Source organism: Alligator mississippiensis, chromosome 1 (assembly GCF_030867095.1).
Source record: "Alligator mississippiensis isolate rAllMis1 chromosome 1, rAllMis1, whole genome shotgun sequence".
Taxonomy (NCBI): Eukaryota; Metazoa; Chordata; order Crocodylia; family Alligatoridae; genus Alligator; species Alligator mississippiensis.
This window is the reverse complement of record NC_081824.1, coordinates 13,657,348-13,721,449: the sequence shown is the minus strand read 5'-3', so window position 1 is coordinate 13,721,449 and position 64,102 is coordinate 13,657,348. Positions and strand designations below refer to the sequence as shown.

Below are 64,102 nucleotides of genomic sequence, written 5' to 3'. Positions count from 1 at the left end.
TACCTTTATTTAAAAAATGAGTTATCTTATCAAAGAGTGCCCTCCATGTAGTCTGATGCAATCTGTGGTGTTGCATTCTCCCATTTCCCTCTGATTTCATGTCTGAGTATTCTCTCCCTCAATGTTTGTTCTCATGTTTCATATTATTGCCATCAGACTCTTACATCACTAGTTGCCGTGGGCCCTTCTTAAATATTTGCTGTTCTGCAAGTCATATTATGCCATGCTGACTTGTTAGATTTGGTAATAATCCTTGCTAATGGATGTGCAATTTCATGTGCCACTTCTTTCAGAATTATGGAATGAATACCGCCCCCAACACATGCGAGCGTGAGTGCGTGTGCGCACACACACACACACACACACACACACACAAACACACACTAAGTTCCTTAATTCTGCTTACCCCTGCAGTGTGGTAATTTCTGTTTCTATACCTCCATCCCCATACGTCTTCCTCCCTTTACTCTCATGTTCTCCATCATCATCCTGGTTGAAGACTGAGGTCAAGAATTCATTTCCTTTTAGGGTGATACTTTGCCGTGTTCGGCACACGGAGAGCACACCTTTTCATCTTTGTTCGTTCTCATGTTTTTGTTTGTTTTGATTTGTTTTTTACATAGCTGGAAAAAAAAATCTTTCATTTTCAAGCTCTCTTTGTGGTCACTAACTCTGATTTATGGCAAACTTCACTTTGCCCCTAGACTTCTTGACCTTGATGAACTTTTAAAAAAGCAACAGCATCTCACTGTTCACAGGCTAAGAGGAATGCTTCAGTTCTCACTTATTTATTACATATGCCATGCTATATCAGTTTAGAGGCCTTACCCTTCATTTAAAGAATAGCAATTAAGTTGTGGCCAGTTAAAGCCAGTTAGTTAACCTCAGCAACAGCTAGAAGAGAAATGGCCTTGTAATTGTATTTTATTTAGAGGTGTTATCTCAGGTTCAGCTCAATAATCAAGGGTGTCATGGCAACAGCTATGATACTGATGGATGTTAAAACAAAATATTTTTTTTATTTAATTCCAAACTGAGAGAGCAGCTGCATCTTATAACAATGTTCTTTGTCCTGCATACCATGAATTACACTTCATCCCCTACAGCAGAGGTCACCAACCCCCAGCATGCATGCCATTAATGGCACACGGAGACATTTTCTCCAGCACGCCAGAAGGTGAGCAAAGAAATTGTTTTACTTTTTTTTTTTTTAATTGCTGCTCTAGGCTCTCCAGAGCAACCACAGGTCCCAGCGCCATGGCAGGCACTGGGGGCAGAGTCAGGAGAACACAGGCAGGGACATGGTATGTGTTTTTCTGACTCCTCCTCCTGTCCCTGGGCTGTGCCCTCCAGTCCGACCTGGCCCCTGAAGGCTCCCACCAGATGGGCAAGCCCAGGGCCATAGGCAGCAGAAGAGGGGGCTAATGGGGCTCATTCCCCTGCAAACACAGGGCAGCAGGTAGGGCTGTAGGGCAGCCTGGCTGCAGGCTGCTGCAGTAGGGGGGGAGGGGCAGGCACACTTAGATACCCTGCACAGGAGCAGCCAGGATTGCAGCCAGCCCAGCCACAGGCAGGTAAGTTTCTTTCAATCTGCCTTCTTTATCACTGCCTGGGCTTGGGGAGGGGGACAGATGGAGACCCCCACAGTGCAGGAGAGAGTAGGGTAGGAGCAGGGTGATTCATTCACCACTGCCCCGCTCCCTCCTGTACTGTGGGGATTGTCCCATGACCCAGCCCAGCTGGGGCCCCACTCATGATGAATCAGGTCCCTGCCAGGCCAGACTGTGGGACAATCAGAGACCGGCAGCTCCTCCACAGGCACGGTGCCAGGGAGACAAGGGTGGGGGCACTTGGCCCCCTGATCTTTCAATGGGGCAAGGGCAGGCCGCAACTGTGAGCTGGGCTCAGCCTCCACACCTCGCTGCCACCACTGCCTTGAAAGTGGCACGGCGCCATGTGCATCCCACAGCTAGGCTGGCTGGGCAGCGAGGCACATGGCCCCATGCTGTGCCACTTTCAAAGCAGTGGCAGCAGCAAGGCACAGAGGCTGAGCCCAGCTCGCAACTGCAGCCTGCCCTTGCCCAGTTGAAAGATTGGGGGGCAATGTGCCCCCTCCCCATCTTGGCTCCCTGGTGCCACATCTCTGGAGGTGCTGCTGAGCTGCACCAGACTCTTCCTGGGGATGACTCGGGGCTCCATCCCCTCTGGCCCAGTGGTGCAGCTGAGACTGGCTCTGCTCCAGCTCCAGGCCTCTCTAGGCAGTGCAGGGCCGGGGCCGGTGTGGAGCTCATGGGCGGTGATTTATGGGGGCTGCCAGTGCCAGGCAAAAACCTCAAGCACAGGGGAAAGAGCAGCCATACAGGTGCAGCAGGCCCCAGCCCTAATTCCTCCAGCTATGCCCCGGGCTCAGGTAGACAGATGCCCTGTCCCACCAGAGCACTGAGTGCTGGGGCCAGACGCTTGGTGAGAAGCAGGCTTGGGGGGAGGCACTGTGGGCAGGCTGGCCTGGCCAGGTGTTTGGGAAGGCAGGGGCTCGGTCGAAAGTGGGGCTGCCCCAGGGCTCCATGGGCTCGGGCTGCAGTGGTGGGGGCACCCAGCAGGTGGGGCCCTGCCTGGCCCGACCTGCACAGCTCCACAGGAATGGGGTACAGCCACCCTGCCCATGAGGGGGTACTGCAACAGGATATTGCTTTTGGATGACATGGATAACAATACCCCTGCTGGGGGAAATCATTTGAACCTTTGAGGATAAAACAGACTGAAAAGTGCTGGCACATTGGGAAGGGCCTGGGTCCCTGTTGTAACTCCATTGTCATTTTATCCCTGTGGTCTTCCCACCAGTACCCACGGACATCATGGAGATATCTTCCATTGCCTTCGGTGGGCATTGGGCTACACCTAGAAAGCAGATTTACACTCAAATGTTTGGTAACTGCTATAAAATGATAATCTGATTTAATATAAAATTATAACCCTGCTATAGAATCTTATAGGAGGCTGAAAAAAATACATAGGAAGAAGCTCTCTCTCTAAATTATATTTAAAAGACTCTCCACTAATTAAATGAATAGAGGTCTGTGGAAATCAATGGAGGTACACCAATTTAAACCACTGAGGGTCAGGGCCAACAAAGTTTTTAAGTGATTTCTATAGAACTGGATTTACTGGATTTACTGGATTTGTTCTTAACATGTTCTGTAGGACTTTTCTGTAAGGGCATTTCTCCTGTGACATCATCCGAGTTTGAGCATGGCACATGTTCCACCAGTCACAGCCCAATACAGGGACTTAAAATGAAGGAACAAAGTGGGAAAAGTAGATGGAAAAAGGGTTCTCCAGGTTGTTCTCATGCTAAAACTCTTTATTAAAGCAGCCATTCAAAGAGGCTGCTCTTTATATGACATGCTCTGGGGAGCAAAGGATCTTGATAGCGGATTCCTGCATCACCATGCTGAATGGCTTTTACAGACTTTATTTCTGTCATTTCGTTCACCACACCAAAATGTTTTCAGCTCTGGAAGAGTGCCAGGCTTACAGTTATTCAGCCACAGCTTCTACTTTCTAGCAATCATGGAGATGATGACAATTGTTAGCACTATAGTCCCAGCAGCTCCACCAATCATCATTCCAATGATATTCCCATGGACCTGTGCTGTCTGGCATCTCTCACCTGCATAGAAGAAGGCTTGGCCAGATGGACACCTGAGAAAATAAGGCAAGAAATGCAAATTCACGGTGTGCATTTTTTCCTGCGGGCAATTCAAGATCTTACATATATATTCAGAACTCCCAAAAGGATGAAGACACCTGTCCATTGTGGACTGGACTATTTTGTTTGTGATAAAATGTCCTGTTTAGGCCCAGCCTCAAGTAGGGGACAAAGGGGACCCAGAGCTCAGGAGTGGAGGCTGTAGAGAGTTCAAGGAGTTTTCAAACTTTTCCCATGTTCCCAAGAAGCTCCTAATAAAAGGGTGTGAGCCCAGGTCCCTTGCCTTCTGTGGTATGGTTCACGTCTCCTGGGAGCATGCACTGGAAATAGTTTCCCCGGATGACTGCTAGCGAGAGCTAGTCCTGCAGGGAAGTGCCGTGCTCTTTCTACCATTCCTGGAAATGTGGAGGAGTTTTGATTGCTACAAACATTGATTACATTAGTAGTCGTAATTGCTACAAACATTAATCGACGTTTGTAGCAATGACCTGAAAATTATATTCTCCTACTGATTAGCTGTATCAGCTGGTGCAGGGCAAACCTAGGGCTGGCATGAAAGGGTTTGATGGTACCTGCAGCTTGCTTTCCCTTTTACATTCACACAGACTCCATCGTTTTGGCAAGGATTCGGGTCACACGGGTCTGTTATGGAGGAAGACCAGTCTCTCATGGGGCCACTGTTCTGGGCTGATCTCTTCTGTCTTTCAAGCACAAGAACATCAGAGGCAGGCTGTGGAGATTGAATAGGGACCTCAGTCTTGTTGAGATGAGTTAAATCTTTTGAAAAGGAAGAAAGAAATAGTGAGAGGCACAGAGAATAACAGCAGCAGACATTACACAGGACACTTTCCATTCCAACAGTTCACAGGGCTTTACAAACAGTAACGGTTTCACTGGTACGGGAGGAGCTGCACGTGTCTCAAGGGAAGAACATGCCCCTGCAACGTACTCCTGCTGTTAGGACTAAAGCAAAGCAGCCAAACCCACAGATCTGAACACCCCTGGATTCTAGCAATATCAGAAATCTAGCCAAGTCAGTGGTTTATTTCTTCATAGTGGACCACATTAAGTGGAACTGTAAATGCTGGAGCATTTGAAATCCAGAGGCAGATTTTGCAGCTTGAGCCCATGCTGAAGAGCCCTGGCAGAAGTTACATTTATGTCAATCAATATGTTAAGCTCTCCATACATTGTGACATGCCACGTGTTCAGCCAATTTATGGTGCAATGAAATGACAAACTAGCCTCAAAACTGTTTCACGTGTGACATAATGTAACACAGAGGTTCCCCAATTTTTTCTTATTGCGTACCCCCTTCCAGATTTACCAGTTGCCCACATACCCCTGCCAGCATACATTTTATATTTTAACCCTTTAAATGCCCAGCCATGTCGCTCACCTTGCTGGGGTCATCTGACCCCAGCAGTATTTCCTGGCCAAGCACAGGGGGGCTGGGCCTGATGATCTCGAGAGGTCCCTTCCAACCCCTAACATCTATGAATCAATTATTAGTATAATGAAAACTATTACCACCATTACACAATTTCTCCCGCATACCCCCTAGAGATGACGTGTGTACCCCCAGAGGTACACATACCACAGTTTGGGAATCCTTGATGTAACATAAAGTAATATAATGTGATGTAACATGGGACATTTTTTGGCTGGTTTGTACTGCACCTTAAATTGAACTTGCGGCATGTGTCAGACACATGACTGCCGATTCCTGATCCTGAATCTCAGCTGAGCACGGGGATCAGGCTTAGGACAGCCCCAGGGTCTATGTCAGGAAAAAGCTGCCCCCTGGCCTGATTTCCTGGATTGGAAAGCGAATAGCCCCAGGCCCTGGCAGTTACACAACTGGGGGTTCAGGAGTTTTATGCCCCATCTCAAACATCATACATCTTGCCACTACACACGTGGTATGGCAGGATACACAATTTTGGGGATGGGGGCATACAATTCCTCTGATCCCAATGACAGACCATTATTTTAACACCTGCAAAGGGCCTAATATATATAAGAAGTACTTTTCCCAGTAAGTGAGATTACTTAGGAAAAGACCTAAATTCCTGGGAATTCTTAAAGCTTGTATAGAGCTTTTTCTGAAACATCCACATACAGGGTTAGTGAGGAAGGGGACACGAAGGGTGCAGAGGTGGTTTTAGCAGGAGTTTCAGTTCATTAGGCTCTGAGGAAAAATTCAGGTTCTGCAGGAACAAATGGGCTCTAAATTAACTGAAGTGGAAGCAGATTGTAGCATCGAGGACACTGGGTGTGACAAAGCTTGGATGGGGATTACTTAAACTAGGATCATAAAGGCAATGGAGTACCTGACAATGGAAGACAACTTTGATATAACGGGTTTACTGAAACATGGTAGAGTAATACAGATCAATGAAATGCTGCACTACCTGGCCTTAAACTGCTCAAGCAGAACAGACTGAGGTCAGCAACCCCCAGCACACGTGCCGAGACTGGCACGCAAGGCCATGTTGCTCGGCACACCACTGCCAGCCTGGGCTCCAAGCAGCTGCTGCCAGCCATGGAGCCCAGGCTGCTGCCAGCAGGCGGCTGGGAGGCTGCAAGCCCTGCTGCAAGCAGACTGGCCTCCATGGGCCGGCTGCAGCCAGGAGGCTGCAAACAGCTGCTCTGGGCTCCAGCATGTCGGCACTCTGGCACCTTCCAAGGTAGACATTGTGGTTTTTTCAGCACTCCAGCCAAAAAACTTTGCCTACCCCGGACTAGATTATAGAGGATTGAGTAATGGCTAAAACAGAACTAGTGTAGTTAAGATGTCTGAGTGGAGAGGACCCCCGTTGTAGCATCTGCAAGGATACAAATCCCATGTACTTAGAATATGCATATATTAGAAGCTTCTAGCAGTTTCCAAATCAGAGAAAGGTTATTACTGAGCTCATAATGTTGAGGGAGGTCAGAAGGGCAACTTAGTCTAATAAAACAGTAGTAATGGGTGATTACAGCTAGTCAGGCATCAATAGGTCAAATGCCACATTGAAACAAGGTTTAGAGTTGCAATTTCTCAACATCATAATCAGTTCGCTCTTGGAAAGGAGCATGATGGAGCATGCGGGAGAACAGGTTCGTGTCATGTTAGCTTCAGTAACACAACAAAGCTGTTTCGTGAAGTTAGTAGAACTACTCATTCATGGTGTAATGAAATTCAACCTCCTGGGTCACAACGAAGCAAAACTAGTACAGTGATACTGAAGTGTAACAGTATACTTTTAATAAAGGGTGATTTATATACAAGCAGAAAGATGGTCAGAAACACTTCAAAGACAAAAGAAGAAAATGAAAACCCTTATCTGAGGATGAAGATGATTCAAGCAAGGTAAAGACAGCTTTCCAGAAGAGATGCCTATCCTCTAATAAAAAGGAAGCATGTAGGAAATAAAAAGAAACTCAAGGGAAACATTATCTAAAGAGCTTGAGTAACTTAGGAGCTTAAGTTCTATAAGCAAATAAGAGCCTAAGTCTTATTGAAAGCCAATGACTTGGACTTCTGAATTCAAGGATTTTGATTTTCTTTTCAATTTAGATGGGATTCAGGCTCTTAAATGCCTCAATTATTTTTGAAAATGGAAGTTAAATTCTAGAGTGACTTGGGGGCTTTTGAAAATGTTATTCCAAGCAACTAAATATCCAGGTTCAAGAGGTTAGTTAAATAAAAGTTGGTCAGTCAAACCAAAAACGAAAAAAGTCAAGAATAAGCTAACAAAGCAGAAGAACAAGGAGTGATCAAAAAAGCAAGAAAGAAGGTAATAAGAGTATAATAAATCATATAATTAATTAAACAGTTGCAACACTGTTCAGTAAGCCTTTAAAGGCATCTTTACACCTGCTCTGAGGTGGGGGGGGAAGGCACTTTAATTAGAGCAGCTCTCGGGAGCCACTCTAATTAAAGCGTCCGCAGCATCTTGTGTATTCAGAGTCCCACACTTCAAAATAGTGGCGGGGCGCTTTAACTAAAGCTCATTTAAAGCACCCCTACTGCCATTTTGAAGCACAGGGACACTGAATACACATGATGCCAAGGCTTCTGGAGCATGCTAATTAGGGAATTGAGTCTGTTAATTAGCATGTGTCAGAGTAGGCATCAGGCACATGTATAGGTGCTCTACATGTCTAAATGGACTTAGGTGCTGGCCTATGCGAAGCAACTATTATTCACTTTGGATTCGGATTCGGCTGATTGGGGGACACTGATTCAATTTGGTGATTCGAATCGCTGTCCCGAATCAATTCGGCTGAATCTCTGAATCTCCAAAGCAGCCAGACTCGTGCCCCCCCAGCCCAGCAATGGCTGCCCCCCCACCCCAGCTCCCAGCATGTGGGGGAAAAAAAGCCCCAACTCAGTAGGTGCTGCTGGCCAGGAGCCAATCCCTGCTGCCCCCCACTACCCCACATTGTGTGGGGGGCTCTTCCATGAGCCCCCCCACACCCAACCCCTGTCCCAGCCCCCACCATGACTGCCCTACCCATCGCAGCTCTGGCCTTTGAAAAAAACAAAAATAAAAAACCCCCAGACTCACCACTCCTGCCAGGCAGGGGGTGATCCCCACTGCCCCCCCCACCACGTGGGGGGCTCTGAATGAGTCCCCTGAAGCCCTGAGGCTGCTGCAGGAGCAGAGTGTCCTTTTTATTTTTTTCTTAAAGGACTGGAGCTGGCCCGGACAGGGCAGCCACTGGGGGGGCTAGGGCAGTGGGGAGGGGGTCGGGAGTCTCATGCACAGCCCCCCATGCAGCATAGGACAGTGGGGGGCAGCAGGGATTGCCCCGCCTGCGCAACAGCACCCAGTGAGCACCAGGGCTTTTTTTTTTTAAAAAAAGCTGGGGTGGGCAGAGCAGCCGTGGGGCAGGGGGCTGGGGGAGCGGCTGGGAGGCGTTCCCCATGGTCCCCTCCCCACTTCCCCGCCCCTAGTACTTAACAGCTCGGAGTCGGCTACAGCTCTGTGTCGCAGCCACCTGCTCGAATCATCAAAGCTCTCTGAAACTTTTCCGAAGATTCGGAGAGCTTTGAATCAATTCGGACCTTTTAATTGGTCCCCTGATTCAATCTGGATTCAGAGATTTGACCACCAAATCAGGCCAAATCTCCTCCTCCGAATCACCACCTGAAGCTTCACACAGCCTTAGTGCCTACATGCAATCCAAGTGCGCCCTGCCTGAGTCCTTAAAGAATTGTTAGCGCATCTACTTTTGTAGCTCACCATCATCTTAGCTTTAAGATTATGTTACAAAAAGCAAAAAGAAGGAAGAAGACCATCCTCGCTTTTGCTTCAACAGTTCTTCAGGGGCATGAGCAGGATACCTGCCAGCACTGCAGCCTCTGCTTGCCCTGACCATCAAATTAGCCAGCCCAAATTGTTACTTGTCATACTTTTTGGCCCTCCTTTTTATGGGAAATTACAATAATTAGATGCCTAAAGATGCATATTGGATTAAAAAAGCTTGCCTATTTGGATATGCAAAAGTGCCTAAGTACTTACCCTTCAGTGAAACCAATGAGAGTTGGATAGGCAGTCATTTTTTTAAATCTCACTGAGGTGCCTATCTGCATCTATAGTTATCTATATGCTTTTAAAAATCTGTCCGAACCAGCATAAAATGAAGCTTAGTGACAGGGAGGAATAATTACTGGAGAGCTCACATAAAGAGAGATGGAAAGGAAGATTCTGGTCTACCAGAAGGAGAAGCCGTACCGTGAAATTCTGCAAAAATGATGAGGTTGTCATGTTTCAGGAAACTCCTCTGTGTCAGCTGTTTATGAGAGATGAAGGTGCTCCAGCCCCAGTCTAAGCTTCTAAAACATTTGCACGAATCATCATATTTTCCAACAAGAGATGGTTTATCCCATATTGAAGTGTCATTTTTATCTGCAAAATACAATATGGCTTACACATCTCTCTTTTTAATCAGCAAAAAGGCTAAAACCAATTTTTTTTTGCAGAGTAAATCTTAAAGCACAGCATAGACTATTTGTGCATTAGAAAGCAGTGGTGGTTCCATGCTAAAGCTTTAGCGTCCTCTGCATAGTTTGATCCCACCTTGGAGAGGTTAGGGTGACTGGGCTTTGCTCATCATTCTTGGCCTGTTAAAAATCTTTGTCGTAAAAGATGTAACTACAAACAGGTACAAATCAAAAATCATAGATCCAATTTCTACTGAGAAAGGTATAGAGAAACGGGGGCTTATCTTAGCTTTTTTACTTTATCATCAAATCATCTGATTGTGATTGTTGTTATTTATTGGTATTATCATAACACCTAGAAATCCTAGCCATGGATTTCATCCCCTTTGTGCTAAGCACTGTACATGGAGTGGAGAAAAGAAAGTCCCAGCTCCCAAAAGGTTACGATCCTTGTATAAGACAAGAGGCAGCAAATGGATACAGCCAGCCAAATCGGAGGTAATATTGGAGAGCCTAGCCAGCTAACTCCATTGTTCTCAACCCGGTGGAGCGCACATCTTTGCTCTCCTCCTGACTACATGTTTTCACAAAGAAGTTGTGTACCTAGAAGGACTTGGGTTTTGTCTGTCGTGAAGCTCCTGCTTGCAGACATCCTTTTCCTGATGTCAGGGTCCTGGTCTATCACTGTTAAAATGGCCTGTCTGTTTTCAGCTGGCCATTCCAGAACAGCGTCGTTATCTCCACTGCACAAGTGGAAAGAAATGCGACTGTAGTTCTCATAAGTGGAATTAATCAGACCGTGAGGAAACAAAGATATGCCATAACCATAGCCCTCAGAGCTATAAAACCGGGGACTACGCATAACATCATTTTTGGTCGTAGTGCGGAGGATCTGAGTGAAATTCCGAATCACCCATACAGCACTGGGGCATGGGGTCTCTGTTAGGGTGACATCATCAATGGAAATTCCACCGGATGAGATGTTGGGATTGCCACTTAATCCTTGGAAGAGATATCTGAACTTCTTTTGGACACTGAGGGTCACATGTGCAATTTTCCAGTTAAGATCAGCATCTCCTATAGAAAAAAGCAAGAGCCAGTTACATGGTTAGTGATGATATGAAGTAGCAGCATGCTTCGACAATCCATATCAGTGATTCTCAACAAAGGTGCCACAGCACCCAGGAATGCTTGACATCATTTCAAGGGTGCTGTGGGATGCCACACAATGTTAGCCCTGTTAGGTTTGCAAACATCATTCACAAGACAAACCCATAGATTTCAAATAGAAATCCACAATTTTGATCTGTCACAGTTCCTTGCAACAGAAAAATGCCTCTATTAATTTTCTGTATTAAGAGTGAAAACTGAGAGCTGGCATTTCCCCAGGGATGCCACAAGTGTATCTAGGGGTGCCTTGAGTCTAAAAAAGTTGACAACCACTGATCTATATATTATAAACCACATATTAAGACAAATGTCCAACAGAGTCTGGAAAGGTAGAAGTCCCAAGGTAATAATCATTGTACATTTATACAGCAGTGTCACCTAGAGACCAAGGAACCATAGTGTCAAGTGATCAAGCAATCATTTAGCAGTTGACAGTCTCTAATCCGAAGACTTTACAGCCTGAAAGACAAGACGTAACATAATGCTGAAACCGGTAGCACGAACTGGTCCTAGCATCGCCTCCATTTAATGTCCTTCATCCTCCAAATGCCATCTGGGGGGTATCCGTGTCTACTCAAAACTCCTTGGGAGTGAACAACACTACAACATAATTCCATGGTCGCTGCATTTGTGGTGTCAAGCAAAGTCACAGGAGTGGATTTTCTTATCCCTAATGACTTTTTGCACTTCTTTAACTTGGCCTAAAGAAACCACCTGGGTTAGATTCATCCTTGCATTGAGTCTTCTGAAGCCAGTAGAGCAACACTAGGGGGTTTTGTGGCCCTTCCTGTTGTATATCTGAAATTTTCCATTATCCAGATTCTGTTACCTTTGCTCACTTTCAGTAGCACAAGAACCCATGAGAAGTCCAGTGGGTTTCAGCTGTTTTCAGTGGGACTTCTCATGAAATCCAGTGCATTGAAATCAGTGGTTTTGCTCTCAAGGAGGGAGTTGCTATTTAGTATAAGTAAGGGCATGAAAATCTGGCTCAGTATGTCTCCTACTTCTTGTGATGATTTCTTGCTTAGCCTTCACTATTGTTTGGTGATAAACCTAGGATCCATAAAGAGTCCTTTATTAAGACATGAATTTAAAGTTTGATGTCAGAGTCCTTGAATTAGATGGTGCCATTTCAATGCTGTGGGTCACTGGTATCATGATTTACTGGCAAGGAAATAAGTTGATTAATTATCTGCCTGGGAAATGTTCTAGAAGTGAATACAAATGGACACTATCAAGGTTCAAAGCTCTATTTTGCATTAACAAGGTTGAGGAGCTTTGCTTTTATTTATATTAGTAACAATGAATTTACTTCTCAAAGGCCATGTCTATACATGCTTTTACATGTACCTAAACTTAATGCGCCGTTGCCTAATGCACATTAAGGCAATTTAGGTTCATGTCTACACATGCACATGCTAAGGCGCATTCATGTGGTGTGAGGACTGACTTGGAACTAAAGTTAGTCCCAAGTCAGTTGACATACACAGCATTAATGTGCCTTAGTGTGTTTACATGTGTGTTAAGGTGCTTTAGCTATTCGCACCTAAATTTGATACCTGCCTTTGCGGGTATCAAATTTAAGTGCAAATAGCCTAAAATCGCCATTTTTAAGATGCATTAAGGGCATGCACATGTGGACCCACACGCTGAATGCACCTTAAAAATTGCTAATGAACCTTAAATTGGCACATGTAGATGTGCCCATAGTATATAATGCAAACTTTCCACAGGTCATATTTCTTCTTAAAGCAAGGCCTTAACACTAACAGTTACATCAGGAATTCTGTTACTTGAGCCGTCAAAATTTCACCACTACAAGCTGTAACAGGGAACTCGAGTCCCATTACAGTTAAAAGACTGGAAGGCCAGGTTAAAGGGGGAGGCATCTTCAAGACTTGGACTTTTGTGGCCCAGAAGGGTAGAGCACCAGGCTGTGTAAACTCCACTCAGGAGGAGAGCAGGGCAGCGTGGCCCAGACTGAGAAGGGAGAAAGAACTCCCTTTGGGTGGGACTCACTGTACTGCTACATAGTGATCAAAAGTGAGTAAGCCCTGAAATCACACAGTGGTTTTGGCTTGGACGCACTTGAGACGCACTGTGGGGAGGGGCACAGAGTGCCATAGGTGCTTTCTCCTAGCTGCTAACAAAATATAACAAAGGTAGGGAAGGCAAGATCAGGGAATCCATCAGGACAGCTGGAGCGGGAAAGACGGCTGGAGCTGAATGCCAGGGGACAGCAGACCATGATATGTAACATCAAGCCTTCTACGCAAACTAGCACTTGAATAGAGCCATGCCCATACTGTATTCATATACCAGAATACTTAACAAGCTAGAGAGCTACCCACCTGGGATGTCTGGGATAGCCCTTTTGTTTTTTTAACTAGCTTCACAGTGTGGCATCCCCTCCACTTCCACCCCCACCCCCCGAGCTTTTTCTCATGGCTTAATATTTTCAGAAGTACCTTGGAACGTTTTGACTTTACTCAACTGGCGGACATTCCCAGTGCCATCATCCTGCTTAACCCAGATGATAAGCTTGTCCAAGAGGCTTCCTGTCATCTTATAGAAGAACTGGAGACATTGCTGAGCTCTCTTTGGGTAAAGGATCCGGGATTCTAGGATAGCCGCATTTTCCACTCTTCCAGACCTGGTGTCAAAGTACATGACATAGCCGGCATCTAGAGAAAGAGGACATGATTGTATTCTTAACCATTCTGTTGGCTGCACAGGACTCATGGCAGCATAAATGTGTATGTAGTACAGATGAAGCAGCAGCACAAATTTCAGAACCACCTTTTGTATCATACACCATCTTGTCATTCATGGGGCACGCCATCCAAGCTTATCCCTTCTTTAAACTTATACTCAAAAACAATTTTGCCAAAGATATCAAAATGCTTCATGAGCACATATTTAATTTTTGCACCACTTCTCTGTTGTAGAAATGATTTATTATCCCCATGTCACAGAGGGGGGACTGAATTATGGAAAGACAAAGTGATTTGCTCAAGGCCACACAAAACACCTGGGAGTTGGAAGTACAGCCTCTGAATCAGAAATTCCTAGACTTTAAATGCTGGAGACTACCAGTGGGAGAGGAACTGGGGAAAAACCCTGCTTATACCCAGTTCACTCTCCCTTTCAGCATCTGCTCTCTGCCACTGTGTGATACAAGATCCCTGGCAAGACAGACCTATGCTTTGACCAAGTAAATGGAAGTTCTTATGTTCTAAAACCAGAATGAGAATCCAGGGGCCTGACAGCCAGCCCCCACTCTCAGTCCATGAGTCCCCATTCTTTCACACTCAGTCCAAGTACCAAAAAGAAAATGGTTCAAGACAGTGATATTATAGCAGCAGTCGAGCTAAATTCCTCTTTCAGTTACATGTGCACAATTCCATTGGAAGAGAAAAGAAAAGGGTGGGGGTGGGGGAAAGTCAAAGGATTTTTGGTGAATCTGGAGAGCGTGCTATTGGCAGCTGTAAAATTGCTTCCTAATATCATCTTCCATTCTTAGCTGAAGTTGGACCTAGTCTTGTGTAATCAACATTTGGGGAAGGCTAGTTCTACCTTCTAGTGGCTAGGGGTCATTATATCTCCAAGTCTTAGTTAGGCAAAATTTTCACTGACGTCATGTGTTCATGAAGTCCAAGAGAGTGTTGCTGACGAAGCAGTTGAAAATCTGATGTTTAGTTATCAGGTTTCCCTTTGGGAACTTTCTTTTACTTTTACTGGTGAAGAAACTCTAAGGTCTTTCTAGTCTTTCTGGACTTTAGGAAGGCCTTCAACACTGTCTCTCACCCCATTCTCATTAAAAAACTAGGGAACTGTGGCGCTGACACCTACACAGTCAAATGGGTCACTAATTGGCTGAAGGGGCACACCCAGAGAGTGGTGGTGGACAGGTCTTATTTGACCTCGAGGGATGTGGGCAGTGGGGTCCCCCAGGGCTCAGTCCTTGGGCCTACACTGTTCAACATCTTCATCAGCAACTTGGATGAGGGGGTAAAAAGCACCCTGTTCCAATTCACAGACAACACTAAGTTGTGGGGGGAAGTGGGCACGTTAGAAGGAAGGACGAGGCTGCAATCAGACCTAGACAGGTTACAGGGGTGGGCGAATAAGAACGGGATGGGTTTCAACACTGACACATGCAAGGTGCTGCACCTGGGGAGGAAGAACCAGCAGCATACCTACAGGCTGGGGGACTCCCTTCTCATCAGCACAGAGGCAGAAAAGGATCATGGAGTCATTATTTATAAACATGGGCTGCCAATGTGAGGACGTAGTCAATAAGGCTAACGGCACTTTGTCATGCATCCACAGATGCATCATGAGCAGGTCCAAGGAGGTGATCCTCCCCCTCTCTGTGGCACTGGTCAGGCCGTAGTTGGAGTACTGCGTCCAGTTCTGGGCGCCACACTTTAGGAAGGATGTGAACAGCATTGAGGGTCCAGAGGAGGGCCACTCACATGATCAGGGGGCAGCAAGGCAGGCCCTACGAAGAGAGGCTGAGGGACCTGAACCTGTTCAGCCTCCACAAGAGAAGGCTGAGGGGGGGATCTAGTGGCCTGTTACAAACTAGTCAGGGGGACCAGCAGGCATTGGGGGAGTCCCTGTTCCCCCGAGCACTACCAGGAGTGACAAGGAATAACGGTCACAAGCTGGCAGAGGGTAGATTCAGACTAGATATCAGGAGGTGCTACTTCATAGTCAGGGCGGCTAGGATCTAGAACAAACTTCCAAGAGAAGTGATGCTGGCTCCTACCCTGGGGGTCTTTAAAAGGAGGCTGGATGAACACCTCGTTGGGGTCGTTTGACCTCAGTACTTTTTCCTGCCATGGCAGGGGGTCGGACTTGATGATCTGCTCAGGTCCCTTCTGACCCCACCAACTATGAAACTATGAAACTATAATTTGTTCCTCAACAGGTATGGAAGACCTCCAAGACTGGTGCACAGTGGGGATTCATTTTGCCTTTTTTCTGCCATTCCTCTATTTTGAAAAATAGAAATTTGGGGATTTTGTGTAAAATTGTCAATAAACGTTTGAATGGAAGGCTGTTAAATATCACTGCTCTGCAGTTCTCCTGGAAATCAAATATATGTTTATCCAGGACTCTTCCAGCACCAGTGTTTCTCTTGTTTGTTTTCCTGGTCATGGAATTACTTCTCAGATACGTTTATGGAGGCTTGTGAGTATCGTTTCATTCTTATCATCTCGTAAATGATGAATCAAACCTTGACGGGTACAGAACGACATATGCTAAATGATATTTATCAGACTGGTAGTGAATTATGTTCTTTGTCCTCTTTCATATTGCTGATTGGGTCCAGCAAATGTACCATATGTTGCAAAAAAGCTTGCTGAATTTGCAGTGGCAGTATCATTGCTCCTAATTATAAAGGGGAAGTAGAGTGCCACGGTGGTGTGAAAAGGGAATAGGAGCTTAGCTTAGCTAGAATCATAACAAACAGGGCCTCTTCTTGATGGTCTCCTCAGAAGTCACTTCCTTCTTGACTTTAACTTTCCTTTCAGTTTTACTCACTTCTGGATTTTCCAAGAGTTGGCTGCAACAGTGGCAACTCTAAGGCCAGATCTGAAGCTGTCTTTGCAGCACAGATCTCAAACCAGCTCATGCATGAACAAGTGGCCTCAGAGGTAAAATATTTTCATTTACCTTTACAGCGTCCAGCAAGCGTGTAGTCTCCTTGTTCTACAAGGCTGCTCTTCTGATGGACCCAGTCTGCATCATCTCTGGTGCCTTGAACCATTCCACAGATATTGGCATGCTCAAAAGCACATTGGTCCAAAAGGGTGTGAGTTGAAGCTGAAAAAAAACCCCCACTGCATATGATTAATGCAAAGTAGCATCCATTTTTAAGAACTGCTGGGCTATTTTCCCCAGTCCATAAGTTTCTATGGAATGTATCACAAGGCAGGAATACAGACAGCCCAGCCTTGTAGTCCTTACTCCCCTTGGCTAGTCCAAAACATTATTTGGTAACTATTACAAAGGTGGAAAATACCAGGGGTTATCCCTGACTGGCAGTTTAGGTGACTTCTTGCAGATGTCACAGAAGCAGTAAGTCTCAAGGAAAGATTTGGAGGACGTGGAGGTTTTAATTTATTGCAGGGATTCCATGAATAGGGCACAGCATGGAAAATGCCATGGAAGTGGGTGAGTATGAGTCTGTAATTGAGGACCTGAACTGCTCTGAAATCAGTAATGACTAGCAGAGATTTGTGGAGGGGGCCTAAGAGGGAGAAAAGAAATAACTGCACTTTGCTAAGGCCAGCTGATACGAATCATGCTGTGGTTCCCCCCTCCTTGGCTTTCTTCCCCTTCTTGTAGACAACTAAGGGGAGCAAACTGACTATATTAAAGTATAGAAATGTGAAGCAATTGGCAATGGCTTAGTACTGACTTACTGCAGTTATACATGCGATTGAGTCTTTCGATGTCAAGGGCACTGAAATCCAGCCGCTGTCCAATAATGTCATCAAATACTGGTATCTTTGCAGTGATTGTGGGGAAGCTCTCATTTTTGTTAAATGAAAATGGCGCATAGTGCATCACAGATTCATAATCGTAAGGAGTGTTTAGGTCAGTGATAAACTGGTCATTGTATTTCACAAAGTTGTGTTCATAGCCTGATGAAAGAAGACGTGAGTGATTCACTCTAAAAATAATCACAATGTTTTCTTAAGGTAAAATGACACTAGGATGGACATGTAAAGGTTCAGTTGTTATAACTTACCGGTGCAGAATGGAATCAACAGTTTGATTTAAAAATGCAATAAGGCAAAAGCATTTTAATTTTACTTGAGTGGCTTTGGAACCTTTTTGATAGCAAAATGTTCTAGTCTGGCATCCCATTTTTCCTTCTACTTGTCTCTGATTGTTCAGGCTCATATAACTCTACCTGCTGATTTTGAAGACTATCAAATGGCAAGACAGCAAGTGACATTTCCATGTGTTAAATATGATTGTATTTGATTGGTATTGCAACTTGCACCCAGGGGTTTCATAGGTCAGAGTCTTCCCCCAATACATGCTCATCTGGCAGTATTCAGAGCAATTCTCATATAAGTAAAAGCTACTTCTGCTCTGGAAAGGATGGACATGACAAATCTACAATAATGACAGCCCAGTGCAGCAAAGTCCACGTTCCACTTAGATCTGTCTTAAAATTTGAGGGGTTGAGGGGCCACACAAGATTTTATGCCTTTTTCAGCAATTTTGAAGGAAGCCGGGAAAAAGTAAGAGAAAAAATAGCATTTCCAGTGACATTGGGAATGTTTTGGCTACTCCTTTCTCATTTTCCATTCAAATTGTCATTTTCCCCCATCATAAATAACATAGGGTCACTCTCTTCAAATGCTATTATTTTCTTGCACAATTTATTGGCTTAAGCAGCTCCATGTTCAGCACAAAGACCTATGATTCACAGGTCACAATTATCTTATCCATTATTTCCTTATAGAGACTTGAATTGGAGCTCAGGAAGGGTGACAACCTTGCCAGGATCGTGCTAAAACGATTTACAGCCGGGAGGCATATAATCTGGGCTGAAGATTATTTATGTTAAAACAAATACCTGGATTTTTTTATAGCAGTTTATCAGTAAATGAATAACTTTTAGATGCTGTTAAAATAATCCTGTGCTAACTGCCAGGAAAAGAAGCAAGTTGCATGCAGGAGGCTGCACAAATCCACTTTAATAGTGCTTTTCCAAGGACCAGAGCCAAAGAGGGAATTTGCTTCCTTTGTTGTGAGAAATCCAACATTTGCTGGCACATAACACCAGTTTCACGTGCTCTTGCTGTAAAAAAAAGCCAACAGCATACTGTGCTGTATCAACAGAAGAGTCACTTGCAAATCAAGAGAGGTGATTCTTCCACTCTGCTCAGCAATGGTGAGGCCTTGCTGGAGTAGTGTTCAGGTTTGGACCCTGCACATCAAGAAGGATGTGGACAGATGTGGCAGGAAAATCAAACTGATTAGGGACCTGGGAGGCAAGACTTTTGAGGAAAGGCTGAAAGAACTAGGGTTAGTTAGAAGAGAAGACTGAGGAGAGATTTGATAACAGGCTTCAAATACCTGCAGGGTGATAATAGAGAGGACAGAGATGGACTTTTCTCTGTAGTCATAGGAGGCCAGGCTAGGAGCAATACAAGCTGTAGCAGAGGAAATTTAAATTGGGGATTAGGAGGAACTTTCTGACTATGAGGCTGGTCCAGCATCGGACCCGGCTGCCTAGAAAAGTTGTGGAGTCTCCATCCCTGGAAACTTTCAAAGGCAGCCTCGACAAACATTTGGCTGGGATGTTTTAGTCAGGGATTATCTGCCTTGAGCAGGGAGTTGGACTAGACAACTTTGTGAGGTCCCTTCCAGACCTACTTTCCTATGATTATCAACTGCATGAACAATCACCTCTGGAGTGATATTATGTTATCATACACCACTTCATATTTCTCTCTTTTCTACTGCCTCCATTCAAAGGGCTGGGAATAGACTCTGAAGCCTTCCAGTAGGTCTTTAAAGAGGGGATAATAACACCCCTTTGTTTGGCTCATGGACTGTGAGCACTTTGCAGCACAGATGATTTCTTTTTTCATATTGGTAGAAGCTTCCCAATAAATTAACATCTTTTAGATGTCGTTAAAATAATGTAACGTCTTGCAGAATGGAATCCCAAATTCGATCAAGTATATATGCAAGGCATTATTACTGTTGTAATTATTCGTAGTAGTAGTCGAAGTAAGCAGCAGCAGTACTAGTATTTCATATTGATAGTCCAAATTGAAACCAAGTTAGTAACAATTAAATATTGTGGACATGTGATGAGTGGCGGCCTCTGCGAGGTGAGTTGTTTTTGTTCCAGTTTATGGCGATAAGAAACATGATCTGCAATTGGCTCACATTGTGGTGTTCTCAGTTTAGATGCTCAGGACTGAATGGGCCTGGGCAAGGGCTTGCTCTTTCACATCTACAATCCCTCAGTCATCACCAGGGTGAGTCACACGTGGAAGGCAATGATGAGTGTTCATCCAGCACTTCTACTTACTACCAGTCTATTCAGTACAAAATGACAGCTATTCCACCTGGGGAGAGCGGGAGGAGCAGAGCAGAAGAGTCTCTTTGTACCACCAGTCCCTATCTATCCAAGTTAAAACTTTATCTTTCCCTCATTTTTTCTTCTCATTTCCTGATATATTTTGCACCTATATAGTGCTTGTGGAAGGTGCTAAATCAGGGGTGGGCAATTATTTCAGGCAGAGGGCCACTTATTGAGTTTTGGCAGGCCATCAAGGGCCACGACAGGCAGCCAGGGGCAGATAAATATTAATTTTCTAAATTTTTTAGGGGCCCTGCAGACCAGATAGAATGGCTTGGCAGGCCACATCTGGCCCGCAGGCCTCATTTTTCCTGCCCCTGTGCTAAATCAATAGCACTCTGTCTATTCACATATAAAACAGACAACAGCACTGAAAGCTTTCCTTCACTGCCCAACCAGTGTGCCTCAGCATTTAGCCAAAAGGACCACAACCAATGAGAGAATCACTTGCATTTGGTATTTCTGCTAAGACTAGCAACAAGGGGCAGATTTAGCAAGGGTGGGGCAGTTTGTTCTTGAGCGCCAATTATTCCTCCCTTGTCCTTGCTTAGGTTTTCATTACTTTTATACGTCATTAATACCTAGAGCAGGGCTGTCCAACAGGGGTCATACTAGCAGGGGCTGCGTATCCTGCAGGCTGCACCAGTGGGGGGCATGGGCACCCAGGCTGTATGGTGCATGGGCACATGCACCCTCTGCACCACACACTCATGTGTGTCCCCTCCCGGTGCGCCATACTGCCCCACCGCTGCATGGGTTCCCCCCCTCCGCTGCTGCAGCACATGCTATGTAGCTCGTCTCATCCTGACCCCCTGCACTGTGCTGTGCCACATTGCACCGCACCACGCCCAGGGGGTACAAAAGTTGGAGGAGGGAAGAGGAACCAAGAGACTCCAGCTGCTGTAGCAGCCAGAGTAATAGGGGGAGTAATAACCTGCTGGGAGCCCAGAGGCCATAATTTAACCCCTTGCTGTCCAACTGGCAGCCCGCCGTGACATATGGGAATGGAACTATGTTGTGCTAGGCACTGTATAAAAATCCTTAGGAAGACGTGGTTCCTGTCCCAAAGAGATTACAGAATGAACAGACCAGAGAAATAGATAGTGATGGAGCTAGGAAAAGTCTCTCGAGTGATGATGGCAACTCCTCTCCACTAGGCCGGGCTCCCTTCCGTCTCTGTGTCATTGTCAGAAAACAGCAGAGTTGAGAAGAACTTGTGCAGGAATATCTACTGCATCTAAAGGTGCTAGAGTATTTGTATTTACATGTACCTCAAGAGTCGCCCAATATTGCACCCTTGATTCTCATCTAAAATTCAATGAAGACTTTAAAAATCTCAGGAAGATAATAAGCAAATGTTCCAAACTCAAGCTGGAAGTGTAAAACCAACCTGCAGTAACTTCATTCCACCAGATATTCACATAATCATCCCGGTCTGTCCTTGACTGCTCGTGGTAAAATCCCAAAGCATGTAGGATCTCATGCTCCACAATAGCTTTATAGTCACACCCCAACCCAATGGACAAGTTTTGCCCAGTCTGAAGGTCTCCAACCATTGACCAGCACCTGAGAAAGAGAGAGATTGCATTGTGTCTTAAGAAGAGTTTTCTGGTCTATATTTAAGGAATAAACCTTGTCGCTTTATCCAAAGTATTGTAGGAAAAAAAGTTTAACCATACAGCTGCTCAAATAATGCACGTTAGTGCTTATTTGTTATGGGCTGATAATGCTCTCAGGGTTGTACAAAGCACAGAATGAATCAAGTCCCTCTTCTGAGGCATTAACACATGCCTTAGACCACTGTGTTATACTCATCCCCACTAAGGCAAATTCATGCACCTGAAATCCCCCATACTCTCCCAAATTTAAGCAGGTGTGAGAGTTGGATTCCAACCTCAAACCTTGAACCTAGACCCATAAATCATCCTCCTATGTAAGGTTGACTGGATCACTGTTTCCTTTTAAGATGCAGCCGATGGCACTAGTGGCTGCATTTTTTTGAAACAGCTTGGTGGCTAGGGCACTTTGCTAATGTAACCAGTTAACATATTTGTATTGTATGACAATCTTTCTGTGATACTTATGTATACTCTGTAGATATGTATTGTATACTCTGTAGATAGGCATGGTCGGGAGCTGTGTCCTTTATCTGTATCCACATTAGTAAGCATGGTCAGTGAGTGGGAACTCAATGGGCTGTTTTTAACTGCATTAACTCATTTTAACTGAGTTTTACCAGTTTAAATGTAGGGGGTGAGGTGAACTGGGCTTTGTGTGCACCAACGTGCCCTTCCAAAACTAAAGTTTATAGGAGTACCGAGGCTGTAAGAGAAAATTGGGCAAAAGTTCCTGCTTTCTGTTTAGAAGCTCTGCTTGCTGCAGTCCCTTCATAGTGTTTGATAAAGTAAGCTGTTGCCTGTGAAAACGTATGCATCTCTGATTTAGTTAGTCTATAGGAGCAGATCCCCCCTGCCATTTGCCTGACTTCAGCCTTACCTGGCTACCTACCTCTAACCATATTGACTGGGAGAAACTGTTAATCTTTGGCTGGAGTGGGCTATTAACCATTCAGGTTTTCTCTGAAATTGTTTGTCCCATTTCCCCTTTAATAAACCCCACAATAGTATAATATTCATAGTTTCTAGGGTTGGAAGGGACCTGAACGGATCATCAAGTCCGATTCCCTGCCGTGGGCAGGAACAAGTGCTGGGATCATAATACCCCAGCCAGATATCTATCCAAATCTATGTCTATCCATGATCTGTATTTGATAGCTATATTGTTCACACGTAGGTAAATTTAGTCACACTGGGCAAGGCAGCAGTTCAGATTGTCTCCCATATCCCCAGCATGCTCTGAACACCAGGGCTGCAGAGCAGGATGGGACACTGTACACCCTCCTTTGGAAGATGGGCTACTCCATAGCCATGAATGCAAGAAAGAAAGAGACAGAAAAAGAGTGCCTGACTTTGTAGCCTAGCGGTGTGGGCACTTCCCTGAGAGAAGATAATTATGAGTTCCAGTTTCAACTCTTCTACCCTAAAGAATCGTTAGATAAAATACACAAACAAAGAACATTGGTAGCAGAAGAAAGAAACCACTATTCTTCCCCAGGGAGTGCTCTCGTCCCTGGCCTACACTTTCATACGCCTCCTTGCTTGCCCTCTTCTTCCGGCCCCTTGAACTTTCTATTCCTTTCTGCAAAAGTGACACAGCTCCAACAGGATTATGTGGAGCGATCTCTCAGGCCAGCCTTGCAGTAGTGTAACGGAGGGGGAACGACTTGTGGGGAGGTGCCAGTATAGCAGCCACTGCACCTGCCAGCAGTCTGTGCCAGTGCCAGCAGGCAGAGCTGTTCCCAGTGCTGGTGCTGCCCTATTACACCTCTGCAGCCTACCTTCTACTTTGCTGGACCAGGCACTCTTCTGCAAGGTGAGACGTGGGTTTGAGTCCCTTCGGGCTGAGGAAGGCTCAGAACCCAGGACTCCCCTTTCCTGGGCAAGCGTTTTAACTAGGCCATTATAAAAAGCCAATCTCAAATGGCCTTAGGCAACCAAAAATTCAGCTCAGCCAAGGCAATGGTGTCTCAGGATATGTCAAGTAACTTTACTAAGTAGTTCTTCTGGCTGCCGGGATCTTGGTGTTAATGGGGTTTCTGTAAATTGCCGTCTTTGACTTAGGTGCCTTACTTCCACATAAGTCCCATTTTAGACCCTTACATTCCTTGGTGAAGCTCAACCTCAGGCATTATCATAAGAGTGTGTAATACACTGGCCTAGGGTTTGGAACCATATCTCCCTCTATTGTTATAGCAATACTATGGGCTAGGATCCTGATAACAACCTCCAACTCAGATCCATGCCAGTAGACTGTAGCTGTTCCAGAGGTAGCTCCAGGGGAAAGGTAGCAGCTCATGTCATTCATAGGCAACCTCTCAGCATGGCTCAGGAAGGAAATCGATGGGTCTGGTTATACAGCACAAGGCACCAGCATGCAGAGATACCCCATGCTAGCTCCTCACCTGCTAGCTCCAGAACCGGTATAGCCACATGGGTGCAGTGCTGTGTTAGGGGCAATAACCTCTTGTTTCAGTTCCAGAGTCAGCACATACAAAGGTAATATGAGGCATCTCTGCATGGTGCTGCCATGGCTATTAGAGGCAATCCCCCCCAGTGACTCTGATAGAGCCTTTTAGGACATGTCTACTCTGTGGCAGTAGCCAGGCTGTTCCCGAGCATGGCCTGGGCACCCCCTCCAGATCTGGAAGCATGCTGTTGAGGCCATTGCACAGTGTTGTCCCAGTAGCAGCTTTCGAGCACGCCACGTTGTGTGCAGACGTAGCAGGAGCCCTAAATTGAAGCAGTGGATTTTAAACAACACTGCTTCAATTTAGGGCTGATTAAACCCACATGTCATGCACACACACCGCTGATTTACCTGCCTCCCTGGCGGGGAGGGGAGGGTGAGCTGCCAGCGAGTGGAGCGGTCCCTGGGCTGTGGGGTGGGGGTTGGTGCTTCCCTCCGTGGCAGTGGCAGCAGCAGCACCCCCCCCCCCCCCCCCCGCTGGCACCTGCCCGCTGGCACCTGGCTTGGGTGGTCCCAGGGGCACCACAGCCATGGAGGGAAGCACCGGGCCCCTGCGCAGCTCAGACAGGCAGGAAGGCTCCAGGGGTTGGGGGAGATCAGGCTCACCATTTTTCCTGCCTCCAGGCTGCTGCCAGGCTGCTGCCTGCACGGGCTTCCTGCAGAGCCCCTGAGTTGCACGGAGCCTGGTGCTTCGCTCCACGGCTGTAGGGGCAGCAAACTAAAAGTCCTAAAGGAGTTTTAGTTTGCTGCACCCCAAGTCTTTTAAGGCACATTACACCACCAAATTTCCTTCAATGGCTGGAATTACTGCGCAATATGCTGCCCAGGTGTGCAAACACTGACACTATTAAAGCGGTACAAAAGCATTGAGCCTGCTTTAAAGCGTCATGCACACACACCTCTTTTTTTGTCTACACACAGCCCCAGATACGGATGTCTTGAGCGCGCTAGAGGGATGCTCGGTGAAGCATCTTCATTGGCATACTTCCAGGTTTGAAGTGCCGCAGTAGGTGGGCAGAGCAGGGAATGGCGGGGCTAGGGAATGCTGCTATATACATAACTGGTAAGAGTGAATAAGAACCTCAGTTCTTTCTAGCTGCCTCCATCATGCCCTGTGATCAGAAGACAATTTATACACCGGATATAATAATGATACTTCATTATCTTGAACTTTCATCACTTCTTTTCTCCCAAAGATTGCAAAGCCCAAACTCTGCCTCTAAAAAGGCCTGCAAAGAAGTTAAGGTCGGTAGGGCTCCAGAAGAATCATACCACCTACTATGACAATGGTGAAGCAAAGTCATGTAATAAAAGTTAAACAGGAATCTGGGACTTTGACATAACACTTACCCACTGCCTTGCTGGAAGAGTATGTAGGTTCTCTCTCCTTTGTACGGTTTGAAATCCACACAAGACTTTAGGCGAAACATTTCAAAAGCTTCAAGAATGACTCCTTTGGCATTTAGGTCTGGAAAATATATTTCAACAACATACCTTTAATACGTAGTAGGTGACAGATCAGTAATACACATGGTCTAGATCTCTATATCTCTGTGGACATATATTATATACGGTGCATGCATTATGATATACCTCCAAAAAGGATCAAAGCTTAAAATGACAAGTTTTATATCTGTCATGGCTGGGGAAATGGGTTTTGGCATACAGGTTGCAAGTGTTTATTAGCATATTTTTAAAAGTCTAATCTCCTATTGTTTGCCATTGGGTCAAACTCTAGTGTCATGATGCCTCCAGTTGGGCCAGGATTTCATCCCAAAATCTCAAAAACAAAGCACAGTCTGCATTACTCAGGTCATCAGCCAGAATGTAGGGAATGGGGAACTTCCATCGATAGCTCTCATTTCTCAGGGCATTACGTTCATTCTGTTAAAAAGAGAGAGGAAGGTTAATAGCCAGTAATGCATTCCTTGGGAGAGCAAAATGGGTTTTATAAGATGAATATCAGTAGGATAAATGATACCCATCTAACTGAAAATACTTGCAGGCAGTAAGATATCCCCCTGGAAGAGGTCCAGTCCAGCAGCTGAAAAACAATTCAGAAAAAGATGATTTAAAAATCTTAAACGTGGTGTTTTAGATTACAGAAAATGCTAGAGGTGCAGAAGTTGATTTCAAGACCTCAAAGGACATTTTCAGATTATTATTAGGATCGGTTTCTGTTTCCAAGCAAACAAATAGCAGATTCCACTACCTGTATCGCTGCATTGCTAAAAAGCACACTATTGTAGGTTGGTGCTCCATCATTTTCCATGCTGTACTGCATTTGCCAAACTATAGATCGCACCTATTCAACTGGCAGACTAAAAGGGGTTAATCTGCAGCCACAAAGCTCCTGCTTGGCCACTGCTCCCTCTATTGCTCCAGCTGCAACAACAGCAGCCAAGGGCTCCAGGCTCCTTCGTCCTATTCCAACTGCTGCCTCCCACCTCTGTCCCCTGCCCCTCACAGTGTGACACATGGGGTGGGAGCAGAACGGGAGTTCAGGGCCACACAGGCCCTTGGTTCTGCATTTCGGAGGAGGTCCTATGTGGGTGTATGGTGCATTGGCGGAAGGGGGGCCCTGCATGGTACAGTGCAGAGGACTATGCAGGCATGTGGTGCACTAGCAGAGGCATCCGTGTAGCCCGGGGGCCCTTAAAGCTTCACAAGATTGAAAATCCTCTGGGTTCTTAAGCTGATAGTTCTAAAGATGAATGGAATGAATGGATACATATCTATCTCTATTCTATTCTATTCTATTCTTTTCTATTCCACTCACCCTTAGAACAAGCAACCTAACAATATAATGAATATTAGATATATATAGCTATATAAAATATATGTATGCACTTCCTCAGCCTGGCGAAGGGTGTTTGTACCCAAAAGCTTGCAAAGAAGAATTTTTCCAACTCTTTTAGTTGGTCTAATAAAAGATATCGGATTTACCCAAAGAACCTTGTCTGCCAATGTATGCACGTGTGCATGAATGTACGCAAAGTTGGATTACAAGAAACAAAAAGATGAGATGAGGGCGCATTTTATTGGTATCCTTCCACATCATTTCCATACTAAGCCTTCAGATATATGGCAAAACACTAAATTATTTCCTTCTCTATAGAAGCCGTTGACAGAGCAGGAAAAAAATGATTGCTAGCTTGCAAAACCATTTGTAATGGGTACATCAGGGTACCTCACTATGAGCCATATCCTCAGCTAGTAAAATACGATTTACTTCATTGTGGATTCACAACAGCTGTGGGTTGGTCCCACTAGCACCAAATCTTCAGAAGCCCTTATGCTGCCCTAGTGAATATTCACTCGTGTCATAAAATTACTACCCATTTCAAAACAACCTGCAGTTTTCACCTAGGAGAAAGCAATGGCTTGGAAAGCAGGCATGTTGCAAGGTGAGATTCAAGAGTATTGACCAAGCTACTAATAATGCAGAATCTCACTCAGACACTGCCTGCATCACCTCTACTTATTTTCCTTGATATCACTGTCTACTCTTCCTGGAATAAAATAAATAAATACAGCTTCTACTTCTAAATTTTCTACTCCTAATATTTGAAAACACCCACCAGCTTACAGTGTTCTCACAGAGATTGAAAGGGGATGAGAAAAACTACCTACCTAAATTTATTTCTGGAATATCTTTCCTTAGTTCACCAGCATCAGCATCAAAGGCTGCAAGAAAAATATATGAAAAGGAAAACTTTTTGTAACCAACAGGACAGGCGTGGTGCCCCAACCACCACCACCCTTCTCCCTCATTCCCAGAAAATAACAGAAAATGTGCTGGAACATGCAATAGTTTAAGCAGCCCTTACCATCTTCCCTTGGGTGCTGTTGAACCTGAAAGAGAGCAAAATATGCATTGCATGAAGTGCAGAGAGCCCAAAGAGGGAGAGGGGGAGCTGGAAAAGTAGGGCGTAATACTTACGGAGAAAGGAGTGCAATGGCTGAAAAAGAGTGTCAGACACAGGCAGGAGAAGATGCAAGTGGAGGCCATTCTTGCCGTGGAAGAAGAAAACAGACCCCGTAATCTCTTAGAATTTATAAGGCCGTTCTCTGAACTTTGCCCAGAGTATCTAGCAAGAAACTTTGAACTCCTTATTTTTACTCTGAGAGTTATTAAACAGGAACCTTTTTTTAAAAAAACATTGCTTGTGGCAATATCATAATTTGCCTAAGTCCATGTAAAAAAAACCAAACATTTAACTGGGAACCCTGATAACTTTCAATCCAAATGATGAAAAGCTGGAACAGTAAGCAGTCCTGAATTCTGCCCAGAGTTAAATCAAGGGACTTATCTCTATTGTTGATTCTCTCTGTCGCGTTTGCTGTCTGTCAATACTCTGGGTCAGATTTTGCTCTTAGTTACAATGCCATAAACCTAAATTAACTCCAGCTGCCTGAGCAGATTTACATCCCTGGGGAGTGACAGAATTAGTCTTTAAATTGTTTTCAATTAATAATTAACACCAAATTACAGAAGCTAGAGAAGAAAAAAAAAAACTGATCGCCAATGACCTCAGGTCCAATTTTAGGGATTTTTTCCAAAGCTGTGTCCATTCTAGAGGTTAATGACTGTATTGTTGGGGGCTTCCACCAATTCCCTCGGGACACCGTATCACAGTTTAATGACTTTCATTGGTGTTCATCCTATTTTTTATTTTCTCCAAGGGTGTCAGTAGGAAGTGGGGCTTTGCATGTTGGGAGAGAGCAGTGGCAAGTCTCTGCATCATGCTCAAGTGACAGCCTGAGAAGTCTCCCTATGAAAATCTGTCCCATCTGTGCCAACCTCTTTCTATGTATGGCACTATCAAGTATGGCCAATGACACCCTCGCTGTGCAGGGATTTGGGTCAGTGGGTACATGCTGTAGGTTAGAAGCATCTGCTGTAATCTCTTCTATCTCCCCCAGTGGGACTTACCGCAGCAGAATATAGTATGCCTTTAACAGCCTTGCTGTCAGACAGTCTGCATACAAGCTATGCAAAACATTTATGTTAGCACCTCCTAGCTTGCCCTTGGTATGAAATGGTTAGCCTCCCTAACTGTATGTTTTTTCTTCTTTTAGCTTGTTAACCTTTGTTCTACATTTGCTGATTGTCTTAGAGCCAAATGGTTTGGGATAGCCATACAGGTTGCCTAAATGCTCCCATTATCAAACCTTTTTTTTTTCCCCAGTTTCTCTGAACGTCCTAAAACTTTCACTTTTTGAGTGGAACATTTCCAGGCTCAATTTCTGAGTGAGAGTGAACTTGAATAAATGGACCTGACTTGTACTGGTGAAAATCAAGCCTAATTCTATTGAAGTCATTGGAAATATGTTGATATAGCCTTGGATAAATGAAAGGGGTTGCAGGATTCTATGAAGTTCCTTTTACACTGGTTACACATAGTATTTAAGAGCTCAGAAAATACTATGTGTGTACATAGCTGTTTAAAAAGTTCCATTTTTACTGAAAGCTAATTAAAGCTATTTAAAATTTTTTTTTGAGTGGTTCCTCTATACAGCCGTATGGGTCACTTTTTTTTCTGGCTACTTTTTTAGCAGAACTGAAGTGTAACACCTTATTAGCCCAGGCTGGTGAAAACTGAAATATTTAGCTTAGTATCACTAGAGAGCATTCTCTGAAGAAGTCACACATTTGGAGAGCTGCAAGTCTACACTGGACAGGGCAAGGATTTAGTTTAATTCAAATTGTTCCTACGACAAAATGTAGGAATGTAGACAAGGTGCCTTCTCCTACCTCTGTCTGACACTAACCAACAGGTAAGTAATGTAAGTAATTGGAAAAAAATATAAGCAACTCTAAATGCTAAGGAAAAACAGCACTGAGGGTTTTACCAACAAAGAAGCCATTTCCAGCTCAGACAGCTTACCCCAATATTTGCTTGGCTTTGGGCGCTGTATGAGCTTCTGCAGAGCAGTAAAACTGGAAGTTGATTCCTTTCCTCAATTTTGTTGCCCTTCTCCCTTTCCCTTCTACCCTGGGGCTGTAGAAATGTAGACTCCAGCCAACTTCTCCCCCATGCTCAACCAAAGGAGATCCATAAAGGATTGAATGAGAGAAGATATCTTCCAATGTTTTCCAGGAAAATGGCTTTCTGTCCAGCAGACCACCTCTGTGAATGAAGAGTACCAAAGGAGGAGGAGGAGGAGGAGGAGGAGTGGGGTCTTCTAAGAGATCACATGATACCTCAAACATTACCTCCCAAAGAGTTGAGGAGGAGCCACACAGATCAGCATGAGGGTCCAGGCTCTACCCCAAATTCAAAATGTTAAACAAGACAACTTTTTATATCTGAAACTAATGTGGCCTTATGATTACTCCAGCTGTAAGACAAAAGTTACTCTGACAAGCTGAGAAGGACTCTCCAAAAACTCAAGATGAACCAAGGACAAAGGGGCATAAGGAAATATAGCTAGCAAGGTAACTAGCTAGCTAGCTAGCTAGATATACTTGTTAGTACGAGGAGAGGTCTGTGTCGTCCCCCTCTCCACCTCCCCAGTATACTAATACTAATACCTAATACTGTGTTGGCCTGTTTTGAAGCCTATATATATGGAAAACCACAAATCTCTTTAGCAGAAGTGCCATTGTCAGTAAGGATGCTCCATGGCTTCTTAGCATAAAGAAACATTTCAAGGGTTCACCCTCTAGAAGCAAAGGGTTAGAAGGAATTTCAAGGGCTATGCTGAGGGTGAGTGCAGCTGGGCACAGGCAAATGAAATAGTGAATCAATAACAGAGGATCCACAGGTGTGTAGCATCCATAACATAAATGCATGTGGAAAAGGAACAAATATCTGCAGCAACACAATATAAAGCAATCTGAAAAAACCTGACCGCTAAATCTCCTACACTGAGAAGCAACACAAGACTATAGATGATATTTAGTATTCTTAACATATCTATCGATGTATTTGGGATAATAAAGTATAATGTTTATAGAGCCACATCATAGTACATCAGTTGGATACTGCATTTTGTATAGAGTTTTTGGTGAAAGCTGCGTGTCTCAAAAGACAAATCAATCACTCCTCTCTTTTGCAAGACCTTTTGAAGCCAATGAACCGGGATAGCTGAGGGGAACATTTGCCCAAAAAGTGTAATAAAATGTCATCAAGTCTTTCACACAAACACAAAAGGAACCCTCTTCCCTCCCCTCACATCTATTTCAAAAATTTTGAGCTGAGTCTTGAAATGGCCAAAGAGCTGAGGAAGGTGTCTCAGTTGTTTAAAGAAAGAATTTGGTGGCATAGTTGAGTGCATGCTCAGAAGCACATTTGAGTACAGTCATCTACCAGACTCTGGAGAGCTGAAGTTAGGAGAATCCAGACAAGAGGAATCTCTTATAATCAAGGTGAAGGGAAATGAAGTCAAGGATGAGAAATGGTGACAACAGGCAATATTACTTGAGGGTCAACAGACAGCAGTACCAATGTGGGAATTGTGGAGGAAGAGTTTGGATTCAAGGATGATAACAGCGTTATTCAGAATAATGATAAATGAGAGGATTCAATCATGTAGGAAAACATGGTTCTGTATGGGGAAGTTCCTTGCATTTAAGAAACACTTTAGATAATTAGGTAAAATACTTTGTGATGAAGTTATAGTTTTGCTTTTTCAATGCCGGAGCAAGGAAGCTCAGTTCAAAAAGTTCTATTAAAAATGAATTGTTTTCATGAAATGGTTAAAAACTGTTCATTTTATTGTAGATGATTCTTTGTTTGCTGTTCTAGTGCTGGGATTCAGCACGTTTCAAGGACGGACTGGGACTTCAGATTTAATCCAAGGGGTTAGATCTGTAAAAAAAGATGTTTAAAGACATGACTATCATGACTATCATATAGTAAAGTACTTCCCATATGACAGGCAAACTGGCAAAAGGCAGATTCCAGTGCAACATAGAGTCATGACATCCACAGCAGTTAAGTATTAAAGTACCTAAAATGCTGTTTATGCTCTTGGGTACCAATATGCCTCTTCCATAGGCAGGCCTCGGATCTTTGAGGATGCCCACAAATCTGACGTTAATTTACCAAGCTGAATTAGCTCATAAATGGAGAGAACTACAGTCCTCCTAGCACTACTGCTAATTTCTTGCATATATCTTCAACATTTTATTACTAGATGCCTGGGCTCACCCACATCAGCATTGTACTAATCAAAACTAATTTAATGAAGCTTCTCCCAATATACAGGGGAGGCCAGAATCAGCCCCGAGTGGTATTGCTCTTATTAAGGGAGACTTAGAAGAGCTAGGTAAAAGTTAGGAATTTTGCACACTAGAGATATGAACCCTGATTTTGTATATCTATTAGATCATATACATTTCTGGCTAGGAATGAGTCAGAAACAGATTTCCCATCTAGCAAAATTTGGGGTGATTCGGGCTTTAAGAGGAGGATTGCAAAGGGTTCAGGACAGTGCTTGGCCTGTAGCCAGAGCACTTTGCAGGGAAGTAAAAGATGCAGGCTCAAACTTCCTCTGGTGAGGAGGGTCTGAAACAAAGGTCTCCTGCTCCCTAAGCAAGTGCCCAGACCACTGGGTTGTTGGACTAAAATGGTCTCTTTCCTCCCCGCATTTTGCTTTCGCCGTGTATGCACAAGGAGCAATTCTCTTTTGCCATGGGAGCAGAGTCTTGCATGACTGCCTCAACCTGCAATTAAGTGACTGCATAATACTGTTCAGGTGAAGAAAGCAAAATAGGAGTGAGCCCAAAATATTCAGGGTGCGGTTTTGATTAATGAGATTCATTGCATAATCACATGTTTTATGGCTGTTATTAAAACTAATTGCAGGAATGGACAGGGAGGGAAAAGTTTATGGTCTAGTATATCACTCAGATCAGTAACGTCCAAAAGTTGCTCAATGTCCTTGTGACAGGGAGCCTGTGGGCCCTTTCACTTGAAGGGGAGAGAACCCTGAAGTTAGGACTGCGAGGGGGCAGGCAGCCAGGAATCCCCCTGCCCTGGGCAGGGAGCTGCAGTAGGGAGAGGGGGACACCTGCAGCCAGTCAAGAGACTACTGCATGGAACAGGCTGGCTGTAGGAGATTTGGCAGGCAGGAGATCAGCTGGCTATTCGTGAGCTGGCTACTAGCAAATGGGCAGGCGGCAAGCTGCAGGCTGCTGAGCTAAGCCTGAGCTGAGAAAGCAGGCAGGTCATTAGACACAGAAAGGGAACACCCATGGGGAGTGGCAGGGCCACATGACCAAGGGGGCAGGGCTTAGGAGGTGCATAAAGCCAGTGCATGAGAGCAGGCAGGCAGTCTGGCCTACAAGCTGCTGGAGAAGGATCTCCTGGCGAGGAAGGCTACAAGACAGTGCCTAGCTGATCACACACTGAGCTGCCTTGGAACTACCAGCAAGACACTGAGGGCTTACCGAGGGACACAACCCAGGGCTGGGGGGGTTAGGTTGGTACCCAATGAGTAGCTTGCACTTATAGAAGTCAGTGTACACTCAAAACTTTAAGATGCAGTAATATTTTTAGAAATGGGCATTGACTTAGAGTGGTTGTCAGAAAGGAAATTAGATTTATTAATCAGATGCATATGTGCTGACAGGAGAATAGATCCTCCTGCATTATGTCTTCTTAGTGCTGTTAATACCCAATTTTAAGTGTTACTGTATGACTATATCCCAATTCCCAGCTGCTAAGCACAGAACCCAGTTCTAAAGTTCCCCCTGTATAATGCTTTCTAGTATAACAAGTCCCATTATGTTCAATGAACTATTTCCTGCAGTAAGGTACTACTCAAGGGGTGCATCTACATGTATGCAGTTACTGTGCAGTAACCAAAAAATTACTGCACAGTACAGGCATGCATCTATATGTGCGCAGCTGTACTGTACAGTTATTATGGTGACTTACACTGACTTGGGTGTAAATTTAATACCTGAATCATACAGGTATCAAATTTATGCCCATTTAGTTACTAAGTAAAAAGACACATATAGACGCCTTACTCTACAGTAACACTGTGTGTGTGGATTGACATAAGACTAACTTTAGCCCCAAGTTGATCCGCACAGTGTTACTGAACTGTAATGCCTGCATGTAGATGCCTACCTAAACCCCACTTACTGCACAGTAATTTACTATGCAGTAAATTTAATACACAGTAAATGCATGTGTAAAGACAACCAAGGCAGCAAGTATAGTTAAAATGAGGGCCCTTGCAGGTATGGATTATAGAACCAGATCTATAATAAAGTGCAGAAGGGTCAAAAATGTCCTTATTGCTTATGCCATGCTTTTCAATGCTCAATAGATGCCTGATTCATTTTCAAAACCAAGAATTTCAAAACTGACTAATAATTTGTTGGGTACCTCTGTGTTTGGGCATGCAAGTGGGATCACCTTAGAGGAAAAATGTCAAGCACTTTTTGAAAATCTGATCTCATAAATAAATCTGGGAATCAAGTTCTTTTAAACGAGTCTAAAGTTGGGGACATCCAGCAATCAAGGCATGCAGATCACTAGACAATTGAAAAATCTTTTCTAGAAGATGATGATGTCTAGCTATATAAACAACCTAAATCTTCTACATCTTCCTTAGTAACAGTAAGCTAAGTAAATGTTCTGTTCTCTGATTGTTGACAGGGTACTCTGTTATGATACTATACCTTCAAAATCTGCAAAGATGAAAAGATCATCGTTTTTGAGGAAATTTTTCCACTGCATTTCTCTATGAGTCAGGAAAGAATTCCAGCCTGCACCTGGGCCCACATAACAGTTACAGGAAGAAGAAAAATTTCCAGTAATGGATGGTTTATCCCACTGGAGTGTGTCGTTTTTCTCTGTTGGAGAAAAATATCGGAGCTGATGAAAACATGGGTTCAAATTCATCTCCCATCAAGTAGAGTTACCACCAGAACAAATCTGACCATGCATCCAGTTTTTATAACATCTTTCCCTGGAAAAGCTCCTCATTTCCATCTTATGACCCGTGGACCAAGACTTACCATATACCCGCTGGTTAGGGTTCGTAGTAAAGCTAAGGCTTAAGGACATCCTTTGGGCTACTTCCGGGTCTTGATCCAGAACAGTGAGAATCACTTGCCTGTTCCCAGCAGGCCATTCTAAAAGTCCATCATTCTCGCTGCTGCACAAATGGAAAGTAATCCCCATGTAATTCACATATGAGGAGGTTGCTCTTCCATGGGGATAAAGCCTCAATTCAAAACCATAGCCTTCTGAGCTGTAGAATACCGGGCTAGAGATGAAATCACCTCTTGAAGTACTGTTAAAAAGGGTAGTGAAGTTCCTAATGTGCCAGACACTGGTGGGACATTTTGTCTCTGTCAGGCTGATGTCATCAATGGTAATTCCACCACCAGAACTGGCTGGATCTCCTCTGATGCCTTGAAAAGCATAGCGGAATTTGGTTTGGACGTTAAAGGGAATATTGGCTAACTTCCAGTGATGTTTTCCGTCAGCTGAAGGGAAAATTAACATTTTTAAGAGCGATAAATGGGTATCAGTGTCATAAATCATGGTCAGTTTTCCTCAAGCATCATGTGATGGAATTTCTTTGAATGCTAAAGGCAAGATGATATTTAATTTACTGGGTGCCTAGATGGGCTTAAGTACTTTAATACAGTTTTATTCCACCATGCTGCAGTCCCTGAAAATCTATTAATGCAGCTGCTTTTTCAAAACACTATCTTTCTCTTAAGACTGAGCTAACAAAAATGCAGTGAGGAGGAGAAGGAACCACCTACCTTTTGTATTATCAGTTTCTCAGGGATCCAAGCAGGGTAGAATAAATCACACTTAGGCACTTGCATTTACTTACACCGCTAGCTGTTCGATACCAACAATAGCCTAAGAACTCGCGATCATTAATATGCAAAGAAAACAACAGTTGTACCATTGTAAAACCAGTTACACATTTGATGTAAATGGTGTCAGTCTCTATTTACACTAAAAACAAACATTTGCCCCCATATTTTTTAAATCTCCTACAATGACAGAAAAGCCTGACAAGTCTATCCAGCCCACCCTGCTTCTGGTAGAAAGAGATGGTGCTGAGGTGGAGTCCTTCTTGTATTGAACTATTACATTCAGTAAAAGACCTTTGGGCTTGGGACAGACATTACACAGAAACTGGTTTAAGTGATCAGAAACTGGTTTAAACATTGTAGCAGAACAGACATTCAGTGCACATAAGCCAGTTTCAGAATGGCCGAAGCCAGTTTGAGATAAACCTGGTTGAAAATAGTATCAGAATTAAGTGATTGAGCTCAAACTGGTTTATGTAATGTCTGTCCCAGACCTTGAGGGCTATGTATTCCAGGACTTAACATATCTATCCATTTGAATATAGGCCTATAACACCTCCACCCTTATATCTGGCTTTCAAAGAATGAGGTAGTCAGAGGATCCAGCACTGGAACTGTCAGCAGTAAAGCAGATGCAATTTCCCTCATCAGAGTTGGAGTTGATAAAAATATACACATCACAGAAACTCTCACCTTGGATGGTGTGCAACTTTACCATCTTCCTTACGTTGCCAGTTCCATCATCCATTTTAACCCAGATAACTAGCTTATCTTGTGGGCTTCCATTGAGCTTGTAGAAAAACTGCAGGCATTTCTCTTTCCTCTTTGGATAAAAGACACGAGATTCCAGAAGAGCTGACTGACTGGCATTTCCAGTCCTGGTATCCAAATGCATAAAATATCCCCCATCTAAAAAAAAAATGCATTCTTTATAGAATCTCCAAATACTCTTTATCATTCTTCTTGGAGCTTTTCTCTATGATTTTTCTCTTCTACCTGAGACAAAGGTCCAGAAATAGTTTGTATTTTTGACTAAAAGGCATCCCAAGCCTCCTCCCTGTTGAAGCCCTTGAGCCCCGATGTCCAACTGACTTCACTATTTTTAGTTCATTAAAGTTTGCCCTTTGAAATTAAAAACCACAGTTGCAAACCTACTTTTATTTATCCTTCCATGTAATTTCAACTGAATCGACCCATGATCACTCAAACTAAGATTCTTTTCTATGACCAGCTCTTCTACCAAGTCCTCAATGTTTACCAAAACCATACCTAAAATGCCATTGCCTCATATCTAAAATGGCCTTTCTCGTGGCTTCCGAGACTATTTAGTGAAACAATCCATCTACTGGAATAACTGAGCTCTACCTTTATTGATAGCATTTGTGTCCCAATCTGTATTTGGAAAGTTAGTCTCTCATAAAAAGACAATTCCCTGTTGCATTGCTCTCTCCAGCAACATTACAGAGAGCTCTGTACATCTCCAGAGCTGACCCTTGGGATCTCTAGCACTTTTCCCACAGAATTTCTTTTACCATATTGCCCTAAAGTAATTTTGTTCCAAATCGATTCTACGTTATCCATGTTCCCCCTTATTTTTTTAGAGTCTGTCATGTCATTAACATGCAGTGTTACCCCCATATGCTTAGCTTTATATCTACTTTTCCTGACAAGCATGTCTATTTGCTTTTGTTGGAAAAAAGATCAACAGCATGCTGGGTTGTATTAACTAACATGCTTCTTGAAAATCAAGGGAAGTGATTCTTTCTCTCTACTCAGCACTGGTGACGACTTACCTGGAGTACTATGCCCAGCTTTAGGCCCCACACTTCAAGAAAGATGCAGACAGACTGGAAAGAGTCCAACGGAGAGCAACAAAAATAATTAGAGGCCTGGGAAACCTGACTTAGGAGGAAAAGATGAAAGAACTAGGACTGTTGAGTCTGAAGAGGAAAAGCCTGAGAGAGGATTTGATAAGTCTTCAAATATCTGAAGGGAGATTATAAAGAGGAAGGCGATAGACTTTTCTCTGTGGCCATAGGGGATAGGAGTAGGAGCAATGGTCTCAAAATACAGCAGAAGACGTTTAGGCTGGAGACTAAGACAAATATTTTGACTGTGAGGGTGGTCACGCATTGAAACAGGCTACCTAGGGAAGCTGTGGAATCTCCATCCCTATACATTTTCAAGAGCAGACGCTTGGTTGGGATGGTTTAGTCAGGGATAATCCTGCTCTAAGCAAGGGGCTTGGAACAGATGACCTCACAAGGTAACTTCCAGCCTTACTTTCCTATGAACCTACTACAATATCTGTGTCCCAGTTATGGTTTCTATTCCATCATGTGTCTCTTACCCCTAAAACAGACAATTTTCTATTATATGCCAATAGCTCAATTTTTTCTACTTTGTTGTGTAAGCCCTTTGAATTACTGTACAAATATCACGCTTGTTTCTTATTAACCACCCACAGTTTTGTCCTTGCATTAACTGTATCACTTGTCTCACTAAGGTCTTGTCAGATTAGGCCTCTCTCTCCCCTTGCCAGCAACCCTTCTGCCGATGGGTTCTTTCATGCACGATCATGTTTACACAGTCTTCTTTTTACTGTGCACTAAAACCAGGCATGGGGTTTAAATGCATCTCCCCCAAGCTACACCCCCAATTCCACTAAAAACAAATACACTGACACTTTGCTGAGGATTTGTTCCATATTTCTTTAAACTTGTATAACTTTTAAAGTCAGGATTTGTTCTAAACTAGTTTTGTGCGTTATGATATTGTGTAATGAGGCCCAGGTCCTGAGAAGTGTTCATGATATTTTCCCAGCAATGCAATTGCTTGGAAATACTTGGGCAGTGGTAGCTTCAATCATTCAAGAATTAGAAATTGATGCAAAGTAAGAGCACGTGTGCATAAAGAAAAGGCAGATCCTCACTTTGTTCAATCCAGTGGGGCTCTGCTGAAGCCAGGGGAGCTATACCAGTTTACAATAACCTTGCTCCCTCTCTGTGTCTTTACTTGACCCGGAGCAGTTTTCAAACAGTTTTAGAAAGTTCTTGAGTTCTACAGCCCCCTCAAATGAAAATCACTGATCCTTCTGTCTGATGACTAAGCACACAGGCTTGATAGCAACTGTTCAGACTAACCCTTAAAACTGGCATCGCTGTCACTTACCTCTCTATCATATTTATTTTCAGAGAAAGTTGAAGTATGGTAATATTCTTGCATTATTACTACAAAGAAAAATGCACACAAGTACCCTACCTTTACAGTGCCCCAGTAAGGTGTGGTCCTCATTTCCAGGTTTGCCTAGAGTATGGCCCCAGTCGGCATCATCTTGTTCACCCTGCACCATCCCACAGATATTGATGTTCTCGAAGGTGCACTGATCCAACAAAGTGAGGCTGGAAGCTGTTAGATATAGAGCATGTGTGTTTCTGTACATGCATTTTACATAGGAACCAAGGGACACTGTCAACTCGCATACTGAACACCAGAAGAGGATCTGAGTATCCCATGTATGCTTAACCTATTTACCTTCTCAGCATCCCCATGAGTTTGCAGTTGGGAGATGAGGCTCAGAGACACGAAAGGGCATATTCAAAATGGTAGTTAGGTGCCAAGATTCCCACCGAAATCACACCTTTTGGATATGGCGTCATGTGACTTTTTCTAAGATCACACAGGAAAAAAATTGAACATGGGTCTCCTAGGTCCTAGACTATTACCTTAAATGCTGTGCTATAATTTCTCATATGCTTTGAAAAACATCCTGCTTACTGACAGCAGTCCATGAATGAAACACTAATTATTATTGAAAGACCCTAATCTTGTATTGCTGTCTGTGTTTGTGGACCCTATAGACTCTTCCACTAGGACTTCACATGAGCCAGTCCATATTGATCACTCTGCAGAATGAGGGCCATATTTTTCTACTATTGCTAAAAGATCCTTTGTCCAAAGCTGAAGCATTACATCTCCTGTCACATGACTTTACTGATGTACTGCAGAACACAAACTAGTATATCAAAATACTGGGAAAAGAAAAATAAACTTACAGCAGCCATATAACTTATTCAGCTCAAGTGAGTCGATCCTACTCAGATCCAGCCTTTGCCCAATAATCTCATTGAATTTAGGAATTTTAGTTGTGATAGAAGAGATGTTGCTATGGATGTTGAAAGAATAAGGTCCATAATGCAGAACAGATTCATAATCATATGGGGTATTTAGGTCCAATAGGTAACTATCATTGTGTTTGTCAAAAGCATATGCATAACCTAGAAAAAAAGATATAATTAGACTAGACTGGGCATGTCTACACATGCACATTTACTGTGGAGTAACCGACATTACTGCGCAGTAACCAAAAATTACTGTGCAATATGGGCAGCGTCTACACGTGCTCATTCATACTGCACAGTAAATCTATTGACTTACTCCGACTTCAGTGTAAATTTTATACCTGCAGGTATCAAATTTATGCCTGATTAGTTACTGTGCAGTAATGCACATGTAGACGCCTTACTGCGCAGTAGCACTGTGTGTGTATGGACTGACTTGGGATGAAATTTAGTCCAAAGTTGGTCTACACACAGGGTTACTGTGCTTTAACACCCGCATGTGTAGATGCTGGCCTAAACCCGTTTACTGCACAGTAACTTACTATGCAGTAAATTTAATGTGACATAAATGTACGTGTAGACGTGCCCACTGAGAATGAGACTTAGAACTTAACATATTCAAAGTGATTTACATACATCATTAGCTAATGCTCATATCTACAACAGATAAACAGCCATTATTATTCCCATATTTAAAATACAGATACTAAAATGGAAATAAAGATTTTTTTTTCAAAGTCCACAGACAGAAGACTCATTACTAAAAGAACATATATTTTTGTGTTTCAGGATGATAAGAACACTAGGACAATGGAATAATAAGAAACTGTGGAATCTCCCTCACTGGAGGTTTTCAGGAAGAAACTGAAGAGATATCAGTCTGAGATGGCTTGAGATGACACTTGAGATTCCTTCCAACCCTATTATTCTAATGTGATCACAGCATTGCAGATTACCTTCAGTGATCTGATCCCACCATATCTTAACATAGTCATCACGGTCTGTCCTTGACTGCTCATGGTAGAATCCCAGCGCATGCAAGACCTCATGTTCCACTAGGTATTTATAGTCGCACCGGTCACCAATAGATACAGTTTGACCAGTCTGAAGATCCCCCACATAAGACCAGCAGCTGTAGGACAAATATTCAGTTATTGCAACCAGTTTGTTTAATACTTTGTATGATTTGTCTTCACTTACTAACTCAGTTATTAAATTAAGATACAACACAAAATAAATGCTTCCAAAATTGCATGCCTGGATCCACCTTAATTGTAAAACTGCCACAGACCCCAGGCCCAGAGTAGCATGCAGTTGCACTGCCCCAGAAACAGACTGGGAAGCAGACTGTGTCTAAAGGAAACAATTAGCCTCCTGGTTTCACTTTGCTCCATTGGGATGGGAGAGCTGACACAGTGGTGCAGCACAGCATGCATTCTCCTGCATTGGGCAATGTGCTAGGGAGGTGAAAGCAAGGTCTTTCCCACGCGCTGTGTAATCCCAGCTCACAGATATGGGAGTGGGTGCAGCAGCTCTGCAGAGACTGCTTATCCTCCAATGTGGGTAGCCAACATAAGGGAGTAATGGCGGAGCCTTAGCACCCCATAGTCTGCAGCTACGAGCAGGCAAGATGGTCGACTATTTAGCCCTCTTTCGCAGTATGCCTGCAGAAGTGTTTAGCACCCAGAAGTTTGCAGTGATTTAACTAAAAGCTTGATGGATACAGACTTCCTTGGGTGTGTTCACAAACATGGCTTGAAGTGTTTGACTTTATGCACTTGTCTTAAATGTCTCCATTGGTCTAATAAAAGATATCACATCTACTCAAAGAACCTTGCCTGCCTATGCCTTAAACTAGTAAAATGTCAAAAGAATAACAATTACCTCCTATGTCTGAGACAGAGGACAATCTACAACCTCCTTCTCTAACCAAACAGCCCCACTAACTCTAACCAAACTCTAACCAAGAGACGCAGACAGAAGTGACAATTTTCACCCAATTTGGCCCCTGAAAGCACTCCACAGCTGTTACCAAACACAAGTGCATGGCTACAGAGCACTTTAAAAGGGCACAATCTCATGAAAATCTTAACCCTTATGCAATAGGGTTCAGATGAAGATGCTCCAAAATGGAGCAAATTGTGGCTGCATTCAGGACTTGGCTGACTGTAGCTCAGCCCAGCTTTGATGTTGCCTTCAAAGTGGGAGGGGGGAAAGAAAAAAAAGGAAGCTCAGTCTGGGGTTTTTTCAGGCGGAGCTGAAGGGTGGTGTGGGTGGATCGAAGCCCCCCAAGGATGCGGCAGCTTCAGTCGACATGCCTGCCCTACCTGCTATCACTAGCTGGGGAACACCCAGAATGAGCTCCCTCCGCTCCCTTTCTTCCCTCCCGTTCTGAAAGCAGGGCCATGGCTGGGAGAGAGTGGAGTATTGCTATCAGGAGAACAGCTGAAGGCTTGCAGCTGCTCTAAAGAACAGCTGGATTCCCCAACCCCCAGCACCCAACAGCAAACTTCTGTTAGGTCTGAGGGATCATTGAAACTCATAGCCCTTCCTTTGAAGTGCCATGAATTACAATGGGGAGCTGCTTTTCTGTCTGTGCCTAAAGAGGATCATCATGCCCGTCCAACCCACTCCCTGACTGAGTCGTCCCAACAAAAGTCTTAGAAAACAGGTGGTTCCTACAGCATGTGCCAAAATCAGTAAAGCTGGGCTCTGATGGACCAAAGCCAAGTTCACTCACTGAAAACAACCTACTGACAGGTTGCTCCAGCTTTTACCAGGCAGAATTTGTTAATTTGGAGGATTTCAACTGCTTCATTAACACACACACACACAGAGAAGTGATCTCTCCTACAGCTGGAACTCAGAACAAAAACAATTTGAAGAACATATATCAAGAATATCAGGAAGGGAGACCAGGCAAAAGCTTTGCCTGGTTAACCCATCGACACTGGCTTCTTTTTATCACATGATGCAAATTCATTCTGGGGGAGAAATCTTAGCTTAAAGATATTTGTGTCTTCTCCCATAGCTAGGATGCAAATACACACACACTGAAATTCACCAAATGAACACACATGCACAGGAAAAGATCAGGAAATCAAAATGTAACCAGTCCATAAATCAAATAAATTATGTTATAAATCAGTTCATAAATATACAATTACCCATCTAGTTTCTCAAATTTGAGGTACGTCTTTTCTCCTTCATAGGGTTTGAAATCAACACAAGTTTTCAATCGGAACATTTCAAAGGCCTGCAAGATAACTCCCTTAGCATTCAGATCTGAAAGAGAAGAAATGGTATTAATTTTCCTGCAAAATGCAAAGATAGGATTTTCAGGTATTTCTGTGACAGACAAGATGAACTGATGTGGCACAAGCATAGCTACACTCCTGACCTGATACATTGCCAACACTTAAAACAACTGTTGGTCAATTAGTGATATTATTCCACTTGAGAAATAAAGCAACTCCGTACAAGTCCCCAAAATGGGATTTGGAGGGCAGACCAGGGGAAGTCTTCTTAACTTTTAGCCTAATAGCTCATGATAGCCTCAGGTTCCTGCCACCATCCCCCCTCACCCAGAGAGAGTTTGAATCCATATCTCCTACTTCCCAGGAAAATTTCCTAACTACAAGGCCACAAGATATTTAGGGTCAAGCACACCTTCCACCCCTGCTATTGAAGTTGGATCATTGGGCAGCCAACACAGGAAGATATATGGGTCCAGCAAGAAAGCAAGTCAAAGGAAGCCTCACTCTGTGGCTCAGTGAAATGAGCATTGCTCTCAAAGGGAGCCCCAGGCCTAGGGTGGGTCTAGGATTTGTGTCTCACAATCCCTGGGGAAGTGTCCTAAGCACTTCTAAGCTACTAGGATACAAGGTGGAAGGCCCTTTCCCCTCTATCATACAGCTGCTCTCCATGGTGTCTCTCTGAAAATGGGATTATACACCTTTCTAGGTGGAGTAGGATCACCGCAGAGCAAAAGTGGCCCTAATCAGTCCTCTGAAGGTGCCCATAAGGACGAGTCTAGTCAAATGGGATCAACCTCTTGGGATGAGAAGCTTAAATCTGAGGTATTGTAACAGAAGTGCCTACAAGGTCTATTTGGATATGGCCCCAGATTTTCTGTTTCCACAGTACTCAGCACAGAGAAGCCCAGATCTTGACTGGTGCCACTATTGTAGTAAATGATATTAATCATTTCTCCTATATTAAATTAATAATTTTATTAAATTATTAAATAGCAAGCAAAATTCAAAATATCAATTTGAAAGAAACAGAATGAATAGGCTATTATCAGAGAATGGAGTCATCCTCATCCTTCTTGATCAAAGACAACCACATTTTATGCCATGACAAAGGTGAATGGCAATGGGTTCTCTAGTTGCTGATTTATCAAAGAGCCTTAACTGAAATAATCTCATTGGATGCATTTAGTGCTTTGAATGCGGTTGTATAATTTCGATTGCTACATGCTATGAACTTTACCTGTCCCTACATCTGGTTGCATATATTTTATGAGAGATGGGTGAGATGGTTGTCAAACATTTACTATAAATGCCAGCCAACAAATTGTTAAGCCTTCTGAACAGTTTCTTAAACGAGATCTCAAAAAAAGGAAAATGGCTTTAAACTTTTCATTGAAAAAAAATCTGTATTTCATTAACAGAGCTGCTGAGCTGAGACTACTAATTAATTTGTAATTAACTATTAATTAAAAATTATTAAATTGCCATAGCTGCACTGTAGGTATCTCCAATGTCAGGGGGTCCCAGTGTTATTAAAACCAATACTACATGCCAACTGTACAAAATGGAGTACAAGAGGCTCTCACTTTTCTGATCCCTATGTATAGGTACGCTCGGATTATTTGAAGTCCTAACCTGGTCACCATAAATGCAAAAAGTGAACACATGCACCTACAGATTTTGTTATGGTAGTATTATAATGCTTCTAGACTGTTACATATAGTTTAGTTTTTATGTGTCTCTTCCTTTTTGGTATTATTATATACTACAGATGTCTCATATGTATGAACATTTTGCAAATAAAAGGGGATTTTCCAAAAGAGTTCAGCTAAGCAAGGATCCATCATACATCTAATAAAGTTAACAAAAGTGCCTTATTACCCAAGCTGTCAGCCAGGATGTAGGGGATAGGAAATTTCCATCTGTATGAGCTGTTTCTTAGTGCATTTCTCTCTGGCTGTTAAGAAAATCAACACATTTCTTGTTAACATTTTAAACATGCTCTACAATTTCCCAGAAACATTATCTGATTAGTATTACATACCGGTAAGATAATATCACCTTCAAAAAGCCGCCTCCTTGTTGCTGAAATGAGATAAATGGTAGTTTAAAGTAGGTCAGGATAATTCATGATATGAACAATTCCAGTATTTTGTACCAAACTCAACCCATGTCATTAGGGAATTGAAGAACTGAATTTGACCGTTGCAGCTCCCATCCATCTCTCTGTTCAGTAAAACCAAACAAAACCAGAAGCGGCACACCAGAATACATCAGTAACCTGTCTCCACTAGTGCCCAATGTCAGATACTGTAGGGAAGAGATAAGATCACCACAATAGACAATTCTACTGCACTTGCTTACAATGGATGTTTATTTAAAGCGAGGGAATAAGATAGGCTTATGTCCTTCGTGTGCTTTTACACAGTTCAACTTAAATATACAAACAGGTTATTTGTAGACATTTAGATGCGCATATGGACACTCATTTCAGACTTAGGTACACAAATGTCTGTTTTATGTAAACTGTAAATCTCAAATTCAATATCCAGAGTAGAGTCTGAATAGACTACTAAGGCATCTGAAAGCCAGCAATATATACACACCTCTTTTTGTCTTCATTTAATATCATACATCACAATGCATATGGTAAACTTCACCATCAAATTAACTGTTAAGACTTTTTTTTTTCTTTTGCATGTAGAAGCAAGATTTTTTTAGGAGTAGAAAAAGTATCAGCACAATATCCTCTGTCAGCAAAACTAACCGATTGTCATCAGCCAATGAAAAGCAGATAACAAGCGGTATCAGCAGATGAAAAAAGTGTGGGTGAAGTCCTCGTAAGGGCATGAGAATATTTTACTGCAGAAATAATTTATCCTCCCATCTCTGTCATCATGCAGCATGAACCCAAGTAACTTATTTAAGAGGCATGTAAGTAGAGTAAAAGTTGCAAACCTGTGCAGTTCAATTAGAGTCTCTCCAAGGAGTTCACCCAAAGTTTCATTTTGGAGAAAATTTGGAACTAAGCAGCTTAGCTTGGACTAACACAAATGCCCATTAAGCCTGTCCTCCCATTGCCTTGTTCCCCAAATGTTCAATTTTTGACCCTTCTGCTGACCACTGGTTGCCCACAACCACTTTTTGGAAGTAAACCTTAGGGTTTGATGTGCTGTGTCTTTGTCCTTGAGGGACTTTGCATGGCACCAACTCTCTATCAAATCCCTTTTCCCCCAGACCTACCTCCTGCTTCCTTTTACCATCAAGTCTTACCTCTCCTCAACCAGCTGATGAAAGTCACACATTTTCATCTCTTCTACAGAACACACTTTCTTCATGTTATACTTGAGATTTCTCTTCGTACTGGGGAAGCTATCTCTGCCCAGCCCCATCCTCTGTCACAGGCTTTGCAAGTCCCAAAAACAACAAATCAGCAGACAGACATATAATTTTTCCCATCTTGTTTCCTTACCTGCATTTATTTCCGGGATGTTGCTTCTCAGCTGCCCTTCATCTATGTCATAAACTATCAAACAAATCAACACATATATATTATTATCCAGATGGCAGTGACTTCCAGCCAAACATTATCCTAGCCTGTAAAACTAACTGACCCCTCTCCATTTTCTATTAGACTGATGCATATAACCATGCCATTATTACCTTTTTCTTTGGCGGAGTTTCTGATCTGTAAAATAAATAGATAATTTTACATTCCCAGAAAAAAAAACAGTGAAATCCCAGTTGGGCCTTAGGCTAAGAAATAGAAAATGGCAAACCTACTGTAAAGGAGAAGGAGCAGGTCAGCAGCGCTGCCAGACAAAGCACCTTCAGGTAGCCCATTTTAAAAGACAAACTAGTACACAGACAGACACAGGTGCACACAGATAGACCAAGCTATTGATGTTGGCTTCATAAAGCACCAATGCATATAAGGCAACAAAGACTTGGACTTTGCACAGAAAACTGGGTTTCTAATAATAAAAGATACAGCCATGAATCAACCTGATGATTAAGCGACCTCCCAATTTCATAATCACCCCTAGTTTAATTGCCTTGTAGTAATCAGGGCTAGAGATCTTTATAATATTGTTCTGAATTCTTCATGATAAATGCTGTCCCTTTTTCAGTTCACGCATTATCATTTTCCTTGCATGGGAAAACCTGGCTGCTGAGTATGGGAGCAATACCTGCAAAAGGACACAGTCCTGCTGCTTGCATGAATAATTCCCTTGACCTCCTTGGAAAAATGGATATTTTTTTTCCTGGGAAAATGTTGCCAAGAATGTATTTCTGTTCTAATCAAAATTCTTGACTTTCAGTTTCCACTTGAAAAAAGTTCAGAAACGAACAAAAAGTTTTATTTTTACAGCCAAAAAAGTTTCAGCCACAAACTTCCAGAAAAACCCAAACAAACCATGTTCAGCTGTAAAGCTTCTGAAGAAAAGTAACACAATTTTAGGGAAAGCAGACACAGTACATGAAAAAATATTTGGATCCATCAAAACCCAAATTTTATACCCAAACCCAAAATGTAGATATTCTTCACCAGCCCTTAAATTCACAAAACTGTCATACTGGCAGATGTGTGAAGTGACGTCCTGTTTATCCAGGTATACATATCCCAAGGATCAACTTCAGGATGGATTTCTTCAGTTCCCCCAAGTTACCTGAATGTAACTTAGACACCTCACATTATATAAAATGCAGATTCCTGTCTCCCAAGAGGTGTCCTCATGGGCTCACATTGTGCCAATGCCTCACAAATTGTACTGGCTTCAATCACATTTTCCGATGTAGTCCAAAGTACTGGTTGTGCTCTTCATTGCTTGAAGTCACACCCCTAGAAACTACCTTCCTCCTTCACTCAGCTATTGAGATCAGTTTGTTCAACTTACTGCAAGTACTCCTACGTAGAATTTGAAGGCTAACTTATTAAAATGCTTGTGCCCAAAATAAATCAAATGTGTGAGATCAAAAAAGGATATCTTTTAAAATGCTGATGCTACAGGTTTTCTGTAGGCATTATAACACATTCAAACCTTGTACTTTATATAAGCTCCAGGGTGTGTGGATTTCAAATACATGTTAGCTGGTTACTCCAGGGAAGAGAAGAAATAAAATAGGAATGCAGCTGCTAATAAATCCCTTATTCTCATCATCTTCTTAGCACCTGAAATTTGTGTGACCAACACAGTTATATTTGTCACACAAATTTGGGAAAGTTGGTACCACGACAACTTGCATTGAAACATAATCAAGGACTTATTTGGCACATCTACACAAGACACTACCTGCGAAGTAGCCAAATAATACTGCATAATAGGCCTGTGCGAAACAGCACCATTTAATTTTGACTTCTGTTTCAATGTTTCAAGGGAACAGTTTTCATTTCAAGTTTCGTTTCATTTTGAAAGCGCTGTTCCATTTTGTTTTGTCAAAACTGTTTTGCTGTTTCAATGCTGTTGTGACGTTTCGCCCATAGGCTATAATGGGGAAGGAGGAAACTGCCTATATCTTTGTCATTTCCTTCCTGCCTCAGATGAAACTTGCAGGGGATGATAGCCCCTTCTGAGTCCATGAAGCCTGCCAAGGTTCAAGGAGGTATGTGCAGGTGTTTATGGGAAACATCATCTGAAAATCCTGAAAGAAAAACTTGTGTCGTGTGTGTGTTAAGACACAGTGGGGTGAAAACTGCCAGGATGGTGGCCCATGGTGAGGCCACAAAGCCTGCCAAGTTTCAAGGAGATAGGTGCAGGCGTTTCTGAGAAACTGCACCTCAAACTGCTCAGAGGAAAACTTGTGTCACTTGTAAGTGTGAAGGCACAGAGAAAGCTCAGTTCAAACAATGCTTTTTATGCTGTTTTTCCATCCCTCCCACAGAGCCCTGGGATTGGAAGGCACCTCAGAAAAGGATAACAGTCACTGGCCAGCTACACATGTCACTATCAGAGCAGTCCTTCCCCCCTCTTCCCACTCCCTCTCTGCAGTTCCTCTTTAACAGCAAGCAAGCCCAGCTTGAGCTTTGAAAATCAAAACGTTTTGAAACTTTTGAAACATTTTGACTGCCCTCATTTCATTTCAAGGCTGTTTTGAAGCCTTTCATTTTGATGTCACTATTTTGAGCTCAAAACGAGTCGAAGCAGGGTCAAAACGAAACAGCCGGTGAAATTTCGCACAGCCCTACTGCATAGTAGCACATCACAGCACCAACAGTGCTAATACTCTACTGCACCATATTATTAGGCTACTGTGCAGTAACATCACTAAAAACATGTTCACTGGTGCTACTGCACAGTAACTGCAGTTACTGCATATTTATTCAGTACTTGATTATTTAAGTACTAAATAAATGTGCGGTAACCGCTGCGCAGTAGTGTCTCATGTAGATGTGCCCAGTGCAAAGTAAAAACTGATGTCATGTAAGTAACTGATTCAGGGTGAAGCTGTGGGTCCTGCAAGTCTAATCATAGATTCATAGATTGTAAGGCTGGAATGGACCTTGGAAGACCATCGGGCCCAGCCCCCTGCACTAGGCAGGAAAGATAACTGGGTTCAGATGACCCCAGCTAGGTGACTGTCCAGTCTCCTCTTGAATATCTCCAGGGTAGGTGATTGCACCACCTGTGGAGGGAGCTTATTCCACAGTCAGGACACCCTACTGTGAAGCTTTTCCTAACGTTGAGCCTGAATCGATTTTCCAGGAGTTTGTGGCCATTACTCCTGGTTTTCCCCTTGGGTGCCCTGGTGAACAGTTGCTCACTGAGCCCTTGATGTACTCCCCTAGTATAGCAGTAAGCTTCTACCTGGTCCCCTCTCAGGCTTTTTTTCCTCAGGCTGAAGAGTCCCAGCTCCCTCAGCCTTTCCTCATATGGCTTGCCTTTTAAGAATTTGATCATATGGGTGGCTCTTCTTAGAGCTCTCTCAAGCTTGTCCATGTGCTTGTTAATGTGTGCTGCCCAGAACTGGACACAGGGACCTCTAAGCATAAGGATTGTGACAGCCAAAACCAGAGGGATTAATAAGCAATAATATGTGCTTCTTGGAGGCATTTGGTATTTTGCCTAAACAGGTAATATTAGTTAATATAAGCTTGTAGGTTTGTAAACTGCAAATGTAACTTGTCTGTCATAAGTTTAACCAAAATGATAAATTAACTGTTTATGAAACTGACTGGGCCCCACAGGCAAAGCTGTAGCTGTGAGATTAGCTGGCCTAACTGTAGCTGCTCAGGGTTTAGCCTTAGCAATAAAAACTGGATCTAACTGCTTGGCACACCCAACACATTCCAGGAAAGCATATCCCAAGAAAGCATATTCAAATGAAGCCTAAAAGGGGTTGGGATTTAGGCGGAGCGATGTCGATTTCAAACCTAAATGTGCTGCATCATAATTTGCTTATTAGATAAACCCAAGTCTGGGTAATAACCTTTTATGATAATTTTAACACCTTTCAATCCCATAGGGTAACAGCTATAGGGCAACATTGTGAGTGGCCCTGAGGCCAACAGATTAACATAAGACTAGGTATAAAAAACACGTGCATCAGGTAACCAGCAGGAAGGAGGGAACAGAACGGTCATTTCTGTTCCACACCCGGACCCCAGACTCCCGGTGTGAGTGAGGATCGGATCCTGAACAAGGGTCTTTTCCCGGTAATCCCTCTGACAGCATCGATCATCGGGGACGCCTGACTTCGCTGGAATGACTTGGTGCACACCTGGCATTGAGGGACTATCGATAAGTTGCCAACCCATGTATGTCTATTTGTTGTTTTGAACAGCCCAGTGGCTAATACCCTCGCAGTGCCCAGTTGGCCTGTGACAGATTGAGCTATCTATCTATGTGTCATTATTATCTGTTGTTATTATTTACTATTAGCTCTTTTATACTGCCTTAACTGCTTATCGCATTTATCTTTCTGTTACCTGTTGTGTGTGCATAAGCTATAATAAATTTGCCTTTATTTCACTCCCATCTTTGCCTCCTCGATCTGAAACTGAATCAAACAGCACAGTTGGCCTGTGATAAAATTGATACACTCACAGTGCCCACCTGGCCTGTGACAACGGAGGCATTGGAGCAGGGTTGAGAACTGCAGACTTATTTTTTCACTGACCATCTGAAAACTTTTTACTGACAGCCAGACATTATTACTGATGTATGTTTTGACTGACAAATGTTTTACATCATGGAAATGTAACTCATCTGTCAGCCCCTAGACATGGGTGGAGTTCAAACCATGATAAAAAGTTTGGGTGTCAGTAAAAAGTTTGTCAATTATCAGTAAAAAATTCTTGGGTTGGGAACCTACTTGACTGCAAGGGTTTTACACCACACTGCCTCTACCTCAAAGATCCTTTACTCACCTCCATGCCCTGGTACACCCAACTACACCCTGCACCATGTTGACCCTTTAGTATTAACCCCACCAGCCCATCTCCCCCGTCCCAGGACAGATTCCCAAAAAAGGACCAGTGTCCACATACCTGCCACGCAGCAGTGTTACAGACAGATGGGAGGCAGCACCTGGAGCAGCACCAACACCAGCAGCAGCACATGAATGGGGTTTGGGGGAGGAACCACAAAGCCCTGAGAAGAAGTCCCTTGAGGGCACTGTCTCCCACTCAGACACCAGGAGTGGGAAAGCTGCTGTGCTCTGTCTGTGGTTCAAGGCTGCGTCTAGCTTCTTTTCTAACCACTGATCTTCAATCAGCTCTATGTTTTTATGGACCTGATTTTGCTTCACATTTTTATGGACAGCATTATTTTTTTATGGAATTTATTGATGGGAGTTTTTATCCTGGTTATTTATCGAGTGTTCATAAATTTAAGGACAGTTGGAAACTTTGTGATGGAGGGAGGTCTGGGAGACATTATGGCTGAGTCAGGGAAGCCTGTTTTCTACCTAAATCCTGCCTCCATAAAACGTGTTTGTTATTATTCTGAAAGGACAGAAATGTGTTCTGATTGACTCTGAGATCAGAATTCACTTTTTTTTTTTTTTTAATTTGTAATCTGGTGCAACTCAATTGTATAAAAACAAAGGCACTGTCTTTTGGAAACTATATACAACATGAAAAAGTTTTTCTTGTGTCTTCATGAATCTCAAGTGGCCCAGGAGAACATTTGAAAATTGTTTTTATGTCTCTTCATAGTTCTTCAGATAACATGCAAATATCATAGCCTCCTCAGTAAAAGAATACTCCACAGGCTGGCATGTCTCGTGTTGCAGAGACTTTGTTTTAAAGAGAAACATCTCCACTGTCTTGTTTAACCTATACAAAACTATGCTTTTCCTATGAGACACAGAAATAGAAGGTTACAATGCCAATCACTCAGATACTAACAGAGCCTTTTCCTTTCAGTCTGCAAATAGACATTGCAATTATCCCAGAATAAACCATTTTATCCTGGAACAAAGTGCAGTCATACAGAGATATGTGTCTATTGTCCAGGGATAAATTCTAAAAAATATTTCCTGGATAAGAGGAAGTAACCATTTATCCTGGGATATATAAAGCATGTCTGCACAGTTATCTTAGGATTGCATCACTGAATTAATGGAAGAAAAGCAACTTTGCATTCAGCCACTAATTAAACCATGATTGGAAGGGTGATGTGTGCATACGCCAATCTCACGATAAATTTGTTTTGGGACAAACACAGGGGGCATGTCTACACATCACTGTCCAGAGACATTAGTAGTGAGCCATTTTTCTTGCTTGGGGGAAGTAATAAAACACAGTGCAGTAGCTGCCCATATTGCAACGTACGGGTAGCACATGATTAGATTCACCGGCTAGGTCACCGTAGCAGTGCACTATAGCCAGGCAGTGCACCACTACAGCGACATTGCCAGTGATCATTTGTAGACCCACGTGATTGCTACGTTGCCGTAGGGTGATGTATAGATACACCCAGGTAAAACTTATCCAGAGATAAATGCAATGTGTGTTCCTAGCTTCATACATAATTTCTGTATACTTGGAAGAATGGCAGGCAATGAACACTGCAAAAGGACACCACCTTATTCATTATGAGAAATGAATCTGCTGTAGCAAATTGGATAAATGCTTTTATTCTAAATATGAATAGCGCTGACTGGATCAAAAAAGATGCTACAGGTAATATCTTGGGCTTCTTCCAGCTTATATTCCTGTCCACAGTACTGCTAAAACTTTTCCTAAAGGTCTACTGTACTAGGATTTATCAGATGATTTTTTTCTGAAGAAAACTATCTCCCTGTCTTATGCTAAAGTTAAACATTTTTGCAGAGATTAGCTTTGGTTATGAATTTCATGGATTTCATTTTTTATCACCTGAAAATAAAATCTCTTATAGGTAGCCAGCAAACAAAAAGTCTAACATCAAAGTCAAAAGTCCTTTCCATTCCAAAGGAACATAAATATTTCACAAAGTAGGGCAGAGACTGTTACCATTAAATATAGAAACACTCAAATACAGCCATCTCTGCACACAATAACAATGTTAATGCTGTTCAAGCATACTAAGGTGAATCCTGCCCATCTTCTCTCACAGCAGAGGGTGCAGCCTCCAAACAAATAGTGAACACCATGGATATCATTATAGCACTTCACATGGATTAAGCACTATCTCAACACTGGTAGAATTCACTCCTGGGGTCCAGAGAGGTAAAATATTTCAGACATGATTTTTACATCAGTGCTCCTGCTTTAAAAATATCACTGATAATTTTCCATGTCAGAAAAGTTTACAATTGACCATAAGTACACAGAGTAATGAGGGCTGGGTCCTGAGAAATGTTCATCCTCCCCTTCACTCACCCAGACATCAGTGTCTTATGCAGGTGCCCAGCACCTCTCTGAATCAGGTCCTGAAAGACTCCATAGGAAACACCTTGGGTGCATCTACACATGCAAATGATGCAGGATGGGCACCCAAGTAGGTGTCTACATGTGTGGGGATTCAGGAGCAGATTTGCATGGGCCCTGCCTGGGCCTCCTGCAGCAGTCAGGGGGAGCTTTTGGCTCCCCCCTTGATGCTAGCCCAGGGGCTGATAGGGAGCACCAGGCCAGGAGACAGCTGTCTCCTGGAAGGGGCTGAGAGATTGCTCCCTGCCCCCAGGCGCTGCTGCCACGGTGGGCTCTGGTGGTGCAGCCTGGGCAGAGACAATGTCTCCCTGCCCTGGCAGCAGGGAGCTCCCAGCCCTGGCTCCCCAGTTGGGGCAGAGGGCTTGGAAAGAGCTTGCAAGGGAGGTCCCAGCCCCCTGCCCAAATCTACTAGTGGGGATGCTAGCAGTGACCCTCCACTGGGCGGGGATTCCCTACCTTGCCAGGAGTTCACTACTAGCTGCCCCACTGGCAGATCCAAGCCCCATGCCTCTATCACCCAGGTTAGGAAAAATCTGTGGGGCTGGGACCTGCCCTAGACCAGGACAGTTCCCAGCCAGCCCCAGGCTGTGCAGCCAGGAGCTGACGGGACCACCAGAAATGGGACCCTACTGTTTTATGAGAGATTTATGCAGCTAGTTTCAGAAGTTGTGATATTAGAACAGCCCAGAGGCCTGAGACAGGTAAGTGAAATAATTACCTTGTATCCAGCGGTGGCCTGTCATGTCTTCATCTTTCCAAATCTCAGCTGTCTTCTCTTGCCTATTTGTTCCCTCTGCTGCTATTTATAGTGTTGCATATTTAACTATAAATATTTAAAGGCCCAGCAGAGGAATTAATGCTGAAACAAAACCAGCACAGGTTCATCACAGATAGATCCTGCGTGACAAACCTTATAGCCTTTTATAACCAGGTAACACACTGCCTTGACACTGGAGCTGAGGCAGATGTCATCTGCCTGGACGTTAAGAAGGCCTTTGATACAGTTTCACATCCTCTTCTAATAAGGAAGCTAGCAGGCTGTGGAGTGGGCGCCTACACAGTCAGGTGGGTGATAAACTGGCTCAGGGACCACACTCAGAGAGTAGTGGTGGATGGGTCATTCTCGGCCTGGAAGGAGGTAGCCAGTGGTGTCCCACAGGGTTGGGTCCTTAGACCAGTGTTATTTAATATCTTCATCAGCGATTTGGACGAGGGTGTGGAGAGCACCCTGTCCAAGTTTGCAGATGACATCAAGTTATGGGGCAAAGTTAACACACCGGAGGGCAGGGAGCGGATACAGGCCGATCTGGACAGGTTGGAGCAATGGACAGAATGAAAGAGGATGCAGTTCAACAAAAACAAATGCAAGGTACTCCACCTAGGAAGGAGGAACCCCCTGCGCACCTATAGGTTGCGGGGTGACCTCCTCAGCAGCTCAGCGGCTGAAAGGGATCTTGGAGTCAGAGTTAACTCCAAGATGAACATAAGCCAGTAGTGTAACGAAGCTATCAACAAAGCCAATCACACCTTATCGTGCATTAGCAGATGCATGACCAACAGATCGAGGAAGGTGATGCTCCTACTCTACGTGGCATTGGTCAGGCCGCAGTTTGAGTACTGCATCCAGTTTTGGGCGCTGCACTTCAAGAGGGATGCAGAGAATCTGGAGAGGGTCCAGAGGAGGGCCACATGTATGATTAGTGGCCTCCGTGCAAGACCTTATGAGCGGAGATTGAGGGATCTGGATCTCTTCAGCCTTCACAAGAGATGCCTGAGGGGAGACCTTATAGCAGCCTATAAGTTTATCAAGGGAGGACAATGGAGAGTTGGAGATGCGCTGTTTACCAGGGCACCCCTAGGAGTAACTAGGAATAATGGGTACAAACTAGTGGAGAGTAATTTCAGGTTAGACATTAGAAAGAAATTTTTCACAGTAAGGGTGGCCAGAACCTGGAACGGGCTGCCAAAAGAGGTGGTACTCTCACCTAACTTGGAAGTCTTCAAGAAGAGGCTAGATAGGCACCTGGCTGGGGTCATCTGACCACAGTCCTTTTCCTGCCTGGGGTAGGGGGTCAGACACAATGATCCTTCGGGGTCCCTTCTGACTCTACAATCTATGAACATATGAAAACTATGAAAAACAATTTGGGATATTGTTAGCACAGGATACAGAATGTTATTATCTTATATCAATGTTAAGAGATTTCTGATAACTGAACTGACTTGATTTGCTGAGCATGTTTAAGTGTGTGTATCTGCTTGGTTTTCAGTTTTGCAACCTAAATTTTGGTTTGCACTATCTTGCAGTGTTTGGAGCAGCAAACACTGAGCTCTTCACAGCTGCTGAGCTTTAGCAATCTGCCCTGGGTCTGGTGCAGTTCAACAAGTTTATTAATTATTTGGATGCCAGAACAGAGAAGTTCCTGAGCAAATCTACAGATGACACAAAAGTGGGTGCCTCTACATGTGCAATTAATGTGAAGCAATAAACTCCAAAGCAGTTGGAGCTGCAATAAACTACTCCTTGGCATGTCTACACGTGTGTCTGGGACAGCAGCAATTTTAGCTGGTTCAGAGCAGGCCCCAGCTGGAAGGGGGTCAGCCCCAGGCTCCCGGTGGCAGCATTAGGTGGCTCAGGGGTTGGCTGGGGCACGAGGGTGCTGAAAGTGTAGCCATGTGGCTAGGTGGCAGGCAGGAGTCTCACTCCCGCTGTCTGGACTGACCGGGCACAATTTGTCTCTGGTCAGCATCTACACATGCATTTAATTGCAGTTAATTGTCCCTGTGTAAGGGAGTACTGTCCCCTGAGTAAGATAGTACTGTCCTTGGCATAAATTAATTTACTGCGGCCTAATGCTGTCACACATGTAAACTGTTATGCTTTACTCCACAGCTAATTAGTTTACTTCACAGTAAAGCATGAATAGATGCAGTCATTGAGAAGGATTGTCAACATACGAGAGGATAGGAGTAGATTTCAATAGGACCTTGATAGATTGGAAAGCTGGGCTAGAAGCAATAAAATGAATTTCAGTGCAAATACAAGGTGCTTCACGTAAGAAAGAATAATCAAAAGCACAAATACAGAATGGGAGACTAGATGACAGTATTACTGGGCACATCTACATGTGCAATTAATGTGCCTGAGTTTTCTGTGCAGAAAAGTCAGGCTCATTAATACATTCCCAGCTGCATGTCTACACATGTGCCCCACTGGGAGCAAATTGCACCTGATTGGAGCATCCTAGTCCAGGGTTGTTCATGCCCTGCTCTGCCCCACTGTAGCAGCCAGGGGAAGCTCCAGGCTCCCTGAAGTGCTAGCCTCCAGGCCTAGTCCTGATCTCCACCAGGCAGGGAGAGCTGTGCTAAATGCAGGGCCAGCTATCTCCCTACCACATGGCAGGTTCCTGATCCCAACATGGTGGGGAGACAGCTGCCCCTGCAGCCAGCACAGCTTTCCTGGCCACGTAGGGCTTGGGACCCATCCCGATCCCCATGTGGCAGGGAGACAGCTGCCCCTTCAGCTGGCACAGCTCTCCCCCACTCGGGGCTTAGCTAGGCAATGGCAGACCCCCTGCTGCCTGGGCTGACTGGAAACAAGTTGATCTCAGTCAGCATCTATATGTGCACTACAGCACATTAGCTAATGTGCCAGTTATCTAGTGCCTGTTTGTATTTGTACTAGCAAATGGCTCATTAGACTAATTTAATGTGCATTATATCCTGTGCATGTGTAGACACTGATGCTTTACTGCTCATTAGATCAGTCTAATGCAAAGTAAAGCATCTCATGTAGATGAGTCCACTGAGAAGTATCTAGGGGTTTTGATGGATCACAGACTCAGGAGGACTTAACAATGTGATATAACTGTAAAAAAGCAAGCGTATATTTTGAGCTACATCAGGAACATTCTTTCAATGTCCTGCTTACTAAGAAGAACAACTAGTTTAGAGTTGTATGAAACTAAGAGCACAGCCATTTCTTATTGTGGTGCAGTTTTATGAGTGTCCATGGAGTTTCACATCAGACAGACCTAGGGACTGGGCTACGATGGAGACAATCATGGCATCCTGAGAAAAGGTGAGTAACCCTTCACTTCCCTTCATCCCGCAAATGTCACTGCCATCCGTACCAGCTACTCAGTCGCCTATTCTGACATCCATACTTTGCTATACACGTACATTTTATAAAAGCAGCTTGATGGTATGAAATCATGTAGGTTACAAATACTTACACACTACTCCATATTATCTGGTTCCTGCACCAATGCAGGGCTGCAGCAAATCATGTGGACTTGCAGCAAATCGTGTGGATTTTTCACTGGATTAGACAAGGAGTGAAAGGAATTTCCCTTCATTATTGGGCTCTTTCTGCCCTTTCCACCACTAAAATCATGTGTTGGTCCCTGGAAGGGAAGGGAAGGGAAACACTGGACCCGTTATTGGCACAAGATGATGTGAGACATCCATGATGTAAAACTGAAAATGTGAGACACCCACTATACGACCATCCCTCAGCACACATACCGCTGAAGTCACACAGGAGCTTCCTCACCAGCACCCAACCTCTCGAGGCCACACCCAAGGAGACACAACTACAGATGTGGAATGAGAGGCTGAAGAAAATACCTGACGGCAAAAAAAAATGGGCATTCCAGCAGCCAAGTCTTTCCCACCAGGGTCTGACAGATCATGGGCAAAGGTGGTGTGTCTCAACCACCTACACAATGGTGTCAGATGCTCCAAGGAACTAATGAAGATGTGGGGCTATACCATTGGTTCAACCACCAGAGCCTCAGACTATGCAACACCTGCTACAACGCCCTCTACTCATAGGCACACGTACAATGAAAGATCTTGCAGAATACAATAAATGAGCACAAGCACGTGTAACATAATGGGCAAGCATGGTGTAGAGACATAAGAAGATGAAGACAAAAATGAAGACAAAGAAGAAGAATTGGCACAAGATGAAAAACCTGGACAAAACCTGGATTCCTGGTGATCTGGAGCTTGGACAGAGAGCAGGGCTGATGGCCACCCTGGCAACAGGCTTTAAACATCTATAATGCTTAGACATTGCGGTGACAGGCAAGTCTGATTGGAATAAGAGACAAGAAAATGGATGATTCAACCCCATTAACCACTTCCTATTGATAGCAGTAACTGCAGCTGTAACAAACCAGTCAGTTTAAAGTCACATGTTTTTCTAATACTGTACTTTGGCCTTCACATATCAAACATCTAGACTTTGACTAGTTCTCTTCTGATTTTACTTATGCTTAAGGAATCTACAGACCATCTTGTTTCACATCTGTTCTTTTATTCATGTAGGAAGTTTTCCTAAAAGACAGTGGCCACTACAATCCACTTCACCTCTCAAGCAGAGAACAATTTTTTTTAGCTAGATCAAACCAGGCTTCTGGGAGCATGCTGGGAAACTAATTTAATCAGCATCCTCATCAGAAAACACCCAAAACCCAGATATTTCACATAAGTTCCTCTTCCTGTTCTTCTTTATTATTTAGCACAAGAGAGAGCTCATAACCAGTACAGCACATTGAAACACCCCCAAGCCCTTCAGAAGTTTGGATCCAGATTTGTAACCTGTACATACCCTAAAATCTGGGCTTCAGATACTTATAACTTTACAGAATGATTGCATCCAGGCACAGATCTTAGGTGGACAGGCCAGGCCCATTTTTATTACCTTTCCTTATATATTTCTTGCAAGGCTTTTCCATCAGTGCAAATCTACATTCTTTGTGCAAAGCCTGGTACAATGTGGTTTGCAAGAAACATGTTGCACAGAGTAAATCATTTAATGTTCAGACTAGAACTGATATTAAAAGACATCAAATCAGTTTAATGAGACAAATGGGAACTGGACTGCATATTAGATTTCATTTTTATTGCCCTAGCCTGAATTTCAGGCTTCCTATAAGAACATCTCAACACTGCTCACTCTATACCCAACTCTTTCAAAACAGAATGCAAATACCAGGGAGTGACACTGATACTCAGTAACAGAATACACCTCCCTTTTACTTTCATCCAGAAGCAGATGCTTCACTTTGAAGAAACATGTCTCTGGTGAGGGGTTTTTTCCCCCTAAACTACATTTTTTATAATAAGTAATAGAAGGAGAGAACTGAGTATTTTTCATTGAAATACTACCTGTACCCTTTTGCTGCTGCTGATTGATTAAGTGGAAATCTAAACTAATCCTAGCAGCCCAGCGTGACTATCTGGTTTGGATTGCAGAATTGCAGGGACATTTATTTTTTCTATTGAAGTAGGGGTAGAGGTGAAGTGCTGGTACAACAATATGTTAGGATCCCTGGCTAAACTCCACAGAGTGAAGACTGGGAACTCAAGAAAGACCAGCACAAGAAAAATAAGCAGTTTTCTCAGGAGATTGTGTGTGTGTGTGTGTGTGTGTGTGTGTGTGTGTGTGTGTGTGTTCAGATCTAGCTATGTATTTTACATATAAAATAGACTAGGCTTTATAGCATTATTTAGTATGTAGTTATTTACATCATGGCAGGACCTAATCGCCCCTGTCATGAATAAGGATCCCATCTGCTTGGTACTGTACAAAGACAGAACAAAACAATTGTCCTTGCCTTGAAGGAGCTTACAGATCCCATCTGCTATGAGAAGGGCCTTGGAAACATTAATGTCCATTCAGAATAGAGAGGTTTTTTCTCATCCAGAAGAACTTATGACACATTATTGTTCCTTAAGGAAATGATCCTCCAAGCCCAAAGGGTGACAATCCCAATGCGGATCAAAGGGGGCAAGAGTGCTCAAAAGCCCCCATGGCTCACCAAAAGCATCCAGGAATGTCTCAAAGCCAAAAAGGAGGCGTACACCCAATGGAAGGGAGGGGCCATTACCAAGGAGGATTATACCTCCATTGCTCAGGACTGTAGGGGGGCTGTTAGGAAGGCTAAGGCAGAGATGGAACTGGGACTAGCATCCCGGATCAAGAATAACAGAAGGTAAAAAGAAGGTACCGGGTAATGTAGGGCCTCTGCAGGATACGCTAGGAAATTTAGTGGTCACACCAGATGACAAAGCTAACCTCTTTAACAATGTCTTTGCCTCCATCTTTTTGAGCAGGGACCGGGGCATCCCCCACACGGGGATCCCAGACAGACCCAGGGGAGGCACAGCCAGGCCCAGGGTCAGAAAGGACCTAGTCAGGGAACTTCTGGTGGGACTGGACATGTTCAAATCAGCAGGTCCTGACAATCTCCACCCCAGAGCGCTGAGGGAATTAGCAGAGGTCATTGAGGGACCCCAGCACGGCTTTACAAGCACTCATGGTGCTCTGGAGAGGTGCCAGAGGACTGGAAAAGGGACAATGTGGTCCCCATTTTCACAAAAGGGAGGAAGGAGGACCAAGGAAACTACAGGCCCATTAGTCTTACCTTGGTCCTGGGGAAGTTCTTTGAGAAAATTATCCAGGAGCACATCTGCAAGGAACCAGCAGGGAGATCATGCTTTGAGGCAACGAACATGGGTTCATTAGGGGCAGGTCCTGTCAGACCAACCTGGTGGCCTTCTATGACCAGGTCACAAAATCCTTGGACGCAGATGTCACGGTGGACGTAGTCTTCCTGGACTTTAGGAAGGCCTTCAACACTCTCTCACCCCATCCTCATAAAAAATTAGGCAACTGTGGTGTCGACACCTACACAATCAGATGGGTCGCAAATTGGCTGGACGGCTGCACCCAGAGAGTGGTGGTGGACAGGTCATTTTAGACCTGGAGGGATGAGGGCAGTGGGGTCCCCCAGGGCTCGGTCCTTGGGCCCTCACTGTTCAACATCTTCATCAGAGACTTGGATGAGGGGGTGAAAAGCACCTAGTTCAAATTTGCAGATGACACTAAGATGTGGGGAGAAGTGGGCATGCTGGAGGAGAGGGATAGGATGCAACTACATTTAGACAGGTTAGGGATGGGCGGATGAGAAAAGGATGGGATTCAATACTGACAAGTGCAGGGTACTGCACCTGGGGAGGAAGAACCAGCAGCATGCCTACAGGCTGGGGAACTCCCTTCTTGTCAGCACAGAGGCAGAAAAGGATCTTGGTGCCATTATTCATGCCAAAATGAACATGGGCCGCCAATGTGGGAATGCAATCAGGAAGGCCAACCGTACCTTGTCATGCATCCGCAGATGCATCACGAGCAGGTCCAAGGAGGTGATCCTCCCCCTCTGTGCGACACTGGTCAGGCCGCAGATGGAGTACTGCCTCCAGTTCTGGGTGCCACACTTCAGGAGGGATGTGGAGAGCATCGAGAGGGTCCAGAGGAGGGCCACTTGCATGACCAGGGGACAGCAGGCAGGCCATACGAGGAGAGACTATGGGACCTGAACCTGTTCAGCCTCCACAAGAGAAGGCTGAGAGGGGATCTGATGGCCATCTACAAACTGGCCAAGGGGGACCAGCAGGCAATGGGAGATTCCTTGTTCCCCCGAGCACTACCGGGAGTAACAAGGAATAATGGCCATAAGTTGACTGAGAGTAGATTCAGGCTAGCTATCAGGAGGCACTACCTCAGTCAGGGTGGCTAGGATCTGGAACCAACTTCCAGGGGAAGTGGTGCTCGCTCTACCCTGGGGGTCTTCAAAAGGAGGCTAGATAATCACCTGTCTGGGGTCATTTGACCTCAGCTATCTTTCTTTCCTGCCCGTGGCAGGGGGTCGGACTTGGTGATCTGCTCAGGTCCCTTCCGACTCTACCAACTATGAAACTATGAAATTATCTTGGCATGGAGCAGGGCTGCCATGGTTATTTTCAGCCCTGCTCACATTCATGCTGGCAGTTCTAGCTGACGTTATTCCACAACTGATGTTTAAATCATTCATTCATTTGAGAAAAAAAACACTGGTTTTTCCAAGGCATCAAAGCCCACAGATGAGCAATAAGGAATCATTTCCTGTTAAGCGTGGGGCAACCAACACCTTTCATTATTTCAGGATACCGGCTTATTTAAAGCCCCTTGTACTTTAGGCTCCAAAATACTTAGTGGACAATGCCTTGTTTTAGTTACAATTTACTCTTCTTTCTCAGTTTGCAAGTGATCATACGCCACTTATAATGCCATCAGTTTTCACCTAATAGTTTGGATTATCACAATTCCACAAGGTGATTATTCATAATTTTTTTTTTCAATTCACTCTATATTACTTGTGTTTGGAGACTGGACTCCCAAGTCATATGATTTTTTCCCCTGATTTTTTCCTAACTGAATAGCTGCTTGGATGCCTGAAACATTTAAAACAACAGGTACTAAATCCATAAAGGGTTGTTAGACAATAGGTACATTTTAATCCCTGCCCCTCTCACAGAGTTAGGCACCTTACTCTGAGCTCCAATAAGGCACCTTCTTCCACTCTACTGAGTTTTGGCCTGGGGTATGAATTGTGAAGGGATCAAATTTGTCTTGTGGAACACAGCCAGAGATGGCAGCAGTGATGACTCCGTCTTCATCTGGGAGCTCAAGTGTCAATGGCTTCAAGAAAGGTGTCGGAGACCTGGGTTCAGCCCCTTCTTTGCAAGTTGTTTTACTCGGCAAAGACACTGGGCCAAAACACTGCAAGCCACGTGCCCATGCCTGTAGCCTCCCATAAGAGAGGTGAGACCTGGAACCCATTCCTTGCTCAAGAGGGATTATGCATTTTATCCAATCACTGTTTCATTTCAAATATATAAATCGTAACTGGAGCAAGGACTGGGCGCCATGTTTCCCACCTGTCAGGTGGTTTTCCCAACCTCACAGCTAGCACCCCAGCTTGCTCTTGCTTGTTTTCTCTGCCTAGCCCCATGGCTCTTCAGATATTGGAAGCAAAAGTGCGAGCACTTCAGTGGGAAAGACTGAGAGTCCTACATCCAGCACGTACTGCCACCTATAGCAGGGTTCTTTAAGAATTTTAATGAGAAGGAGGACATGTGAGTTTGATTCTCCCTTCAACGAGGCAGTTGAAAGAAAGTGTCCTACATCCTAGGTGAGGGCTTCTAAAAGTGG

At 43.8% G+C, this 64,102-nt stretch overlaps 2 protein-coding genes across 2 annotated transcripts; both read right to left on the bottom strand.

Moving 5' to 3' along the window:
• Nucleotides 1–3,456: 3,456 nt before the first annotated feature.
• Nucleotides 3,457–28,077, bottom strand: LOC102561580 (meprin A subunit alpha). The gene is made up of 14 exons (XM_014601587.3): nt 27,971–28,077; nt 27,858–27,882; nt 27,661–27,714; nt 26,031–26,071; nt 25,836–25,911; nt 25,378–25,495; nt 21,332–21,507; nt 17,252–17,473; nt 16,500–16,649; nt 13,283–13,498; nt 10,248–10,721; nt 9,436–9,609; nt 4,282–4,486; nt 3,457–3,702 (listed from the first exon to the last, which is right to left on the bottom strand). Exons 1-14 carry the CDS (start codon nt 28,037–28,039, stop codon nt 3,555–3,557), a joined length of 2,148 nt encoding a protein of 715 aa, XP_014457073.1. The 5' UTR covers nt 28,040–28,077; the 3' UTR covers nt 3,457–3,554.
• A 3,723-nt stretch (nt 28,078–31,800) lies between these two features.
• Nucleotides 31,801–46,829, bottom strand: LOC102561804 (meprin A subunit alpha). The gene is made up of 12 exons (XM_059727230.1): nt 46,820–46,829; nt 46,678–46,731; nt 45,250–45,290; nt 45,087–45,162; nt 43,119–43,236; nt 40,908–41,083; nt 39,886–40,107; nt 39,092–39,238; nt 36,524–36,739; nt 35,012–35,485; nt 34,673–34,846; nt 31,801–31,844 (listed from the first exon to the last, which is right to left on the bottom strand). The coding sequence occupies exons 1-12, from the start codon at nt 46,827–46,829 to the stop codon at nt 31,801–31,803; spliced, it is 1,752 nt and encodes a 583-aa protein (XP_059583213.1).
• Between the last annotated feature and the right edge of the window lie 17,273 nt (nt 46,830–64,102).

What these genes read in the sequence shown, in the direction of transcription:
- LOC102561580 (XM_014601587.3), bottom strand. Translation starts at nt 28,039, where the DNA reads ATGGCCTCCACTTGCATCTTCTCCTGCCTGTGTCTGACACTCTTTTTC. An exon ending in CTCTTCCAGCAAGGCAGTGG is followed by an intron (nt 21,508 to 25,377) that starts GTAAGTGTTATG and finishes TCTCTTTCTCAG; the next exon opens with GTGCTGGTCAATGGTTGGAG. An exon ending in TAAAGTCAAAACGTTCCAAG is followed by an intron (nt 10,722 to 13,282) that starts GTACTTCTGAAA and finishes TTTTTTCTATAG; the next exon opens with GAGATGCTGATCTTAACTGG.
- LOC102561804 (XM_059727230.1), bottom strand. An exon ending in CATCCCGGAAATAAATGCAG is followed by an intron (nt 45,291 to 46,677) that starts GTAAGGAAACAA and finishes ATCTCATTTCAG; the next exon opens with CAACAAGGAGGCGGCTTTTT. An exon ending in AAGGTGATATTATCTTACCG is followed by an intron (nt 45,163 to 45,249) that starts GTATGTAATACT and finishes TTTTCTTAACAG; the next exon opens with CCAGAGAGAAATGCACTAAG.